General features: G+C 43.8%; 5 protein-coding genes and 1 pseudogene across 9 annotated transcripts in view; 3 read left to right on the top strand and 3 right to left on the bottom strand.

Annotated features, from left to right (window-relative positions):
* def6c (DEF6 guanine nucleotide exchange factor c) overlaps positions 1-8,101 on the bottom strand; it is a 9,939-nt gene extending 1,838 nt beyond the window's left edge. For 2 of the 3 annotated variants that reach the window (XM_083691747.1, XM_083691749.1), the window contains exons 1-10: positions 7,887-8,101; positions 5,910-6,050; positions 4,983-5,156; positions 4,232-4,462; positions 2,806-2,952; positions 2,592-2,700; positions 2,251-2,453; positions 1,887-1,994; positions 742-908; positions 1-8 (exon numbers count right to left, since the gene is read on the bottom strand). The exon at positions 1-8 is cut by the window's left edge and continues 194 nt beyond it. In XM_083691747.1, the coding sequence (XP_083547873.1) occupies positions 1-8; positions 742-908; positions 1,887-1,994; positions 2,251-2,453; positions 2,592-2,700; positions 2,806-2,952; positions 4,232-4,462; positions 4,983-5,156; positions 5,910-6,050; positions 7,887-7,982 (1,384 nt within the window). In that variant the 5' untranslated portion in view covers positions 7,983-8,101. The remainder of the gene's footprint in view (positions 9-741; positions 909-1,886; positions 1,995-2,250; positions 2,454-2,591; positions 2,701-2,805; positions 2,953-4,231; positions 4,463-4,982; positions 5,157-5,909; positions 6,051-7,886) is intronic. The other variant, XM_083691748.1, reaches the window with a different exon arrangement.
* A 12,494-nt stretch (positions 8,102-20,595) lies between these two features.
* Positions 20,596-25,016, top strand: rergla (RERG/RAS-like a). Its single transcript, XM_083691810.1, has 5 exons — positions 20,596-20,829; positions 20,942-20,998; positions 21,708-21,781; positions 22,379-22,527; positions 23,395-25,016. The coding sequence occupies exons 1-5, from the start codon at positions 20,778-20,780 to the stop codon at positions 23,678-23,680; spliced, it is 618 nt and encodes a 205-aa protein (XP_083547936.1). The 5' UTR covers positions 20,596-20,777; the 3' UTR covers positions 23,681-25,016.
* Positions 25,017-34,923: 9,907 nt separating this feature from the next.
* il17ra1a (interleukin 17 receptor A1a) lies at positions 34,924-46,409 on the top strand. Of its 2 annotated transcripts, none has more exons than XM_083692444.1 (11): positions 34,924-35,205; positions 35,419-35,443; positions 35,636-35,782; positions 36,307-36,428; positions 36,759-36,885; positions 37,305-37,352; positions 41,091-41,242; positions 41,969-42,043; positions 42,448-42,517; positions 42,722-42,853; positions 43,403-46,409. In XM_083692444.1, the coding sequence occupies exons 1-11, from the start codon at positions 35,092-35,094 to the stop codon at positions 44,923-44,925; spliced, it is 2,535 nt and encodes an 844-aa protein (XP_083548570.1). In that variant the 5' UTR covers positions 34,924-35,091; the 3' UTR covers positions 44,926-46,409. The 2 variants fall into 2 exon arrangements, with proteins under 2 accessions (XP_083548570.1, XP_083548569.1); XM_083692443.1 differs by having other exon boundaries at positions 42,716-42,853.
* Positions 46,410-47,495: 1,086 nt separating this feature from the next.
* On the bottom strand, positions 47,496-48,692 carry tmem121b (transmembrane protein 121B; the record flags this gene model as incomplete). The annotated part of the gene is made up of 1 exon (XM_083691904.1): positions 47,496-48,692. One exon carries the CDS (start codon positions 48,690-48,692, stop codon positions 47,496-47,498), a length of 1,197 nt encoding a protein of 398 aa, XP_083548030.1.
* A 2,389-nt stretch (positions 48,693-51,081) lies between these two features.
* Positions 51,082-59,005, bottom strand: mkrn1 (makorin, ring finger protein, 1). Its single transcript, XM_083691718.1, has 8 exons — positions 58,882-59,005; positions 57,922-58,053; positions 54,128-54,345; positions 53,138-53,361; positions 52,627-52,841; positions 52,262-52,372; positions 51,831-51,975; positions 51,082-51,332 (listed from the first exon to the last, which is right to left on the bottom strand). Exons 1-8 carry the CDS (start codon positions 58,953-58,955, stop codon positions 51,120-51,122), a joined length of 1,332 nt encoding a protein of 443 aa, XP_083547844.1. The 5' UTR covers positions 58,956-59,005; the 3' UTR covers positions 51,082-51,119.
* A 9,254-nt stretch (positions 59,006-68,259) lies between these two features.
* Positions 68,260-69,919, top strand: LOC310820322 (toll-like receptor 1; annotated as a pseudogene). The gene has a single exon. The product of its transcript is annotated as a toll-like receptor 1 (transcript).
* Positions 69,920-71,034: the final 1,115 nt, after the last annotated feature.

The raw sequence follows: 71,034 nt of genomic DNA, 5'->3' as shown, positions 1-71,034 counted from the left end.
GCAGCAACCTGGGTGAGGAACGGAAAAGGAGGGAGAATGAAGAGATAGAGACAGAGATCAGACACTGTAGGAGTTATGAGGGCACTTCAGGAGAATGCAAGTGTGTGTGTGAGGGTTACCCCTCTAGCTACTGTCTGCCTTTCTCTGCATGTATCTCCATGATAAGAGCTATGTGTGTCTGTCTGTTTGCATGTGTGTGTGTGTGTGTGTGTGTGTGTGTGTGTGTGTTTTACCCCTCCAGCTCCTTTCTCACGTTCTCCTCCTCCACGCGAGCCTGTATCTCTGTTCAGAGCTACAGACTGTCTCTCTCTAGTTCTATCCCAAAACTACGACTACTCGTCTCCTACCTTATAAATATGTGAAGGAGAGGAGATGAGGAGAGGAGAGGAGGAGAGGAGATGAGGAGAGGAGATGAGGAATAGCTGGGGAGTAATGGTGAGGACTGAGATACCATGTCCACTCTGGCACATTCTGACACAAATCTAAGTACAAAAAGTAATATATAGGGAAATTCACGTTGAGAAGTGATTGAATCTTGTTGCCAAGAGTTTCTCCCGGGTCTGTTCAATAAATATCATCTACACCCAGTAAATCCACCATCTAAGATCTCATTATTGACCACTTCGAGGAATCCTTCAGTAACCTTTCTCGAATTCACTTTGCCGGGGGCACTTCAGGAGAATGCAGTTAATTTGTATTGTTATGTGTGTGTGTGTGTGTGTGTGTGTGTGTGTCTTTTACCCCTCTAGTTCCTGTCTGGCCTTCTCCTCCTCCAAGCGAGCCTGTATCTCTGTGTTGAGAGCGGTCTCCTGTTTAAGCTGAATCTGCTCCAGCTCCTTGATCCTTTTTCTCTGCAGCTCTGCCTCCCTCTCCTTCTCTTCCATCTCTGCCTGCATGCTCTCCCTCAACTGTGGAAAACACACACCCATGAGTGCACACACGCACACACACACTTTTCAATTAAGGTGAATTCAAATTCCAAGTCAAGAACTGAAACGTCAGATTCTTCACTCTTTGTTCAGAGTTTCAACTCATGGCTGAAATGGAATCAACCCAAAGCATGGATAGACCAGCTCTGGATGTTCTGGTCGACTTGTAAATAAAGGATGTCCGTACAAAAGAATAGAGAAGAGTGACTTTTCCATTTGATACAGTAGTGCATCCTGTTGTAGTGGTGTTAACCCGGTACCACGGCAACAATTTCATGAGTGAATTGCACATTGGCACAACAACCACCAGGGGGCAGCTGACAGCGTGTAGTGAACACGATCAATGCTGCTGGATACTGCATCAACACAATATTGTATGTTGTGAATGAAACAACGGCCCTATCCTATGGAATAATGGTTATAATCTCAGTCATCCTAAAACTAACTAGAAAATAGCAAAAATCACCCTGCACACATTGACAGGTTTGGTATTGCATTTTAGGCTTGGATTAAAAAAAGAAAAAACAGTGTTGATGCAATTGTTTATGGCATGCAGGTAGACAACTTTAATTCATTTAAATGGCAGATTTGTTGTTGAGGTTGCAAGAATACAGCTTACTGTTATGAAGTGTAGTGGAAATTATTTTCAGATAACCTCCTGTTATGAAATATAGCCTACTGCTCATATACTGCACTACCTGTATATACTGTTCACACTGCACCTTTCTGCTTTTTTCCACTTCTGGTTAGACGCTAACTGCATTTCGTTGTCTCTGCACTCTGCACAATGACAATAAAGTTGAATCTAATGTAATCTAATCTAAAAATCGTTGTTTTCAGATAAACATTTATTAATGGTATTGTATTAACAGAACTACAACGGTCCGCTGTCGCCACGGTGTCAGTGTGGTGTCAGGGTAACGGATCGACCAGAGAAGCGCGGTGCACGGTCCTCACCCTCTCTGCCTCCTCCAGCTGTCTCTCCAGGTTCCTCTGCACCTCCTTCTGCTGCTCCCTTTCTCTCTCCTCCGCCGCTACACGCCGCGCCTCCACCTCTCGTGCATGCTGTGACACACACGCACGCACGCACGCACACACGCACGCACACACACAAAGTGTTGTATTTCACAAATACCATGTACACAAAAAATGTACACAAATACCATCTAATAAAAGTTTAAAGGTCTACTGTAATCTCATAGTAAGTTCAAACAAACTAACAAACTAACAAATGTTAGTGTCAAAATGCTGAACCATATTTACTCTCCTCCTCTCACCTGGATAATACTCTCTCTCTCCATATTTAATCCCCTCCTCTCACCTGGATAATACTATCTATCTCCAGTTCCTTCTCTCTATCCAGCTCTTGAATGCTGGACTCATCTGATTGGCTGCTGCAGCTGTTCCGGGCCCTCAGGCTGCTCTCCTGTTGGCTGTTCTCCCGCTGGGCCCGCCTACACTGCTTCAGTTCCTGGTGCAGGGATGACTTTCCCTCACACTGGAGACGGACAGCTGTTTGAATGGCTGACAACACACACACGCATGTGCACGCACACGCACACGCACACGCACACACACACACACACACACACACACACAGCCTCATTACAGTTGCTCCTTGAACACGGCACTGCAGTTTCACGCACTCGCTAACTCACATACCTTGGGTCCACACCACCCTCTGTCTCTGGTCAGAGGCGCTCATCTCGTATGTCTTGTTGGGGGTTTTCACACAGAACATACAGCGCTTCCCCTCCCTATCAGGGACAGCCTGAGAGAAAGAGAGAGGGGACAGGGAAGTTTCCCTATACAATGAAAATGACAAACAATATCAAGTATATTTAAGACTACTGCATCTCCTCAGACACTATCTCACCTCCACCACACAATTCTTGTCCAGTTGAATCTCTCCCTTCTTGTCCCTGAGGTCTTCACTGACGTAGTAGGCCATAGAGGAGGGACTGAGGACAAACCAGCGCTCTGTCCAGTTCCTGCGTAGGTGGCCCTTCTTCCACATGTAACCCTAAAAGAGAGAGACGCACAAAGAGGCATACAGAAAGAGGACAGACAGAGAAAGAAAGACAACAGAAAGAAAGACAACAGAAAGAAAGACAACAGAAAGAGAGGGATAGAGAATGAGAGAGACACACAAAGAGACATACAGAAAGAGGACAGACAGAGAAAGAAAGACAACAGAAAGAAAGACAACAGAAAGAGAGGGACAGAGAAAGAGAGAGACACAGAAAGAGGACAGACAGAGAAAGAAAGACAACAGAAAGAGAGGGACAGAGAATGAGAGAGACACACAAAGAGACATACAGAGAAAGAAAGACAACAGAAAGAGAGGGACAGAGAAAGAAAGACAACAGAAAGAGAGGGACAGAGAATGAGAGAGACACAGAAAGAGGACAGACAGAGAAAGAAAGACAACAGAATGAGAGAGACAGCAATGAGAGGGAGAGAGTCATAACACCATTGGATTCTATTTGTTTCTCTGCTCTTTAATTAGTATTTTGATTATAACATTACACAGAATATTGCACCACCAAGTAACTTCCAGTAAGCAGTCGTGATTTTGTGACCATGAAGGTAGGATGCATCATTTCAGACTACCGTATAACTTCTAATAAACACCTGTCACCAATAATAACCAGGCCACTAATGACATTGAAGCAAATAAGCACCTGCCCCGAATAAATGCCGGGTCAAAATAAATTGCTGTTAAGGTATGTATTTTCTGTTGATATTAGCAGATGTTTAAAGCAACGCATCTGATCCATCAAAGATGGATGACTGATTTATTGTAGGCTAATAATTTGATATGTTGTTGGATATTTGCCCGTTGCATCTTCATGCCTGGACTTGATAAATAGCTCTGATCACGAAAGTAGCACATACCATATACAGTTGTTAGCAGCCTATGGTAAGAGAGAGAGAGAGAGAGAGAGAGAGAGAGAGAGAGAGAGAGAGAGAGAGAGAGAGAGAGAGAGAGAGAGCAATGTAATGCAAACTTGGCTAAGCCAACCAGCTTGTGTTCCAAACTGTCCAACGTTTTAAAGTTTGTTTTGTCTATACTGTTGATCTGATTGGCTATAGCTCCAGCATTGACTGTTAATTGATTGAAGGTTCGATGAATTCTCAATCATTTGCTTGATCCTATCAATCACTCAATCAGTTTACAGTCGGTATTTATTTCAGTCCTATTAATAATTTAATATAGGCCCATACATTTCAAAAAATGAAAGGCTGTTTCAGAAATGTTTTTACTGTTATACTGTTTAATACACACATTCTCTACTCACCCTCTTGAGGATGTTGTGGTACATCTCCAGAAAGACCTGGTCCAGGGCCAGACTGAAACTCTCCCCTCTGCCCACCCTCAGCAGCCTCCCAGCGTCCATGTGCTCCAGGAACGCCCACACCGACATGCCCTCCTCCCTGACAGAGGCCTCCTGGGATAAAATGTCCACCAGGGGCTTCCCGTCCCACTCCTGGTTCATCGCCATGGAGATTTTCTTCAGAAGGTACTCCACCTGTGAGTGTTTGAAGAGGATCCCAGTGACTCCAAGGACATGAAGACTCAAAGTACACAATAAACATTCACACAGCTTTTCTAGCTGGTCTGGAAAAAAGCAACTATTCTGTAACTATTTAATTATTCAACTAAATCTTTTGTTGTTCTTTCTGTCTGTTACCAATACCAACGTTATGTAGTCTTATGCTATAGGCTATGCTATTGTTCCCACAAACACTACCTTTGGAAGTCATACATTATCAACTTATTACTACATTATCAACTTATTACTACATGTCAGTGCTGGTGATTGATGACACACACACACACACACACACACACACACACACACACACACACACACACACACACACACACACACACACACACACACACACACTCCCACCCCAGTTCTAAACCTCCACTCCCTACATGTCTTTGCACTCTATCCAGAATACACTTCCCTTGCCTCTATATTTTTCTTCCTCTCCCTCCCTCTCCCCGCCCTCCCTCTCTCCCTCCCTCCCTCCCTCTCTCACCTCCTCTGGGATCATGACCAGCGGGTATCTGTCCTCTGACAGCAGGTTGAACAGACAGAACAGCATGAAGCTGTCTTTCTGGCACAGCTCTGACCCGCCTCTATAGTTCTTCTTCATGGACATCATCCAGCAAAGGTCGTCAAACTTCTCCTTGTCGAATGTTCCCCCTTTCACCTGAGTATACAACATGATCGAATTCATTGATTGACATTGAGGGGTCATGGGGTCAATTCCACTGAAATTCCTTACAGTCTTGTTGCAAAAAACGCTATATCCACCATTTTCTAGAAAATAATACAAAAATGATAGTAGCTATGCTAGGTTAATCAATCTTGATTATTTATGTTATGATAAATGTAACATGTTAAAAAATGTTGTGAAGGGATACAAGTGCCCTGTGTAATTATTGGGACAGTGAAGCATTTATAATTCTTTTGGCTCTAAACTCCAAAAGTTTGGATTTGAAATCAAATTAGGTTCAAGGATAGATCGTCAGCTTTTATTTGAGGGTAATTGTGTACATATTGGATTCACCATTTAGAAACGACAACATATTTTATACATAATCCCCCAATGTCATGGAACCAAAAGTATTGGGACATTGTGTTTCTGGTTAGTCAGGTGTGTTCCGTCACATCATTTGTCTAGGCATCAGAGAGCTGTCAATTATTGATTCTAGCCTTTACGTTTTCCTTTGGAGTTTGATATCGGAGCAGCGACAGAGAGAGGCACAGCCACATAAGATTATATCTAAAGCTCTGTCGTGGCAAACCCGAGAACGGCTGGGCCCAAATCAACTGTCAGGTTGCGTCGAGTTTGGACTGAAAATTAAAAAACTATAGTTGGGATATGTTGGAGTATAATTCTAGTTGAGATATGTTGGAGTATTAGAGTGAATTCTAAGGTTGGGGTGGAGCTCACAGGTACCTTGTCAAGTATGTATTTGTTGAGGTAGGGCATGTAGCCGTGGGTGGACACCGGTCCATCATCATCGTCCTGAAAGTGTTCCTCCAAGGTCACAGGGTCGTGAGGGATGTTCAAGACTGTGTACAGGTTATAGGAGAGTACCTGCGTCAGACACACAGAAACAAATGTTGTATCACACCTAAAGGCCTGTGAGCCAAGAAACAGAAAGAGAAAACAGAAAGAGAAGTGTTCTCATGGCTTGACATCTGTATGCGGTTGCAACTGTGATTATCATCATTATTTTTATTTGATTATTCCATTGAATTTCTCTGATTAGGATTGATAAATAATAATCAAACAAAGATGGGGGACGACGACGACATTATTCTATACTGACAAGTAGTGGCCAATATAAAACACTTTGAATTGTCAGTCAATATTACATGTAAGTGTCCATGCAATACACTAAAATTACCCTTAGATTACAGGACCAACTGTACCAACTGCATCTCAAAAGGAAGTAAATTAGAAAAGCAAAAGATACAGTGTAAGCACCATTGTGGGCCTTAGTCGGCACGCACACTTTATTTGGGTTCACAGTACAGCATTGCATCACTAGAACCCAAAGGTCATACAAATAGTCATAGATGCATCGTCTTCGCCACACAGCTAAGCTTCCCACAGCTGACAGAGCAATATCTAGCAAGCTGCTTGGCTTTTATCTTGGGGAGACCTGCAATATGCCACATACTGTCAGATAGCTGTCCATGGCTGCCAAATATCAATATTACTAGCTGACACCTGAAGCAAAGGCCACTGATAAGTGTGACTAGGGGCTGGTATTTTAACAGTTTTGTAGAAAAGGCCAAAACCTCCATGTAAAGATCGAATGAGCAGCCTACTTCTGACATGGTCACCACTCCTTCACAACAACTTCAGGTGTATTTGGCACATTAGAAAAAACCTCAGGCCAGTCCCCCCTCCCTCACCCCCCTCTCACACACGCACACACACACACACACACACACACACACACACACACACACACACACACACACACACACACACACACACACACACACACACACACACAATCTGATCCTCAGGGAGAGCATGTCTGGACACCTGGATGCTATTTCCTGGGATTCTCACCACCAGTGTGCGACATGTTTGAACTCGACAGGGCAGAGCAGATGGAGACTGAATGAGGGAGAACGTGACTGTTGAAAATGACTGCAGTATGTCTGTGTCTGCTGACTCTGATAACTTGTCAGCAGGTTGGGTAAGGGACAAGCAACAACATGGACTTTGAAATTGACACAATGACTCATAGTTGACCTCAGCAGCTCAGCACACATATTTCCCTTTGTGTGTGTGTATCAGTGGAGGCTGGTGGAGGTAGAAATCGGAGGCCGGGCTCATTGTAATGCATGGAATGCTTCCCCTGGTGTGTAGAGGCTATCGCCACTGTGTTTGCATGCTGTCTGTGCGCATGTTGTTTACCGCAATAACCACCTCTATGGTCATTGCATGAGTGTGTATGTTGAGTGTGTGTTTCCATATCTAATGACATAAAAAGCAAGATGAAGGAATCCATGTTACAGAACAACGTACGTGGTGAAATACATATATGTATAATAGAATAATAGTAATGTAATAGATACATCTATTTTCTGATAATAGATTTAATTGTCATTCTGATAATAGAAGAGTTTTTCCTCGATTGCTTGAGCCCATTTCTTGAAACAGTATTAAACTTTTCAAAACAGTTAACAAGTTCACCAAAACGGTTAACACGTTTGCCACAACATCACAAAGTGCCAACAGAAACATTTACAATAATCTATCTCTCCTTTCTGCCGGGCCACATGTTGATGACCCATTTCATTTGTGATTACAGACTGATTGTTAGTTAAACCGTTAAGGGATGAGAGTTACAATGTATGGAGTATGCAAATGGTGTAAACAGTCGAGAAGAACTGTAAAGCAGGAGTCTACCTTCAGCTGGGACTTCGATACTTTGCCGCATTGCTCCATTTCCAAGGAAGTGAACGCATACCAGATGGACTTCAGTAGTTCGGATTTTAGATCCATTGTAAAAACGTTTTCAATACATTCAACGCAAAGTACGATTTGAACTGTAGGTGCGTACCAAAAGTTTTTACTACTGCCCTTCACTACCACTTATTACTACCACTCGTCTCCTACCCCGGAAATATCCTGAGCGGAAATATCTGAAGGAGACGAGTTTAGGAGAGAATGGGTGGAATTGGGACATCCTATCCACTTCAGCATCATATGTTGCGAGGACTATTACTGATGACCGCAAACCTGTCCTGGAGCTTTCAATCGAGCCGGACAACTTCAGCATTTAGAAAGAAAATGTTAGTGATATAAATACAATGTGTTAAAATCCTCAAATTATTATCAGCAGTCTGAAAGTCCAATGTGTAATTTATGTATGCTTGAACTGTGGTACCGACGAAGAACATTAAAAAATGTAGTTGTGGTTATAAGCTGACTATGTTATTTATTTGATGTCACCCAAGACAACCAATTGATTAATTTTCACGCCTTGCTTGAATGATCCAGGGAGAATCTCCAACGATAATTATTTTCATAAGATAACGTATGTTTCATTATAAAAATATAGGCTACTGCAAATATAGGCTACTGCAATACATAAAACATGCCTTGACACAATAGATAGAAGTCTACCAAAAAAGAAGATTCACTTGTTTCTTTCTTCCAAAGCATCGGACTCCAGACAAGAGCGCGCAATGGGAACGCTAGTGAGCTACATTATCACTGTTTGCAAATGTTTTCAATGTCTACCTATTCAGGCTTCAAAGAACATACACAACAAACCTTATAAGATAAATACAGTAGTGTATGTGGTTGCTTTATGGCTTGATCAGAACTGGATAGGTGTGTGCGCTATGGACATTACGCGCATCACGCACCCACACTTGTGAACAGTTTGAGGGTAGGCTCGACCTACGCAATAGTTTTTAACATGTATTAATACATGTGAAATACATACATGAGTCATTACATAAATAAGGGGGCCATTGCATCAGCAGACTGCCACACTTTACCCTGTACTGCCTTGATGACGATGTGTGCCTTCACAATAGTCAGTCTGAGCGGGCCAACCAGCAGATGGAGGCTGCGCTCCGGTGTGTGGCCTCTGCCAACCCATCCACCTGGAGTTCCCAGCTGTCCTGGGTGGGGTACGCCTACAACGCCTACGACAAGGTAGCTGAGTGGTTAAGTCTGTGTTTATGTTGAGGCCGGCACCCTCTCGAACATCAAGGACATTCCGTGTCCCTCCTAAAGACCTCTTCATCCCCATTACCCCCCTGTACAGTTTCTCTACTGTAAATAATAAGTGGCAGTTGTTCTGCTTGTGGAATGATGCACACACCAGCTAAATCACCTCCTCCCTGTGTGAGAAGAGTGAGATTTAGGGCCAGTGGTTACTCACGCATGCATGCATCTCTCAACATGTCTGCTGCTGTACCATGTGTAAACTGTGCAATAAATAAAACGTGGGTTTGTTAGGGTTTATCTTCAGAATCTCTTGCATTTAATGTCCCTGTTTCCACAATACTCGGCATCAGTGGAGACTGTATTTCACAGGAGATTATTCAAGGTGACTTGTGTGGAGAGCAGTTTTACACTTCATCCTCCGACTCAAGGGAAGGTTTACGGAATCAACATTCCACTAATGTGACATCAATGCCCTGCTTTGACCACTCTGGTGCTACGCCCACCTGTCATAAATGCCCCATTGTAATGCATGGAATGGAATGAGGAGTGGTATCAATCACACGTGTTTGACACCATTTCTTATTCCATTCCATGCATTGCGATGAGCCAGTCCTCTGATTTCTACCTCCACTAGCCTCCCCTGTAGGACATTGTGTCTGGAGTCACTTACTGTAAGGCTCAAAGGATATGAGACAAGAGATCCCTTTAAGAGGGGGGGGGGGTTACCATTTAGTGTCAAAGTACAGTCAACATTCCCACATAACTGCCTAGGTCGCCTTTGAAATGAATACACTTGCCCATTCATAATACAGCGGTCCCACTATGGTGGAGGTCTGAGGTAGAACAACACAGTGTGTAGTCACAGAGAAGCCGTGGGCTTTCCCCAGAAGCAGAGCCGTGCATACTAGGAATCATATGTGCTTACATGCTTGCTATTCTATCCAACTGAGGCCTGTCTTAATCAGCACTTTTAAACCGATTCTGTGCCAACTCTTAAGTTATTTACAATATCACACATGGGCCTTATCGACTATTTGGCATTTGTTTCATTCATTATAATGCTGTTCATCCTTTCCACATAAGGAAAGCATAGTATACTCACGATGAAGGAGTAATAGGCCAAATAGTAACTGTGCTAATCGTTCAGATCCTAATGCGTTCGTAATGTGGAAGAGTGTGAAGTTAAGGCAGGGATAGTCAATGGGTCTCAGGGGTGAATTATACATCATCAGCATGTTGTGTTACATGAAACCCTAACCCTAACCCTAACCCCTAACCCTAACCCTAACCCTTAACCCTAACCCTTAACCCTAACCCCTAACCCTAACCCATTATCAATGATTAAGAGCTACTGTACCGCCACCAAGCAGTTAAAGCTTGACCACTCTTTGCCCCCTCCATTTTTTAGGCTCTTACAGTAAGCAGGGACTTGAAGAACCTCCCCCAGACCAAGGATCCTCTCTCCTCCTCACGTCCTCAAGGTTAAGGTCAAGGTAAACTTTATTATCCCACAATCAGGAAATTAATTTGGTCATGTGCCACACTTAAAACCAGACAACACATTAAAGACAAAAACAGACAACATTAAACATCGACATTATACAGTATGTGCAACAATAGTATTCTATACTACTGTACAATCTAATTCCATGGACTGTCCTAGGCTCTCATAAAATCCATCCATAGCCTTCAACAATTCTACAACAACAACATTCCTACATCTGCTAGCATATATCCTCTCTAACATATCATGCAAGAGAGCCCAGTCCTCTTTGTTCTGTAGCCCTACAGTGGCTGTGGTTGATCAGGCCCCAGTCCAGTGACCCCTGCTTCCTCTTCTGTTCCTACCCCACATCGGAGGCTTACGTCACTCTGGTAAATATGTATCCAGATGGATTATACTACCCCAAATTATTTCGGGCCCTCGTATCACCTGGGAGATCCAGTTGCGTAATCAGTTTGCACAGGACCCTCAGACCCCTTCCTCTTCAACTGGTGCTATTTATCATTTTAATCGTACTGAAAGAAGAGGGGTTTGTTTTCATGACAGTGCCGGGCTTCACAAACCTCTCCATGAATAGCGTACAGTCTTGGGGTGGAGAGTCGGGCCACCGTCAATCAGGGTTGACCCACATCTATGGCCCCCGGCAGCTCAATTTGTCTTCCTCATTCTGAGAACCCAACATCAGCTTCCATTAGTGGCTTGGTAATGGGTACACACAGTTAGGTTTGTCCTAAGGACAGGAGCCGTTGTTCCTGGTGCACGTGTCAAGTCTGGTTGTTGAATAAGGGAGTTGAGCAAAGGACATCATAAGGCCTCCGGCTCCGTACAATAATAACACAAGTGGGGCATCTGGATGGGGAGAAATGGGCAGGCACCACCAGGTAGTACCATTGAAACGTCCAGTCCAAGATCGATCAAACCTAAGTCTACCCCACAAATTGTCCCAAATGTGTTGCTGCCTGTTCCTACAAGATTTTCAATTCAGATGAATATAGATTTATTTGAAAGCTATTTTGTTGGTATACAGACAGCTTATCACGGCAATGTGTCCTACACTTAGAAAAATAATAAACCTCAGAAGAACCCTTATGGGTTCCATTTAGAACTTTCTGTGGAAAGTGTTCTACGGTACATGGAACCCAAAAGGGTTGTCCCACAAGGGAGTGTATTTAGCTGTGTATAGCCAAGTACGGAACTGCACACTGCACTTTCAGTTCTGGGATGTCTTTCATGTGTGTATTATCCCAGCATGCCTCTCCCCCATGGGGACTGTGACTGTAAACTGGCCCACCTCCTGGCGTCTGGTGACCTTTGAGGAGAGGGCTGTGGTGACGCGAGCCAGCACTAAGGCAAGCTATGAGACCGTCATCCAGGAGGAGATCAAATACTGTTTCACGCACGGACAGGATAGCTGACATTCTCTTGTACACAATAAGAGGAGTTACGGAACAGGGCTCTCAAGAGCTGTAAGCTGGTAATCTGCCCAGCTGTAAACACAGACAGCCTGGGCATCACACATGCAACACTAAACTCATAACTGCACCCCCAACACCACTACAGATCACCTTATAACTGAACCCCCACCCCACTACAGATCAACTCTTAACTGAACCCCCACCCCACTACAGATCACCTTATAACTACACCCCCCACCCCACTACAGATCAACTCTTAACTGAACCCCCACCCCACTACAGATCACCTTATAACTGAACCCCCACCTCACTACAGATCACCTTATAACTGAACCCCCACCCCACTACAGATCAACTCTTAACTGAACCCCCACCTCACTACAGATCAACTCTTATAACTGAACCCCCACCCCACTACAGATCACCTTATAACTGAACCCCCACCCCACTACAGATCAACTCTTAACTGAACCCCCACCCCACTACAGATCACCTTATAACTGAACCCCCACCTCACTACAGATCAACTCTTAACTGAACCCCCACCTCACTACAGATCACCTCTTAACTGAACCCCCACCCCACTACAGATCAACTCTTAACTGAACCCCCACCCCACCATCTACATTATTGATGAAGGGCATTTGTGTGTTGGGTGTGTGTGTGTGGATGGGTGGGTGGGTGCGTGCAAGTGTGTGTGTGTGTGTGTGTGTGTGCATGGGTGCGTGCGTGCGTGTGTGTTGTCACGTGGTTGCAGCAAAACTGACATTGTGTTGTGAAAGGCTCATTAACAGAATCAAAACATCACGAGATAACATGTCTCATGACCAAGAAGCTATTATAATGGTGAACCGCAGAGCAGGTCATGAGTATATATATATACATCATCATAAAGCCAGGCATTGTCTCAGCGTGTTGAGCAGTGTTGGTGATACACATTGCAATCAGTGCTTAATTAGTCTTACACAACATGTGTGCAATAGCAAGCAGGTCACATGATGGTGGAATTAGAAAGCAATTCATTTGCATCTACTCGTCTGGGTTATTACCCACTCTACTGATGACACCGACGAATCTCAAATCCAAAATACAGTATTACGTTCATGCACAAGTAGTTGCAGGGTTATCACTTAGCACAGGCTTGAATGAAAATATAAATAAACACGGTGCATCAATAGAGACGGGGAAATATTCAACACAATACTCCCTGTTCGATGGGAGAGCAGTGGAGTTACTGCTTCCCCTGCCGTGTGAATGGACAGCCCAGCAAAGTGGGGATGACGGTGTGAAGGGGGGCGTATGTTATAAGGAGATGAGTTCATCTTCATCTAGGGGTGAGCTTCCCAAAAGCTTCATAGTACTAAAGTCATTTTTTTTCGGCCATTGGCTACTGTGTAAGGTTGGGCCGAGCGCAACACTACTTCTAGCCTCCAGGGGGAGATGTCACCGCCTACACAGACACACTGGCTAGTTGATACACATCTACAGTACCACATTCCCCTGGTGGGTGTCGCCATCGTGACTGGACCCAGAGGTTTTTCCTTACCATGTGACCTGACCAGGAGTTTTTCTAGGTCAGGTCACATTGTCAGGAAAAACTCCTCTCTCTTATCATGACAGAACTATAGGAAGAGCAAATTATTTTACAAAGCCTCAAATCCATCCATAACAGTACATTCCTGCTGAATGGTATGATGTGTCCAATCCTGTACTGGGTTAAGTGGTAGTAATACTGGCCGAAATACTCCAAGCCAACAGACTGTAATAACTCCTTAAGTGATGGTTCAGCTTGTCATATAGGCTTATGCTTTATCTCCTCAAAAGCAGGCTAGCATAAACACTCATGGATGGTGCCAGAGCAAATCTGTCATTGTTTAAAGAACTATACCCAGAATGACCCCATATGCATGTCAAAGCTTTTACAGCCTTGCTCTGAGCCAGACCTGGGTTCAAATAGTATTTGAATTAATCTCAAATATTTTTCTGTGCTTGACTGAGTTTGCCTGGCTCAAAGGAGCCAATGGAATGGTCTAAAAATTGCAACCCCTCCACATCTGGCACTCCAGACAGGCCCAAGCAAACGAACGAAAAAATAAATAAATACTATTTCGACCCAATTCTGCTCTGAGTAGAGCTAGTATCTTACAACTAGAAATATACTAGTTGAAAAGCACCCAGATAGAGTTGTACAGTTGCACACTTCAGATATTGTACTAATTTATTGATTTTCAAGAATGTGTATAGTCCCTACAAGTACATACAGTACACTCAACCAGCACAAATAAAATGCCTGATTCCATCATTACCATTTTGAGGTGAGCAAACACATGAGGTTTGTGGTTTGAGAGTGACAAAATGAAAAAGTCTGAGGATGGGGAAAAATACAGTTGTTTTTGTGCCGGAGACACAGGCTAGTTTTTTAGTTTGATAATAGGCCTCAATTGGGGACAACTGAGAGAACAAAAACACCCAAAAGAGAAGGAGGGGGAGGAAAAGGAGGAGGAGGGAAAGAAAAAGAGAATAAATAACGAGTTGAAAATGTATTGATTATCAGGAAGCTTAAAATATATTTGTGATTAATTGTGGGCTACCACTCACTTCAAACATTGACAACCCTCTCTCTCCCTGGCCTGTGCTCAGTCAATGGAAAAAACCCAGCTCTATTCAATGTTGCATCTGCAGCTGAAAGTGCATCTCTCTTCACAGGTGGATGAAAGCCTGGGCAGAGAGAGTCTGGATGAAAATAGACATTTGACATTTCCCGTAATGGATATCGCTGTTCCCGAGTACCACTCGGCTAAAGAGCACGGGCTCATCATGAAAGCAGCCCGATATTGTCGTCACTGCTGTACCTGGTGTTGTTTGGTCCCCCACCTCTCACTCCCATTCTGTGGCTCGTTTGGTCTGCCGCTCGGCTCTGAGACGATGACCTATTCAACAGTGCGGCGAGGGGCTGTCACATGGTACTGCTGCCCACATTGATGAGTCATACATACAATATTGAGACGAGCAAGACAGGAGGGGAATGGAGGTTTGCAACTCGCCTCAACCCATTTGTCAATTTTGAGATGAATCCAAGGCTGACCATTTGAAGAGAGGAGTTATGATGTGAATTCATGTTCGGACAAGATTGGATAGAATGTATTCAAATCAGACGGGAGGAAAGGGAAGACACTTGCCCAGCTGATCAGAAGAGAAATGTATCATACAGTGGCCTCTGAAAGCCAGAATACAAGTGTCACCAGGAATAGGTTCATTGTGTCAGGTTTTGTGTTCTTCCAGTTGTATCTATAAACTCCTCAGTAAGAACACATCATCTTCTATAGACCTTTCACACGCTACATATTCATTTCCAGAGGTTTTATATATATTCAACTGAGAACCATCAATGAGATACGGTTGCGGTGTCATAAACTAGGAGCAAAAATGGCAAATGATTACATCTTCAAACAAACAAAAACACTGTTTACAATCCATCATCTTCATAGAATGTGAATGTTATACAATGCTGGCATCCTGACATAAATATTTATGGTTTTGACCCCTGGCCAAAATAGATATGGGGATGCACTTTGCTGGCTTACCGTCTGTTAATGTAACAGTATACTGGACAATGTAAGAGATATGATTTTTCCTAAAGAGGAACAGCACTACCATATATGGGGTAGTATCCCGACGGTTGCCATGGGCTACGCTGCCCCAGAGAATTCATTGGATGATTGAAGGGGGAGCTTTGTGCGTTGGTTGCCCGTCTTAAACAAGGTTTAATCTATTCTGCCTCCCTTCAAGACGCCGTTATGGTTTCATTTATCAGAGATAGGCGTTAGGACTCCGGTGACCACATTTATGCGACGAGAACTGTCCGTTTTTGGCGCCGTAGCATGTCCCCAGGGTCACGCCATCAAATGGATTTAGATAGGTGGCACAGACATACACAGAAAATATCCTCCGACCTAGTTCATCGTCTTGGCTAGGATGGAGGGAGGTTTTTGGGTTCATATCTTCTCCCCGTTTCCCATTGTGCTGCTTATCTCTCCTCTCAAATTAGAAATGATGACTATAAACGTACTTCTGTGGAAGTGGGTGACGTACTAGGTATCCTAGCCTCCTCGATAGCCAAATAATCCTCAAATAGGTCAGAACTGTCTCCAAACAAAAGTGAAGAAACCGCCACCGTCAGCATTAAGTGATGTGAAGTTGCCGGGAAGCTCAGAGCTGTCTTCTTCATTAGCTTTGTAATGGAGTCATAGATCAGATATGCTAACCGGTCACCAACAGAGTCCAACTCTGATCTGGGCCACGGAGGGAGATAGATCAAAAAGACAATGGAACATTACCATTCATGTATAGTATCATCCACCAACGTCCAACTTTGATAAGAAAGAAAGAGAGAGATCTCTTCAACCCTCTCTCTCTACTCCCCCCCCCCCTCGCTCTCCATCTCTCTTTTTTCCTCTCTCCCTCCCTCCATTCCTTCTCTCGCTCTCTCTCTCTCTCTGTCTCTCTGTCTCTCTTTCTTTGTGCTGTACAGGGCATACATACGTTCTATGAACCCATCTGACCCAGCACATGGATAAAGACATGCAGGTGATGTCTCACGAACGACACTTGGGCCATCCAAACTTGGGATAGGCTCCACAGTACCTTGCTCATGTTATGTAATATGTCAGTGTTTGTTATAGTAGATTTGTAAAAGGTTAGAAAGGTTTTAAAAAGGGTAGCTGTTATATACCATCTCACATGGACTTTGCTCTCATGTCCAAAAACACAATATGAAGTCAATGGGAATGTTTAAATGATAATACTACTAATCGGTGTGTAGAGAATCCCAAGCTTAGCAGGGTCAGTCTTGTCTGTTCCTATCATGTGATATACAAGAACCTTTCTTCTAGATGCTTCTATTGGATCATCTACGCCCAGCCCTTAGCAACCCCCTTAGCAACCTTGTCCATGTCACCATTGGTCAATATGTTTCCCATGAACTTTGGGAATCCTGGCTGTAAAAGCAACATGCCACGTTACCCTATAAACCATATTGATATTTTGTCTGTGATTATTTGACTGAACTCTTAACACTTTACAATCGATGCAGTCATTCCAATTCTAATTAATGTGTTCCCTTCAACAGACAATCAATAAAATCTTCCCTGTTTACGCGACTGTGAACTCTAGTTAAGTCTTAGGGTTGGAGCTAGTCTTAGGGCCAGGGCTAGGGTTCGTATTGGAGCTAGGGATAGGGTTGGACCTAGGGTTAGGGTTGGAGCTGAGGTTAGGGTTGGAGCTGAGGTTAGGGTTGGAGCTGAGGTTAGGGTTGGAGCTGAGGTTAGGGTTGGAGCTAAGGTTAGGGTTGGAGCTGAGGTTAGGGTTAGAGCTGAGGTTAGGGTTGGAGCTAGGGTTAGTGTTGGAGCTAGGGTTAGGGTTGGAGCTAGGGATAGGGTTGGAGCTAAGGTTAGGGCCGGGGCTAGGGTTCGTATTGGAGCTAGGGTTAGGGCCGGGGCTAGGGTTCATATTGGAGCTAGGGTTAGGGTTGGAGCTAAGGTTAGGGTTGGAGCTAGGGTTAGTGTTGGAGCTAGGATTAGGGTCGGAGCTAATGTTAGGGTTGGAGCTAGGGTTAGGGTTGGAGCTAGGGATAGGGTTGGAGCTAAGGTTAGGGCCGGGGCTAGGGTTCGTATTGGAGCTAGGGTTAGGGCCGGGGCTAGGGTTCATATTGGAGCTAGGGTTAGGGTTGGAGCTAAGGTTAGGGTTGGAGCTAGGGTTAGTGTTGGAGCTAGGATTAGGGTCGGAGCTAATGTTAGGGTTGGAGCTAGGGTTAGGGTCGGAGCTAGGGTTAGGGTTGGAGCTGAGGTTAGGGTTGGAGCTAGGGTTAGGGTTGGAGCTAGGGATAGGGTTGGAGCTAGGGTTAGTGTTGGAGCTAGGATTAGGGTCGGAGCTAATGTTAGGGTTGGAGCTAAGGTTAGGGTTGGAGCTGAGGTTAGTGTTGGAGCTAGGATTAGGGTTGGAGCTAAGGTTAGGGTTGGAGCTGAGGTTAGTGTTGGAGCTAGGATTAGGGTTGGAGCTAAGGTTAGTGTTGGAGCTAATGTTAGGGTTGGAGCTAGGGTTAGGGTCGGAGCTAGGGTTAGGGTCGGAGCTAGGCTTAGGGAAAAGGCTATTTCAGTGGACACAAGGACATTGTGACTATAAGTGTACCCTTTCTCTTCCATAAGTCTCCACTGATCTCAGCTCACTGTTACCAGGCTTTGACCCAAAAAAAACAAGAGACCTACAAGAAGAAGACTTGTTGATGATAACGATATTTGGCAATCTCAGGGGACGCCCTCAGGGGACGCCCCCCACCGTATACACTGCAATGGAAAAAGTCTGCAAATGCACTAACACAGTCGTGACCCGTGTCTTATCTGCGAATTGTATACACATTTCCTACAAACAAAAGCGCAAAAAAAATATGTGTCACCCTGATTCACAAGGAAGGACGATGCTATTCTTAAGTTGCGTGAGAACTGTAGGCCGACAGCCCAACCTGCATTCAAACATATTACCTTGCTCTACAGGCAGCTAATACATTCCAGGTGATTGTCCATGAATCAAGTTCCCAGGTGTTAAAGGAATAAAGTGTACCGTGGCTCGGTAATCCCACTGAAGGTGCAACGGTTGAGGTTTTGCCAGGGAACGTGCAGCAGCTTCAGCCAGAACTCATTATGCCATTCGTGGCCTCGGGGAGCGGAGAGAGGGGAAGGCCACTCAGTTCACAGCCTATCGTGGAAGAAGAGGGGCCACGTCAATCCCTACATTTTGAGTGAAGGCTCAGAGTGACAGGACCTGACAGGGAAATCCTCTAGCAAATCTATAACATTTTCAAACCTCTGGCGGTACTGAGCTGGATCAGTTCAGCTCAACTGTTCCTGGTGGGCCAATGTTTACAGCTGGGGAAAACCTGTGTGGTTATGTAAGAATGGGATTTATGACTTATCTAAATGTGGGACGCCTGCGGCCGGTAAACTGACTTGACGGAATTTATAGATATGTATTCATTTGGTTGATTTATTGGCACATTCTCCATGACCAAAATGTCTCTTCTCTTTATTTCTCCCTCCAGTGGAAACGTGGTTCAAAATGGCATCAATTCCAAAACGCTTAAAGAAATAGGAAACCACTTCCAAAAAAAGAAAGAAAGAAAGAAAAAAACAAGCTAAAAAGGAACAAGAAAAATATGTTATGCTCAATAGTTCACATTGTATTTTGGCCTCTCCTATTCTTTTGCGTTGGGCTTTCAATTCTCTGTATCTGTCCCTTTCTGTCCACTGCCACACTTCACATTGATCAGGTGCACACACATGGAGAGAGGGGACTCTGGGGCACTGCAACAGAGGCCCACTAACATTGATTCAGCTTGACCAGTGTTTTTTCTTTGCTCTATCCGAAAAGTGTGTCCCAAACTTGACCTATGAGAGGCCCAGCGATGGCATACTAATCTGCATTGCACCATCATGTTCATAACTACAGTTTTTTCAATCCTTTGTTGGTTACATGTTGTTAGCGTTTGTAGGGCTAATCATGGTACACAGAGTATCAGATGCTTATCATGAGCCTGGATAACAATCACCTGCTCCAGGGGAGGCTGCTGGAGGTAGAAATCGGAGGACGGGCTCATTGTAATATATGGATGTTCCATGCATTACAATGTCTGTGTTTGATACCATTCCTCATTCTGTTCCATGCATTACAATGAGCCCATCCTCCGATTTCTACCTCCACCAACCTCCAATGGCCTGCTCCATTTGGCCTTGGGTAGTGTGTGAGCCTGTGAGAAATTCTGCTTCCAACCACATCTGCAGTCACCTGTGCTGACATGCAACCCCATCTTGTAACCCATCAGTCAGAACAACCAGCAAGGTTCCTTCCACACTTCTGAATAGAACTTGGGACTAGTGCTTGTTGATGGCTAGCTTTAGAGCAGGTCGTGTAGATCGGTGGAGGCTGGTGGAGGTAGAAATGGAATGGAATCAGGAATGGTATCAAACGTGTGTTTAATACCATTCCTGATTCCGTTCCATGCATTACAATGAGCCTGTCCTCTGATTTCTACCTCCACCAGCCTCCCCTGGTGTAGATTTGTGTTGATCACCAAGTACGGTAGAGAGGCACTGACATCCCCTGCCTAAGCTAGCTTCACTGAAAATGGGTCACCAACAGTAAGGTAGTAGTAGTAGTAGTGATAGAAGTAGTAGTTGTAGTTGTTGTTGTTGTTGTTGTTGTTGTTGTTGTTGTTGTTGTGAGAGACCACATTAGTGCCCCACAAAGGTCACCACTTACAACTCAGTGAATAAAGAGGATGAGAGAGAGAAGAGAGGGAGGGTCGATACGACATTACCTCTCCATGGAAATAGACCGCTCTCTCATTTATAAAAGCCCTCTGATGTCCGCGGTCCCATCACTTCAATGGGCTGCTCCTTACAGTGACGACATGAGCCAGCTCCCCCTTCCTCCAGCTCCCCCTCCTTCAGTTCACAACACCAGAGACCTGACTGCACTCTGCTGCTGATGCGAACAATGACAAGTGATGCGTCTTAGAAACCTAGAGAATACCGCTGGTGTTACAATGTGGTAGGCTGCAGACTTCAAAGGATGATATTTTCTTCGGAAATCATTTTTGTTTATCTTGGAAAGTGAACTTCTATAACCAACGTGTGAGTCGTAACTATGAATGACATTAAACTTGCAGTGCTCGGGGGCGAAGGAGTCGGGAAATCAGGTAAGAAAAGTGTTCAACTAGTCCCTTTGAACAAAACAAAGAAAGGAAAATTAACACAAAAAGTGTGGTGTTATACTTTGTTGGAACAACATGTTTGTGTCCCTCTCTGCAGCTCTCATCGTACGATTCCTAACGCGGCGATTTATTGGCGAATACGCGTCATCATCAGGTAATATTTCTCTATTATTTGTTTTGGGTACTCTATACGTTTTAACCTAAGAATTATTCAATGTGATTAGGCTTAGGGTATATTTGTATATTACTGAATCACTGTTATATTTCAAGAGGTCGGAGACTGAGTGGCACCTCTGTGATGTAGTTTAATTGCGTTTACGCGTCATGCGTATGAGATTTTACAGTGCGCAATTGTGTTATTAAATGAGCTATCCCTGTATAACCTCTGAAAAAAGGTTAATTACGGAATCCTTTCATTTTCTGATACAGTGTGTAGCTATTGATATTTGCCACGAGCAGTTTTTACGTCTGGCTGAATCAGATTTACTGCACAAAAGTTTTCACAGTCCTTCTAAAAAGAAAGTTTAGGCTGTACAGTGCACTTTATCAAATTGTTCGTATTTCTATGGAAAATAAGGTTTTCCCTCTTTCAAGGGTGTAGATTGTGACACGCATTTCTTATTTTTTAATATTCAAAACATATTCTTATGTTTTTATTTGTATATGGTTCAAGTAAACAGTGAAACAGATCCATGCACAACAATACAATGATACTAATTAAAGTAGACAAACATCATAGGATAGAAGGAGTGCCCTCAGTGGGGAATTGTTTTCCCTGAACATATGTTTTCATTTTACATTGTGACCTCTCTCTCTCTCTCTCTCTCTCTCTCTCTCTCTCTCTCTCTCTCTCTCTCTTGCAGAATGCATATACAGAAAGCGTCTCTCTATTGATGGGAGGCAGTTGAACCTTGAGCTTTACGACCCCTGCTCCCAGGTGAGCTCAGACGGTGGCAGGGGGAACAATGACGATACAGCATGTTTATCACTGTAATCGCCACATGTGGTCATTCAACACATTATGTCTGTAATAAAAATCCATCATTGAATTCCCTTTTTTCCCAGTTCCACATATTTATCGGCGTCTGAAAACCTGAAAACATTAATGGGTGGAACAGGCAGCCAGAGCAATTTATCTCACTTACCGTGCCCAGCCACAGATCCCTCCCTCCCTCCCTGCCTCCCTCCCTCCCTCCCTGCCTTTATATAATCAGAACCTGAGCCCTCAGACTGGAGTCCTGCAATGCAGTTCATGCATCACTGTTCCACCCGTCATTTATCTGAATTACACCAGAACCATTTTCCCCACATAGCCACCTAGACCATGCCAAAAAAAGACTTACACAGCATGCAGTGCACTGCTTTGATGTGGATGGGTCATTTACAGCTGTAGTTAAAGGTGTTCGAGTAAAAATGTGGATTACAAAAATAGGTTCCTGTTGGGGAGTCTTTTTATAAACCCTATTTAAGACTGGGATAATAAAGTTTTCTGAGTCTCAATCTGAATTATGTTTTGTTGTTGTTTGTTTCCCAGGCCTGTGAGGGGAAGTCCACTCTGAATGACCAGATCCACTGGGCGGACGGGTTCGTGGTGGTGTACGACATCAGTGACCGTTCCTCCTTCATCACAGCCAAAGCCATCGTGCACCTGATCCGAGAGCTGCACCTGGGGGTGGCCAAAAGGTACGTGCCCGCTTCAGGTGATACTACTGATGCGGCTCAAACTCATTCAGACCTTCCACCCACTGTGTTCCATTCCAGAAGGTTGTCTCTTATAATCTGCCCTGGTTCACCCCCCCCACCCCCACCCCCCCACCCCCAGATCTGACAGGACGAGGCTTGTAAGGTATAGCTCCTCCATGTTTTTCGCTATCACGCTTACAGCTTCCCAGTCCTATCAGATCTGTGAAGGGGAGTGACCCGAGGGCAGACTGGAAGGGGACAGCTTTCTGGAATGAAACACGGCAGGCTCTCTTGATTCAACTCTTTATTTAACTGGGTCGAGTCAACAAGGAACAAAGAGTGCCGAAGAATTTTGTATAGGTTGGACGGTGAGATATGTTCCACCCCAGATATGTTCCATTCCAGAGTCTGGTGGAGGGAGAAACCATCACACGAGTTTGATACCATTCCTCCATTCCATTGCGTGCGTTACAATGAGCCCGGCCTTTCATTTCTACGTCCATCCGCCTCCCATGTCGCATTCCCTGGCTAGGCTTTCTAAGCCCTGTTAGACAAGGATTGATCGCTTTTTAATTCAGTGGCACTGAAATCTATTCTCCCGCCCCAGGCGTCACCTTCAGCCACAGCAGGCAGTGTTTCAGTGCAGTATTGACTCATCAACTGTCTGCATCAAAACAACCCATCCTGCTGCTGCTGCTGTTACTCACTCAAAAGCCACCGGTCGTCATGTTTTATCAGTCTGCGTCTTCTGAGCAGCATTCCTAACCCTAACCATTTTAAATCTAAACATCGACGGTGTGACGTCAGAGTCAGGTCCCCCTAAGCATCCCACTTAGCATTGACCCTGACCTGTTCCGCTCCCCCCAGGGATGCAGAGTCGCTGGTGTTCCTGGTGGGCAACAAGCAGGACCTCTGTCACGTGCGGGAGGTGCGCCGTGAGGAGGGCCAGCGCCTGGCGGCAGAGTCCCGGTGCCAGTTCTACGAGTTGTCTGCTGCCGAGCACTACCAGGAGGTGGTGCTCATGTTCTCCAAGATGGTCCACAACGCCAGCCAGGGCAGCAAGGCCAAGGAGCGCAGACGGCGGCCCAGCGGCTCCAAGTCCATGGCCAAGCTCATCAACAACGTCTTCGGAAAACGGAGGAAATCTGTGTGAGCCATGGCGCTGCCACCACCAGCCTAATGCCCATTGGTGCAGAGACTGTCGTCGATTAAGGCATGGAGTAACGCTATTGGACCCACCAACATAGACTGGGAGCAAACCTCTGGTTGAGCTGCTTACACGCTATTGCTATTGCTATTGCTATTGCTATTGCTATTGCTATTGGTATTGGTATTGCTATTGCTATTGCTATTGCTATTGCTATTGGTATTGGTATTGCTATTGCTATTGCTATTGCTATTGCTATTATTGCTGTTGGTGTTGGTTATTGTTATTGTTATGTGGCAACACTATGTGATGCGATGAGGTGATACATACATGGTAATACACTTGAGCACAGCTCTTATTGGGACTTATTGCTTTCTGCCTATACTCGCTTATCATGTGCTAAGGGCTCTGGCATGATAAGACATTATGTCAACCAGTGTTTTTATTGGCTCCAGGGATGTTTAAGAGGCTATTCTTAGCCCTGGTGATACAGTACTTCTTCTTCAATCTTTGCAGTGGGGGTAGGAATCGGAGGACAGGTTCATTTGTGATGCCCATTCCTCATTCCATTCCATGCATTACAAATGAGCCTGTCCTCCGATTTCTACCTCCACCAGCCTCCACTGTCGCCTGTTCCACGTGCATGGTATGTGGAGGTGTATCTCTTGCTCCATGAGGCTCTTGGATTCACATGTTTCATATATCATCATATGTTTCATACAGTCTCTGTGTGTTGTGGCATTATTGTGAGAACCTGGATTCAGACTTGGATATTGTGAAGCTACAATAAGAAATGTTTTCGACAACAAACAATAGATCACGTTGACAAATCTTACTGTCCTTCCCATTCCCAGAGGAAAGAGGGGGAAAAGAAATGGAGGAGGAGAACAAAGAACGGATGATAGGAGAAAGAAAGAAAAAGATCTGCAAAACCTCCTGAGTCATCGTTAATGCAGTTGTAACAGTGAGATCCCAAGGGCATTCATAATGTAATAATCTTCCTGAAATAATGCATTAAGCTGTAGCCAATACTACTTCTACCTTCAGTCATGTGTGCTCATTATCAGTTATGTGAGGTCATTGATGTGACCCCTTAGAGCAAACCATGATTTCAATAATTGCTCCATGCATTCCACAGGGGAAAGCACAGTCGGTTTGTTGTTTATGACTGGGAACAGCTTAAGGGGAGAGGCAGGTTGTTGCCACCTGTCTTTGGGGAAGTTCTTTCCATACTACCTGTGTCCATGGAAAGGTATCATACAATAATGACAGCAGTTTTTCGTTCACTTCCATTTACAGTATGTGGTAAATATTCACTCTAATAAAGTACTCTTTCATCGAGTGAGGTTGTGTGTGTTGTGACTTTATTGTGTTTGTGTGTGTGTGTGTGTGTGTGTGTGTGTGTGTGTGCGCGCGCGCGCATCAAATATAAATTGGTGTCTGCCATAGAGAATGGACTTCTCTCAAATGACAAAAATACACTCACGTATTCACAGTGAGGCATTTAAATCATTAGAAATGTGTGAGTGTGAGAGTACTCTGCACACTGATCTCACAAGGCACCGAGCTTCTCCTACGTAACACATTCGCCAAACAATTACTCAAGCCAGTGAATTTCAGCGATTACATAAAAGGCAGAATGAGTTGACAGTAGTCCAGATCCCTGCAATCAATCTGCCTAGTCTAGGACATTCAGAACAACCGCATGCCTCACTGACTGAAACCCAATGCTGGCATTCCCTGGTCTCTTATCACATAGTTCCTAGACAAGAGAATATAGAGCATAGAGAGACAAAAGAAAGAGAGGGAGAGAGAAAAAGAAGAGAGTAGGAAAAGAAGAAAGAGGGACAGTCAGGGAAAACAGCCCCCCATGCGGGCTTGTGGGGAAGATGGGACGAGACCTCAAGACACCGTGATGAAGAAGAAGAAGAAAAAGGGGGTGGATGGAATAATCTTTCCATCAATGGAGGGGGGGGGGTGCAGCAGGCCCTCTGATGTGGCAGAAGATGCAGCAGAAAACAAGACTCACCTGGGTCTAGAGCATAGGGGTCCTCTCAACGTCCTCCACCACACAGATAACGATATTGTCAACAAAACAAACACCTGTTTTGAAGAGGAGAATGTTCCCTACAGCTCAAAATGTTCCCATTCCTGTGAATGTGTTCATTGGAATGGTGTGTTTTTTTTAAAAGAACCACATATAGAGTTATCATAATACATCAAGTCATGTTTTGTTGTCTTTTATGCTTGAAAAACTTGATTTCCTAACCATCTTGGGAAGGCTTCAACCATAATTTATTTGTTATTTTCCATATTTTGTTTCTTGAGAGTCCAATGTTCATAGAAAGATGCATCTGGCCCTCTGTGGAGAACAAATGCATTAATCATAACCTGAAATAACACAAAACTAGAGGAAGTACAAATATCACAGTTGCATTCTGTAAATCAGAAGCCAAGTAGGCCCTAGAGAAGGGACGGGAAAAACACTCTGGGCAGCCAACACCAGCACCTTCGCCATGCTTTGCTTTTCGTGCTACTGCAGGTAAATGTCTATAACACAATGGCCAAATTACTGGGTTGGACAGGGCAGGTCCATGTCTCTAGGCCTGGCTTTTTCTACACTGCGAGCCGGTTTAAACCTAGTCCTGGACGAAATAACATTTTCAATGGAAAATCTCCATTGATAATGCATTTTAGTCTAAAAGATTAGGTTTAATCTGTGTCTGGGAAACCAGCCGTACTGGTCTGTTACATGTACAACAGCAATGGAGGATGGGTAGAAGCACGCTGGCTTTCACTCTCATTCGCAATCAACAACTACCCTTAAGCCCTTTGGTAAATCTGGGAGACAGTATGAATGGTGTTGTTTATCATCACACCCCCTATGTATAACTGTTCCTCCAGCGCGGAGGCGTTGAAACACGGGCAAAGCGGGGGACGTTGGGAAGCAGAGCGGAGAGGGAGAGGTGACGCTGGACGCAAATGAAAACCCAGGTTGCGCAACCCGAGGCGTGTGGTTAGAGGGCTCTAGCTGTGCCTGGCAACAGTTAAACTCTGACGTCGACACACAGAGAGAAGAATAGCCACGATATTGATCGCACGAAGGTGCCGTGACAATGTATTGTTTACATTGTTGTTTATAGCCGTTTATTTTTCCGAGAAGAAGTACAATAAAACCGGTAGTTGAACAGGTGTAGAGACAAGAGTCAGTGAACCGAAACTGAGGATAGGAAAGAGTAAGAGGAACAGACATTAAAACAATTTTATTCCCGATACTCATATGTAGATATCAATTCAATAGCAAATTGCAACGTTAATTGCCATGAACCTAAACTGACCCTGCCGTTTTACATATTCAAATTTGTATCAAGATTTATTTTTCTATTTATAATGGCATTACATTGATAGAGAGAGACGCAAACATGTTATCTTGTGATCGGACAGGGTTAGGATATGCAAAGGGACAGAACAATGAAGCAGATATTGGGTCATCTGTATGCAGTCTTACGATCAACTGAATGTGTAAGTCTGCCACATTCAAAACATGGATTGTCACTTCCAAACATTTTGCTATTTTCCTATTAAAACATTAGACAGACCAGATAGAAGAAATTAAACCTCAAAATAGCAATACCAAAGTAAGCCTTTTTGACACTAAAGGGGCACTTTACCACTTTTTAACATCATATTTGTTCGGCATTACACCAATGTCTACAAAGGTGTTGTTCTACGCTGGTACCGTATGGTGAATGAATGAATATGGTGGTAAAAAGTGGTCAAAAGTGCCTCTTTAAGTCTCTCATCAGAGCGCATGGGAGCTACGGAAGATGCTGTTTCTGCGGTGGACCATAGCGAAGTCTGACTGGACCTGTAAAAAGGTCAGAGGGCACGGCTGCTACAGAGGACTGGAATCTGTTTGATGTAGCTAGCGGGTGAATGGCTAACACATGGGCTTGATTACGGCTGGTGGAGCGAGGCGGACACGCGGCTAGCGGAAGGCTAGGGCTCGTGTTAATGCAGTGAAGTTATCGTCTGAATGCTTTACAGTTGGTGTCTAATCCGTTCCATCCATTATAAATCCCTCTGGATCTCTCTTGCATTACTGAAAGGATCCAACTGATTGACAGGTAAGTGAATAACAAAAGTCTCTTTTGTCTTACCACAAATATTTCCCTGTTGCTTATGAGGTCCACTGCCATAAATCTTAAGCATGACCTAACTAACTGCTGTCTTAGCAAGCATAACTAAGAGGTGATTGAACATTTCAGCCTACATAGAAATATCCCAAGGGCCAAAATGGAGGGAAAACCAAGAGGTGCATGTTCCGTACCGTATCTAGGACGTATGAGAAACACAGAGGGGGTTTATGTGTGTTTGTACTCTTTACCTCACTTTTATGAAGGTAGAACTATAAAATGCATTCCCTGCAGAGGCCTCTGGGGGGGATATGACTGTGAGAGCATTAAACTTTGAGACCAACCATATGGAGACGTGACAGAAACGTTGTTTGAACATATGACCCCCCCCCCCATATACACACACACACACACGCCAAATGAGCTGGTGCTGTGTTAATTACCCCACAGGGGCTGATGACTCTAGAAGCATTGTGCTCAGAGCACGATGATGTCACTTGAACCTGACCCACACACAGATGACTCCGTAATCTGTTTTGAGGCCTTGCGATGATGGAGTAAGATTCCATTGGAACCTTCAAACATAACGCTCAAATTCCAAGGAAATGCCGGCACTTGGCGTGCCTTTATCGCCTCTGAGATGTGTTGTACGTCTCACGCGCTAACTCACGTGCTAACACGAATCCAGACCCAATAATAATGTCACCGCCCTTTGAAGAGGCTGGATGACCTGCCATTCCTGCCGTGTGATGTTTTCAAGATTGGGCTCAAGTTTTGCGGTGTACATCATTCAGAGCGAGTCCCCGAAGGCTTTTACTGAACAGTCAAGATATCTGCTGAATGAAGATCAATGCTAAGTTGTTGCTAACCATTACAGTAGTGGTGATGCTTGCTTGGGCACTGATGTAGGTCACTGATAAGCACCTCTCTGGTCTCATTTATGGTAGGCAACCTATCCACTACATCGCATAGACCTCCAATGATCCAGTTTTGTTTGGGCTATGGTCCTGTGGGAATGTGGAGGGAAAGCACAACAGCATTCATTGTGACAGGCCTGCATGTCGTCTACACCTGAGAGAACCCAGACAGGTAAACAACATCAAACAACAAAAAATGACTCATCATCACCTACAGTACATTTGGGCTCTATAGAGCGGCGCTGAACCACCTGGATGTCTGCGCCCCGCCCCTCCAGCCACCCGACCCCTCTCCCAGCTGCACCCCGTGCCCCTGATCGAGCTCCCTGCAGCGAGAGAACCAGCTTGCTGATGGCAAAGATAACCTCCGCATTCAAGCCGGTGGCGAGCGGCGGCAAAGGCAGCATTCCTCCTCGCCATCCAGAGGGACTGCAGGCATTTCTCTGCCGGTGATAAGGGTATAAGTAAGCTGAGATACGCTCTGTTTGCTGTCCGCTGCTGGCAGGTCTCACTGCCCTGCATCACGGCATGGGTAACCCCGTAGGGCAAGGCATGCCAGGAATGTATCGGAGGTCAATGTAATGAAGAGAGCCTGAGGAGAGGACAAGAAATAAAGAGCTCAGACCTGCTGGGGACTGGGTCATAATCACCCTGCTGACAAGCCCCGGTGGGATGTCCAGTCCTGCAGTATTCTGCGGTATTAACCTGGTCAGGTGGGTTGAGGTTACCTACCTCAGGCGGCACGGCGGAGGTTGGGAAACATACCAGCCAAAAGGCGCCGTGTCTCTGTCTGAGATGGCCGGCCTGGCCACATTCCCAGCGTGCCACTGCACCGAGCGTTGATCCCACAAGGGGAATTACCGAGGAGCCGAAAGACGGGTTCCAAAGGAAAGTGCTGGCTTTGGTGATCTAGAGTTCCTGATATGCAGGTGACCTCACAAACCACCCGCCTTTCCCCACCACCTGCCTTTCCCCACCACCCGCCACATTGACAATTAAGTCCGCCCCCGACCCGCCGACCCCCCACACCCAGTCCCCCCTTCAACCAAACCCTATGCCAAGCAACCTTATTAGACTGACAGAGCAATGGGTGAGTAAGCTTTCCAGAGCGGTTTCTTAACCCAGATCAGGTCATATCAGGTGTCATGGAGCGAGGGTAGACAGTAATCATATCCAGGTTATGTAAGTGGAAAAAAAGGCGGAGAAGGGTTTCGCTTGTAAGGATATTCTGCTGTCCTCCTATCCATTTCGTCTGACGCTGCCAAAACTCCTTGAGAAGACAAAGTTTACTTTCAGGGGACCTTGTGGAGCACCATTCTTCTCACAGACCCTAGGGAGACAAAGAGAGAGAGAGAGAGAAATGTATTATTAGCTAGAGGTTGCTCCACCTTTTCTCTGGCCCTCAGACTTTAATAAGGGAAAAGATAAGCAAAAACAAACGCCTCGAGAATCAAAACTAACCAGCAGCAAGACTGGAAATGAGAAAATGCTTTCTGTTCAAGTGAAATGTCTGTCAGAGATAAGAGGGAAGCTATCGATACGTGAGACTTTCAGGCTGGAAAATGGGCTTCACAGACAGGGATATTGGTGATTTTTTTGGGGACAGTTACAGCAATTGCATAAGAAGATTCTCTCTCTCTCTCCCTTGCTCTATCCCTCCACCTCTTTGTGTGTGTGGGCCTTAAATTACAATATGTTCCCAGCAAGCAGCCATTTATCTCACTTTCCTGTCCGGTTTCTTTGTTCTCAGATTAAAACAGCTAAGTCACACACACAAATGTGGTCCAAATACCAGCGTAATCAGACAGTAATGAAAACACAACAGCCTTCTCATATTACAAGCTGGCTCCAATCTGAAACCAGGTCGCACACACAATTATGAAGTGGAACTCAACTGCAATTGTGCCTACAGTACATTATGCCTGCGGTATGCTATGTATGGTGTGTATCAGTCCCATACACTTCTGCAGCTTGCTTAACATGAAACATTTAGGACAAGTCAGGAAGTCATTCAAAAAGATTACAGATAACTTTGATAAGCCACATAAAACAAGTTCTGTTAGCACCCAGTCCTGCATTAGGCCTTTTAAGGTGGTGAAGTGTGACAAGTCGCTTTTCCAAATGCAGTACCCAAGGAATACATCTACAGAACTGCGTAAGAAGAAAACTTGGAAAAGGTGGCCTTCGTTATTGCGGAGAACAGCTCAGATGTTTCTTCAGTTATCCATTTTGGCTTAGAACTGCATGTCAACCCATGTGTAATTATGAAGCCAATTAGTCAATCGTCCTGTCCTATCAGGTGAGGTCCTATCAGGTGAGGTCCTATCAGGTGAGGTCCTATCAGGTGAGGTACTGTGCAGTATCAGTTCGCTAACCCTCAAGTTTTGCGTTGCCCCTGTGATTCTCCCCCTCAAGACATGGAAGGTTGTGGACTCTGAATGGTGGTACTATAGGGATAATGCCACTGATAATACCGGCCTCTTTGGCAACAGCTCAGCAGATTTTGACAGCAAGGACGATTCTTTACGAGTGTATATGTGGGATGTATAAGACAGTAAGATAAGATTGTTTTATGTGATAGATTAGACAGCTCCTGTTGTTTGTGGATGGGCTTTGCAGCTTAAGTGCACTTCTGGCACAATTTGGAAACGATGTCTCATTGTCAGACAAATTGCACTTTCCTTTCCAACGTATCCATTTGTTTAAGTGTCACACTTAATTATTTACAATGCGTAAGGAGTAGAGATCATTCACAATAAGCCATCAAACAAAAAAAATGTGTGTGTGTGTGTGTGTGTGTGAGAGAGAGGGGGGGGGGGGGGGGGGAGTTCATGACAGTATCTATGCTTTGTCGATAACTCATCTTCATTAAGGAGCCTCCCAGAGAAGATAGGCCAAGTAATGATGATTTATAATTCTACTTATTCATCTTAAATGAGAAGTAATTACACCACACAAAGTACAAAACTCTAAATACATGAAACATCGGTATGTCCAAGCTTTTCAGGTTAAGCATGTGTATGGTATGGACTAGCATAGCATCTTCCATTCGATAGCACACTCCAGCATGACAAATGCATGCCAAAAAGTAACAACACAATGCTTCCTGAGAATATCAACTTAATGTATCCACTAACAAGCTTCCCTCAGATGTTTCCCCATCTATGACGTCGACATTTGTTCTAAAAATACATTTTACATTTACACATACACTACATTTTGTATCAAATGCTCCTTATTAAGTAGGAATAATCAAATTATTAAAAAAAAATGTCGTACAGTAATTCTACTTTTGAAGTTTCGATACAAATCTGCTTTTAAAAGCATCGAAGGCGGTGGCTTAGGTCTGACCTCAGCAGATGAGAAGTGGAACAAGGAGCCAACATGTCAAATCTGAAAAGGTACTGGGCTGAAAATGATTTCAATCAGCTCAAATTAGAGGGGGGAAAATCAACTTCTGCCTAATTGTGTCATTATCAAATGTTTCTTTGAGACCCCAAACCCAAACCAATTGGACATCACATACATAGATTGCGACATGTAGTGTAGGCCCCCTCAGCCAAAGCATTAGGCTGTCAAGGTTAATTGTATGCTTTATAATTTTCCATGCACCACGGTACAATGGGGTTACTGTTTTTCTCCTTTGCGTGACCACTCTGAAATGATATCATCATTCACAAACATAGCCTGTAAGTCTCAAAACTCTTCAGCGCAGGTTAAACATGTGTAATGTTTGACTCAGCGATCACTGATATCGGTTACGTCCTTTCGCTGCTCTCTTGAACATCTGCATTGTACAATAACACCTACAACAGAAGGGCTTTCATTCTATGGTGGCTACTTCTAAACTCATTTGAGTTTACCTCCATCCAGAGGCATATGTCTAACATTCATAAATGTCACATACATTAAGCATTTAATCAAAGCCAGTACATTTTTGGAGACGGTTATGAAGGGGTTGATATGTCTAGAGCCTCTACTAGGATGGACTCCAACAGGTGTTCCACATGTTAGCTGCATACCTACGTCACCCTGGGACTCCAGCCTGCTGAGAGATGTGGATAAAGGGTTCTTGTCAGACATCTCACTGAGAGTCAGACACCAAGACAGACTTTCACTTCCCACATGCCCAGGCGGTGTCTAAACATCTCACCTTCCCAAGAGAGATGCTACACTTTAGCAGCAGCGGCTCCGCTAATCTCTCACAGCGGTGTGTGAACACCTGGGCCCGGTGGGGGTAGCCCTCATGAAGATAGCATGCTTAATTTCACGGTTTGATATTAGCATTAAGTGATGTCCGAGCCCCCATCCAGCGCGTAATCCTCTGTGTTTCTCCGCTCCAGCGAAGCAGCACAGTGTCTCTGCTTGGCGACCCGTGACCGTTCCTGATGTTTCACACATGGGCTGGGCTGTCTCCGTCCGTCTTGGTTTCAAAAAGCTAGCAGCCACCTTCATAATATCTCCATGCTCACATGCTTACAGTGTTTTATTCAGGTGCACGTGAGATTGTGGTGACAGGGGCAGGACAAAGGCGGTAATGGGATTGTGCCTGTTTGACATGATGGTTGGTTATGAATAGGGCTACGGTGAGCTGGAGCATGAATTCAATATTTCAATTTCGACTGAACACATGAGATGTAACCATGCCAACTAGATGTTTGAAGTATAAGGGCAGGGGGGGGCAGGCATTGTCTTCATCAATATAATGGTTGTGTTTTAAAGAGACATCTGCAAGTCACTTTAATCCCCTACCTGCATAACTGCGCTGTCCATTTAATCGGACCATATGCAGTAACAGTAGACTTATGTGTGGGGTTCAGTATGAGATAAACCTAATTCTTGCATGTTTTGGGTCATATTTGATATCCTCCTAATGTGATATACAGTTACATTAAAGGGGCAATCTGGGTTTCAAACAACAACACACCACTTTTTTGGGGTAATTCAGCTGAGGGATGGGGCTGGAGAAATGTAACCACTCTCATCAAATTCATAGATGAGAGGACTGACCATCCATGAGATTAAAATAATCGTTTTAACTATGTTTTGAAGCTATACAGTGTTTGTTTACTTTTGCATTGTTTACAAACAGGTTATGTTATTCAAGAATCAATGGCTATATACTGTATAATTAATTAAAAAGTAAAAAAGTAGATGTACCAATCCCAGATTAATGTATGATTTATTTGCCTAGAACATATAATAGGGAGCACATAATCCGTACAAGCAACAGTAGGTGGAGACATATCCTCAACATTTTAGAATTGCTAGTCATTATCCTTAAAGAAGAAGCATAGTGAGAGACATTGGATGTATTCTAAGCTTAAATGGATACAAAGACAGGTGGACAGAAAACCTTAGGATATATTACATTAGCAAATGTTTAACAATGACAAACAATCTATTACAAATGTGACCATCACAAAAAATCACATTTACAAACAAATTTGGGGAACTGAACATGGCCTAGATTGAACTAAGCTCATCAGGCATTTATAGGTTATATTCTTCAAGAATCAATGGCTACATACTGTATCATGAATTGAAAAGTCCAAAAATGTATGTACCAATCCCAGATTGCCCCTTTACAGACCTCTTTTGCCATCTGGTGGAGCATAACTATAAGAGCCTTTAACAGGACAGACAAAAACATGCTGACCCTTAAAACCTCCGTCATAAAAGCCCTCTTCTTGTAACAACCGATCTAGTTGTTCATACCTTTATCAGTGTATGTGGTGACAGAGGTAAAGCAATCAGGCTCACGTCTATTTTCAGATGTACCTTAATCTCATCAACTTTCTCCTGTTATGAAGCAGTCATGCGAGAATACTACCACCTACTGTTCAATCGCTAAAAAGATTTATACTCTGGTATCAAATTCCATGATGTAGTATTTTCACGGACCTTAATCGAAGAACTAGAACTAAAGCATAGAAGGCTCTGAAATATATATATATATATAATTTGCATATGTAAAACTAAATGTTGAATGAGGTTCAAATGGACAGTATACAGTATATCTTCTGTCCTTTTTTGACTAACAGCACACCCACACATTGACGAAGAAATGGAAAGAAAAAACATTTCCAGATAGGTGGAGGTGCGGTGTTCTCGTAAACGCCTATATTTGCATGTACACCAGGAAGTTAATTCTGGTTGGGTCAGTTGTGTACTTTGTACCAGCTTCAAGTGGAATGTATTTCCTCGTATGAACTTGTGATAATACATTCTGAAACATTCAGAAACATTTTTCAACGTTTAATTGAAAGGATAGTATGATTAATGCGCCCGGTTATATTAATGACGTTGGCTGGGTAAATTGATTCTGGGGAAGAATGTGGTAACACCAAATTACCAACCGAAGATGAATCTTGTTTTTGCGAGAGCTTTGTTTTTTGCGTTACTTTGTATCAATACAGAGGCGATCTTCTCTAGCCTTAGTATTTTAAAGGGGCCCGCACTGAACTGCACTCAGGAGGTACGTTTTGAGATTGGGAATTGTATTCAACGAAGCATATTGCAATTGCGCAGTATTACCTGTTTCTCACTGTCGTACAGCATATTTACCTAGATCAATACATAAATGACACCTGTTGATTCAGCTTCTATAAATTCCGCTATGATGCGTTGTGTTGGTGTATTGATAATGGAAAATGACTGAAATATGGTTTTGTTTTGCTCTTTTTTTCAGGGTTTGAAATGTGAAGTCAAGATAAGTGAGTGCCTTAACCAGGACATCTGAACTTGTTCAACACTACAGCCTATTAAATAACTAAGTTATTGTTTATATTGTCTCGTTATTCTATAGGACACAGTTGGATCTCGATGATCCAGTCGCTGACAAAAACATCTCTATATGTTCAGCATTGACATTTTGAAATGAAAGGCTCTTAAATGCTCTCCCATAGATAACTGCCTGGATAAAGACTGGCTGAAGGAAATACAGTACACCCCTAGTGGGCCGGTGGAGCTGGAGGTGGGGGTGAGCACCAGAAGGGATGAGGAGGGAGACCTGGTCCCTGTGATAGTGGCGAGGTGGAAAGCCAACGATGATGGTTAGTGATTGGTCTCACCTTCCTTCTTCTACAGTAGAATGCACGCCCAAATAAGGTGCTGACTAACCTCACAACCCAGAATCTCATCTCACCGTTGAGATGGAGAGTCCGACTTAGTGAGACTAGGCACTGACGGATGGGGCACAGTACTAAGGATAAAGAGAAAGTTGCACACTCTTCTTATCTCTCTGGCTGTGACTTTAATTACAGGTAAAGTCACAGAATGGGAGAAGAGGGTGCAATGTTTCCTTTATTTTTAAGTGGCTGGGCGGTATCATGATGGTGTACAGAAGTTTGAGCATTTATTTGAGATCCTTGTTGTAAGTCGCTTTGGATAAAGGCGTCTGCTAAACGTCAAAAATGTAAAATGTAAATGTCCTTGCTATTGAAACCTGTAGTGTAAAAGGAAATTATCTCTGGTAAAAAGATCATCTCTGGTACCATCTCTTGTATTACCCATACGTTGTATTGCATCTGTGTATGAAATGTGCTCAATAAAGTTTGATCTGATTTGATTTGATCAGGAAGTATCCAAGAGCTGAAAGGAACTGAGATGAATGTGCTGATGATGTCCACCAACTCGAACCTGTGTGTTCAGTACAAATTCTTTGATAAGATGGCCATGAAAAATCCAGCAGGAGAGAAGGTACATGAACACATTTGCACTGAGCGTGGTAGTGGTAGAATGTACAGGGAGTAGACAGTGGGTCTCTCAGCTATGCAAGGGCAGTATTTCAACCATTTTTCAACTTCCAAAAACAAGACTTTGTCATCTAGATTCTAGAACTTCTGTTCATCATTATCAAATGATTTGATTATTTCTGAGAATTTCAATGACATCACTGGCATAGAGGGGCATTTATCTCCTGAAAAAAAAAGATGGTGGATAATGTTCCTAGAGACAATATGAAGTCTCTCTATTCATACCAATATACTTACATAGAGCAATATACTTACATAGAGCATCTGCTTTCAGTGGTCTTTCTCCATGGATCGAGTGGTGGTCCAACCTGATCAATCGTACCATGTCTCAGTCTCCAACCTCCCCAAACCAAACTTGCAGCACACTGGCTACAACATCAATAAAGAAATCACTATCCCAGGTAAAATTCACGAAACACACATACTGCTATGTTGTTCATGCTGCAGTGTCGATACAGTGTTTTCAATACATTTGGTTATTGTCAAACAGTGTTGCGTTCAAAACCACATTTAGCCAAAACAGTTTGTTCACGTGACATGGTGAGATATTGTTCAAACAGTCAGTTTTGAGCTGGCCTGCTTACGCATTCACCATAGCTGCTGAAAAGAACAATGTGAAAGGAATAAATCAGAGCTAGCACAGTATGGTTAGGGTGAGGGTTAGGGTGAGGGTTAGGGTGAGGGTGAGGGTTAGGGTGAGGGTGAGGGTGAGGGTGAGGGTGAGGGTTAGGGTTTGGGTGAGGGTGAGGGTGAGGGTGAGGGTTAGGGTTAGGGTTTGGGTGTGTAAAGCCTCATTTCTCTCTGGTTTTGTTGCTGTCAGGTTGTAAAGACCCCGAGATGCAGAGAACCAAGATGTGCCTGGAGAGTGGTGAGTCGCCAGTGTGATTTCTCAGAGACCAGGGCCCGTATTCACCAGGGATCTCAGAGTGCTGATCAGTTTTGCCTTTTTACATCGGGGCCGGCTCTACGCAGGGGCAAGAGGGGGCAACGCCCCCTCAAACAAATGGCCTGCCCCCTCAAATCAAAAATTTAGAAGTGAAAAATCCGCCGAAAAAAGCACAAGTTAAATGCTTCCCCTCATCTCTCATCTCCGTGCAGCGTGTCTTCACACAGCCTGCAGTCAGCAGAGATCGCCCCTCTCCCCTGCCCCCTCAGCCCACCGGAAACATCCAGTCACTGTTAGGATGCAAATGAGCCAAGAGCAGCCTGACTGTGGTGTCAGGTTTCCAGACAGAGCGGTTAAGATTTTGAGGAAGCAGCTAAAACTCCACTAAACTCGTCGTAGCGACCCGTGAGATAACTAATAATTAACAACAACTAAAACAAAAGTTAATATAACATCCATATATATTTGTGCAGTCAACTGGGGAATAGTCTGCTGTTTTTTCCCCAGTGGGAGTGTTTCTCAAGTCACACAAGCACAGACTAGACACTGTCCGCTGCATGTAACAGACTGAGGACTAGAGATGGGTCGTTCGCGAACGAATGGCTCTTTTTGAACGGCTCTCTTTGGTGAACGTAGGGAACCGATTCTTTTTGGTGAACGATCCATTTGGTTTGGCTCTTTTCCCATAGGCATATGTCCAGCCACAACCATGTGCACTCTTCCACCACCTGGACTCAGCACAAAAGCAGAGAGGCTACAGGGGGGACTGTTGACTCCCTGTTGGTTGGTAAAACCCAACTTGAAAAAAATCATTATTATGTCAAGAGTGTGGGCAGTGCTGTTAAGTTTCTCTGTGTGAATGAGTTGGGGCTCCGTGGGACTGCAGAAACCTTGAGGTGGTTTGAGACACGTTTGAGAAAACTGGTGTCTGGTGGTTGAGAAACTTTGAGACATGATGCAGCTGGTGATGATGTTGCTTCAGGTCTTTTTCTGAAACTCATGGAGTATACAATAGAGAAGGATGAGAAGCTAGCAAGCATTGTTAAGGGTATCCCAAAGAATGCAAAATACACATCTAAGGATATCCAAAACGAAATGATTCAAACACTGGCAGACATGGTGCTTGGAGAGGTCAGGAAAAAATATGAAAATGCTGATTCTGCAGGGTTTTGCCTCAAAAGTGATGGGGCCAGGGACAGGTGCAATGTGGAAAATTTGTCTGTGATGATTCGATTTGTCAGCAATTCCATGCCAGAGGAGCATCTTATTGGGTTGCTTGACTTGCATCAACTTGATGCAGAGTACATCACGTCTGAGATACTGACACACCTTTCTGATGCTGGCTACAGTGCTGACAACATACTTAGCCAGTGTTATGATGGAGCTTCTGTGATGAGTGGGATAAGAGGTGGTGTACAAGCTCTGCTCCAAAATAAGCTTTCTAGGTATATCCCATACATCCACTGCTACAACCACCAGCTGCACTTAGTGGTTGTGCATGCCATCCAGAGTGAACCATGTGCAAAGAGATTTTTCGACCTCTCAAGTTCACTGTACAAGTTTTTTCAGCACCACTATGTGTCTGAGAAATATAATGCACCTAACCTTAAAAGGCTGCTTGAAATCTGATGGACAAGCCACTATGAGGTGACAAAGTGCATTGTTGACAATCAAGACCATATTCTCAGTATCCTATCTGAGATGACAGAGGATGATGGTGCTGCTGTTGACCTGTGCACCGAGGCATCAGGCCTGCTATGTCAAATTAAGAGGCATCACTTCTTTGAGACTGGAAAGTTTCTAGTGCGGGTGCTTGGTGTCTTGAAACCAGCAAATGCAATTCTACAGTCTCAGTCTGTGCATATGTGCAGTGCTTCTGAGGTTGTTGGTGCAGCACTGGAGTCCTTAAAAAGCATCCGTGAAGATGAGAATTGGGGAGAGTCATCTCAGTCAGCTGCTGGGGATGATTCACAGCCTCCAAAGAGAAGGAGGACAATGAGCAAACGCCTTGGTCAAAGTGTTGTGCTCTCAACTGTGGGCCATACAGACTCGGATGATCCTACCATTTCCCCCCCTCAGTCTCTGAAAAGATCTCTGCTCAACATCCTTGACAGGGCCATTTCAGAAATGGAGAATAGATTTTCTCAGAAGAACGTTGAGCTGATGAAAGCCATATCTAGTCTTGCACCCAAATCCAGCACATTTCTAGATTCAACCCTGTTGCATCCTCTGGCTGTGCTGGCTGGCACTGTGGCAGATGATCTAAAAAATGAAATTCTTGTGGCAAAACAGATGTTGCTCAAGAAATGTCCAAATGAAACAGACCTATCCACTGTCTGTAAACACCTGCAGGAGTACAAGGAAGCCTTTCCCGAGTTACATAAATTGTATGTAACAGCCATGGTAATTGGTGTGTCTTCGGCATCGTGTGAAAGTTCCTTCTCCACATTGTCACGGGTCCTAACCCCCTATCGTCGCACCATGCTACACAAGCGAAAGAGAAATTTGGTGATCTTGGCCCATGAGAAGTCCATAACAAGTAACTTGGATATGGATGAATTTGTGAGAGTTTTTGCAAAGGGAAACAGGAGACTGGTGTTGTAGAGTAGAGTGGAGTTGTAGAGTGGAGTGGAGAGAAAAAATTGTGAGATGGAGAGAAAGGAGGAGATTTTAGTTATTAAGTTGCTAATAAATAAATAAAAACCCCAAAAAAGAAGAAAAAAAGAAAAAAGTTATGTGTGTTATATGTTCTGCTCTGTATCTGTTGTGTTGGACAAATTAGTTTGAGAACTTGTGATGCTTGTTTATTTTATTTTTTTCATAAGACTACCTTTCAGTTTTGTAAATATTGATTATAGTGAAAAGTCTTTCCTTTAGGTTCAAATGTATTTGAGAATTAGACCATCCAGTTAAGATAAATGTTATGTTGTTGGTTGTTAAAATCTGGATGAAGGATATTTTATTTTACTTTTTATTTTTCAGTCTTCCCCCTGAGGGATTGCCACCTTATTGTGGTCAGGGGGTTTGTGTGCCTCAGTGACCCTAAGAGCTATACCAGCAGGAGCTTTAGTCTTCAGGTGGGACACCCAAGTTGGACAGGTCTTAGGGTAGAGGCCTGACAGAGTGCAATCCACTTCTCTAGGTTGAGGGCTGGACACACAGCTAACAGCCCATGCCGTGAAGAAAACACTGTTATAAAAAAAAAGTGCTGGCACATGATGTGTACGCATAATGCCCCCTTCACATTTCTGACTGCCCCCTCATATGTGCATTCCTAGAACCGGCACTGTTTTACATTATAATGAGTAAGCGTATATGGGCCGGTTGGGAAATGACCCTAGATCAGCACTGCTATTCTGACACATTTGAAGAATATGGGCCCTGATGATCAAAGCAAGCAGCTTGATAACCATGCAGTTCAACTAAAGATAATTTGACACAAAAAACGACAGTATCACAAAATGCTATCCAAAGGCTTTAGTCCATTGTCCGTACTGTATTGTGATGCATTGTCCTGTGAAACTGTTATGCAACCTGTCAACCTGTCAAAACTGACAACCTGTCATTCCATTGTGTACATTGCTTACATTGCTGTTTATGCTGCTGTTTATATTCTATTTATTTTAAACTTATTGTTGCACTCCTCTGTGGCACTGTCACTTTTGCATTTCACTGCATACTTGTATGCACGTGACAAATAAAGAATCTTGAATCTTGCAGGAAGTTTGTGGGAGCCTAACGTGACTCTGAGGCGTACCGCTGGTCCTCGTGGAGCGGCCATTCTCGTTGTGGGATTCAGCGGTGATGAGCGCTCTGAGAACTACAGAGTCTCACTTCAGTGCTCCAACAGACAATGGAAGGAAATTAAAAAGGTGTGTGTGTGTGTGTGTGTGTGTGTGTGTGTGTGTGTGTGTGTGTGTGTGTGTGTGTGTGTTTTTTTTCATCTCTCTCACTGCTCTCATTTATTGTGACGTAGTACAAACATGCTTCCCTCCCGTAGTTCAGTTGTCTCTGTACTGTACACACCACATCAAACACATCGGTGAAGTGTTGTTTCTCTCGGAAATAACCCTAACCTAGAACATCATGGTATTACAACACAATGCACATCCTGCACGACACGCCACTCCACCCCTCAAGCTTTGCCCCAGATACACTTCCCAGCACAGATATGCTGATTTACTACTCGTTACGCTTCAGTTTGCTTGAGCAAGTATTGCTGAACTGAGCAAAACAGTCCTAACAACTCAGAACACAGCATGATGAGTTTAACTGCACACCTCTTTTTTTTCCGCTCATGCAAATTAGGCTCAGAATGGGCTTACAGTATGTGTGTTAATCTGACTAATGTTACTTGTTATATTTCTAAACCACCATGTTTTGTAATATTCCAGGTTACTGTCATGTGCATATCTGCAAGAACCTACATTGTTATTGATGTTCATCCCCACCATATGACTCTATGCAATTACATTTCCTTTGCAGTAAAACATAGTTCTGATGGTCCTCTGATCAGTATGAAATTTGATGGGGTTTTTTAAATATTGATTACTATTCCACAAACATACACGTCATGATTTGTAAATGATTTTCCATAGAACAATCAGGCGTCGCTCAGTGTAACCTTCGACCTTGAGAAGTGGCCTCGGACATGTTGCAGTTTTAATGCGGAGGTAAGCTACACTCTCCAAGTGGATGTTTTTCGATGATAGATAAATGCCTGATAGTGTTGACTGTTGACACCATTAGTAGTGCTTTGATTTCTCCTCTTACAATATTGTAATAACATAGTTATATAGCATAGTGCTTCAGTAATTGCATAGTAATGAGGACTGTGTAATAACAAACAGCATGAATACACTCCATTATTTATATCAACAGTATATTACAAAGTAATTGATTCCAGCATTATTGAACAAGTTTAATTAAGAGTAATTATTGAGTTACGACACAGGTATATAGCCACTTATAACAACTTTTTTCCTTTGAATGTTTTCAATGGCATCAACAAAGTAGTGCCAGGGAGCAGATCCTGGTTGTTGGTAACATGGTCACTTTTTAAAACATGTTCTTGCAGATCCAGCCTTTTTTTACCGCGTGCGGTAATGACTGCGTACGAAGAAGGAAAAGTTTTAACATATGTCGGGGTATGTCTGTCTTTATTGGTGCTAATAGTGAGGCCTATATGACTAAATATGATATAAAATACTTAAAATGAAAGTAATGTATTTTCTAGTATTCTATTGTCGACTAGACTATAACACTTGATTGCTTTGCCATTGTGAATCTTTTTCTCATGGTAAAATACAGTTCATGTCAATTGACGAATGTCCCTCTAATTTCAGATTCAGTCCCAGTCCTCCCATCAACACCTGCTGCTTCAGACCCTGTGACCTGGACAGTTGTCGCCATAGGGGTGCTTGTTTTGATCTGTGTAGCTGCAGGCTGTATGGTCTATGTAAGGCGCAGAAAGATGCAGAAAGGTTGGTACAGTAGAATACATATGCTATTTTTAATGCAGCACTGAAATTGTTTTGGTAATGAATAATTCAGTGGTCCTCTACCACAATGAAAAATCATTATTGGAAGTCCTGATTCTCCTATTGGAAGATATATTCTATTTCCGCACAAAGACATACATTTATGCAATCCTGTATTACTGAACAGTAATGTAGCCATAATCAAATCCATTACATTTATGAAGACATTACACAAATATAAATAATTGGGGATGGAATTTAGGAATAAATGGTGCATGAAATTGAGGCATGTAAATTAGAAAATGGGGAAAACTGGGTATCAGAGCATAAATTTGCATGGTTATAATTTGCAACAGAAATATGTGTAGAACTGTAGACATCTGAACTGCTTTAATTACTTCCCCCCCCGAGTTGCAAAAGGATGTTGTCAAATTTCAGAACTCACCACAAACATTCGGCCAATCGGTGTGGCGGAATGTCTGTGGTGAGTTCAGGGATTTTTACATCATGCTTCACAACTCTAGATCACTCAGTCTTGAAATTGTCCCCTAGGTCGACTGGCTCCTCTTATCCAGCCGAAGGATGACATGCAGAAGGAGAATCTCCTCAACAAAAACAAGGAGCCTCCCAGAGTGCTGGTCATCTATTCCCAGGACCATCAACTCTACAAGAACGTGGTGCTGAAGCTCTGCGCTTTCCTGCAGGCCAAGTGCGGAACTCAGGTGATCCTGGACCTTCTGGACTCCACCTGGCTCGGTACCGTTGGCCGCCTGCCCTGGCTGGAGTGGCAGAGGCAGCAGGTCCAGAAGTCCTCTGACAAAATCCTGGTCCTGTGCTCCCGGGGTGTACAGGCCAAGTGGCGCGCGATGTGTGGTCAGGGTCAGGTGACCCTGCGAGAGGATGTCCTCTCGCCCGTTGACGACATGCTCACCCCTGCTCTTAACCTGTTCCTGCCTGACATGCAGCGGGCGGCTGCCCTGGGCAAATACATGGTGGCGTACTTTGACGAGGTGAGCAGCGAAGGGGACGTGCCGTCCATTTTCGACATCGCCGTCAAATACAAGCTGATGAAGCATTTCGAGGAGCTCTATTTCCGCATTCTGGACATAGAGAAGTACCAGCCTGGCCAGGTGAGCCACATCGAGGGCATTGGTGGGGATGAGTACTTCAACTGTCCCTCAGGGAAAGCCCTGAGGGACGCCATTGAAAAGTTTCATGCGTACCAGCTGGAGCACCCTGATTGGTTTGAGAAGGAATGTGTGGACAATGAGGAGGAAGTGCTGGCAAACGTAGAGTATGACATCCTTCTTGAACAGCCTGTCCCTCCAATCCTTCAGTGTGTGCCGGAGTACAGGACAGGACCTCCCATATGTGTACATGAGGTAGAGCTCAATCAGAACAGCACAGGGGTACACATCTTAATCCCTGAGGTGAACCAGGAATCTCAAGGGACCTCAGTGCTGGAACTTCTTCCCAGGGTGAACTCTGGGTGCCAGCAGGTTTACCCCTTCAATCCAGTCATTGGACCCCCGCCCAGTGTACTTATCTCTGACCTCTATCCCCATGCCCAAGAGATTCAACCATTCTGCATGTCTCACCCTGCTCTGAATGAGCCGGCCCAGCTGAAAGGGAACTGGCTCCACCTTCAGGAGGACTCTGTAATAGACAGACGCCCCATAGAGAATGAGGAAGAGGAACCACAGGCCTCGACTGGTCATAACCAACCCAGCCCTGAGGCACTGCAGAAGCTGATGGCTCTCCAGCTGTCCCTCAGCTCCATCCCAGAGACCCCCTATGTGTCAGTGGAGGGTGAGTATTCGCACCTGTCTCCACTGTCAGAGGTCAGCTACTCACAGCCTGTTGAGATGGCGGAGGACGAGGTTATGAAAGAGGAGGATGAGGTTATGGAATCTGCTGGAAAGAGACCCAACAGCGGATCAGACCAGGGCTACATCTCCAGGATGTCCCTTCAACATGACTCTCCTGTGCGAGGGGCCTGTGAGAATCCACTGGTAGCACTGGCGAGGCTGCAGGAAGAGCTTTACCAAAACAATGATGGATACTCTGGGTTATGAAATGCAGAGGCGTGGACCAATCAAATGCCTCCTCTACGCCCTGAAATACCTGTAATGCCTCTCGCTGGGTCCCTTCATTCTTGCAACATGGTCTTCATTTATTTTCTTTTTAATTATCACAAAATCAGACGATTTCGTACAGCATAATCCATAGATTTATTTCAGATTTCACTCACTTGTTATTTGGTTTTACGTCTACAGTATATAAAATTGATCAAATCAATACAGATATACAATGCACCCTTTTTACACATAGAATCTGCTATCTGTAAACAAAAAGAATTTACATTTTTCCATAAACAATTTAGGGAAAATAATATGTAAAAGCCCATTTAATGGGTTCCACAAACTATAGGGGATTTTTACACTGGACAATACTGTCTGTATTTTCTTCTCATTTAGATAAATACAAAATAACATGTAATAAGTGTGGCCTCTAATTTAGTTCCTTAAACAGTATTCTATATCCGAGAAAGCAATGTCCTTTGGTAGTGTCTGTAATGCCCTATCCTTGTTCTTATATAGGCCTACAAATAGCTTTCTTTTTGTCAAGAAATAGTACATTGATATAATCAGTATTGTATGCTTAATTTATAAACTATTGCACAACAAATACCTTTTCCATATTTGATAATGCAGAAACGTTTCTATGTGTGTCATTGGCCATTGTAAAATAATATAGAAACATATAAAACAACTTTTAAATACTTTGGCATGGTAAATGATTAGCAACAAACAAAGCACAAGCCATTCTGTTCTCTTACAGTGCAATCAATGTCTGAATCAAACACAAGGGTCGAAGGTCAACAATCCTCTGAACACACATCATTAATAACATGTATGTAACAAGACCCTGTGATGAAACCCCCTCAGCATCAGTCAAATGCACCAACAACGTAAATCACACCGCACACGTAGGCACACGTTTCTTTAAGCAGTTTTATATTCACCACCTCTGGTCTGCATATTTTGCTCACTCTTCTCGCATCAAAAAGTGAAGGTAAAAAAAACAGCATTGGAAAATTGCACAGATCACTCGACTTTGTTACATGAATTCCAGATCCATAATTAGTTGTATATCTACTGTATGATAATCGTCATAGGTTGAGGCACGATAAACTAAAGACTACTTTTTGCGCAGTAAAATACAATATGTAGTAGCCTAAGTATTATTTACATTATTTAATGTAACCATAAGTTTATGACGAGAGTTATTCTTATGTGAATATGAGGACACATGCCACAGTAGAGACCTGGGTGGGTGAGAAATCCCCCCCCACCCCCTAATTTGTCTGCGGCGCATGTCTTAGTTGGTCTAACGCTAACCGACCTGTTTCTTCTCATACACCAATTTGTTTTTATCTTTTGTTATGTGGTTTGAATTTGTCATTGATGTTGTTTGTATTAAAAAAATATGTGTAATAAAGGGTGAACCCATTGTGGGTTTCTTACGTCACCCTGCACATGTTCATATTTCCATCGTTTTTGTCTGTAACTGTAATTTTTTTTAAGATAAGAAATACAACTAAAACTAACACTTGTTGATCGAATGGTTGTATGAAAATCCAGGATATCAAACTAAAGAAATATTGCCTATTGCATGCAATACATGAGCATGGTGGGTTGGGAACCCACCAATAGCATTGCTGATGACTCCATATCCTTGATAGCACCTGGCTGCGGATTGTCTTGCCATTTCAGATCCAACTTTTATCACGACTCTATCCGGTGGAGCTCTATTCAGCTCTATTCAGCTCTATTCATTCGAGTGACAAACTGCAATGGCTGAAATGGAATGGATATCTCAACAGTCAAGGCTGCCAATAGAAATGTTTAAAAATAGCCCACATGACCTGAAAGAGTGCAGAGGTAGGCCTTGTCTTGAGGAGAGAAATAAGTGCATTAGATATGAATGGATGTTTATACTGATATCTTGCCAAAACATAAAATGTTTCCCCCCCCCCAGTTAGAAAAAAAGACTACAAGATAGTTTCGTTTCAAAATGCATAAAATTACGCATATACGCATATCTACTGCACATTTATCTACCAATAAATTACGCACGTTTCATTTATTCGTCGTTTGGGAAACGATAGCCTATTTCAAATAAACGTAGATTGGTAGACGGACGATACTGTTATCCTTAAAAAAAACATCACATTTACATCGATATTTATAGACCATACCTAGGATTATTTCCTCTCATAACAAACCACAAGCTTTCTGATATTGCACTTAGCATTGCCTACTCGTCTAACAGGTTCAAAAAAACAACAACATAATCCTCACTTAGTGCTTCACAAAAAAGTGCATGTCAATGATTTCAATTCACAGATCACTTAACAAACACAACTCCACAATAATATCCAACTTGGCGTTATTAATCCGTCTGGCAAGGTCTAGGTCGAGGCCTCCTGCAGATGTTGTGGGTGCATATAGCCTAATTTGACTGTAGCACCTGTTGAGAAATCCACTGAAGTGAGAAATTGTCATAAGGCTGTTATTGACACTTGTCTTTCATTCCACCGTCGACTCCTTTGATTTCCACTCCATGCACAAACAAAGGGTGTCTACGATTGAGTGGTGACGGCCAGCGTGTTAACATAGCCATGAGGACACATATCATTCTCAGACACGCAGTGGGAGAATTGCGCGGGGTTGCTCCCGCTGGCGAACCTCCTGACACCTCTCACGGTCACACACTGTTCGATAAGCTCCAGGCACTTGCAAACCAGGAAGAACATATTCTTGAACATTAAAACCGATATGGGCATTTTGTAAACATAGACTTGAAAGCACCTGACCACCAGCAAGGGCGCGTTGACCAGCACGCCGGTGAAGAACCTCGCCCAGATCCAGCGGCAGCGCATCTCCGAGGCCGTCAGCTCGTAGAGCCAGAGGACTGGGACGCCCAAGGCGATGAAATACACTGAAATGACCGTGTATTTTAGGTAGACAGTGGGTATCTCGTTCCTCAGAAGCATCTCCACTAAGGTGAAGCTGTCGATCAGATCCAGGCAGGTGTTCATGAAACAGCCTTGGGAACGGTGGCGCGTCGCCCCGTTTAAGTCCTCGATGATGGAATTAATGAGGCAGTAAAGTAGAGGCGCTGAGAGCAGAATGATTATCTTAAAGCCTGTGACGCCGAACGGAACTTTCAGCGTAATGAGGTCCAGGATCGACGTCTCCAAGATGAGCACGACTTTAGGCGTGCAAGCGATAACGTAAATAAGCCATGCTAGGTACGCGTAGGTGAACTCCCCAAGGTTGCAGCCGAATATGGAGCTCTTCTGATGGAACCCACAGGCTCTCTCCCTTTTGCTCCTGGCGTTCTTCATGAAGAATATCCCCCAGCCCGACACCACGACGAGGTCCGTGGCTATCCACGAACACCAGAAATAATCAGTGAAGATTATGAGGTAGAAATCCAGGATGCCGCCCTGGAAGATGAGCAGGAGAAAACACAGGATTTTGTACAGGACGTTCCTTCTGGACCTCTGCACGAACAGGGGAGCGGTCTGCATGAATTCTCCCGATGTCATGATATAGGCAGCGGTGGCGGCGGCTGAAGATACCAAAGGCTTGATGCTGCTCTCCTCTGGGTTGATGCTGCCGGTGGATGTCTGCGTGTCCCTTCTGGACGAGGCGCTTCTGATGAACAGCTGCCCGTTTTCCGCGACCGACGAGACTGGTGAGTCGAGGCAGATCACCGCTTCGGGTTGAGGATAGTTGGCCTTGGGATTGTCGTTACCAATTTCTGCGATCATTGTATTTGCGCGTTCTCCTCTTTTTTCCTTTCTCTTGTAGCCTAGTGATAGATGCTACAACGTGGAGAGCGATAGGGCGCGCGCAAACCATGGCATGGAGTCTCTTACACATCGGAATGGAATGCTCTTGAATTCTCATTATCAGTGATGCCAATTTCAACAATGATGCAGAGACTATCTATAGTAATGAGTGAACTATGGTATTTAGAGTAATATTTCACTCTATCATGTGTTATGCAAATTATGAAAATATCAAAGTAACTTTCAATGCAACAGCTCTGTTGAATTCATGGGGATATACAGTATAGTTATCATGGGACACTAGTTAGAATTCACTATTACAAATGCAAAACAAATCCCTTCTCCCCAATTCAGATATGCAGTAGAGGCTTTTCCATAACCCCTGGCCTGAATATGTCTTGCTGCATCCATCAACACCATTTCAGATTGCACATTCACCCACGTATGTATCTGTATACCCACAATTCATATACGGTATGGTACCCATCCATATGCAAATAGTGGGGACCTAAATGAGGGGCTATAAGGATCCACAGTGGAAATAAGTCTGACTGTGTGCTTATTGTGTCCTTGATGTTGCTAATGTATGTACTGCCAGTAGATGTTTTGGCTGTATTTTAAATTGTCTAATACATTAATCCATTCAATGACCAAATGCATTCAGCATGACAACAGAGAAATTAAAATTTAAGACAGCAGCATGAGGCTTGTCCTCTGTGTCAGTTCACATCCCCAGTGGAGGTGGAGGTGTCATTGAACACGCCTGGGTTGCTGCCTTGGATGACAGAGGACCTTCAGTAAGAGGACAAAACATTTTTGAGAGAAGGCCAACCTTGAATTGTTATGTCTCCGATGTGAGGGATCCTTGGTAAGCCTTAATGTTGGTGACATGAAAAATAGATCTATTCTGAATGCAATGGTGGCTGTTACACACTGATAAGAACATATCGACCTGTAACAAACAAGCTTATGGCCCACTCCACTATCACCTGTCATACTGTAAGTCCAAGTCAATCACCCCTGGTGTCGAGGTAAAACGGCTTTAAGATTACAAAATACATCACTGTCGGAGGATTCATGGTTTACTTGTCCATTTCTCCATTTCTAACATGAAGAATTGCTTCTGGGCCCCATGCAGTATATAGCCTAAAACACATTTAAAGTATTTGTTTTTGTTAAAATGTGTAGTGGTGCACGATACAAAACATATACAAGCCATTGTACGCAAGCGTGAACACACAGATAACATTTAATGCATCCGTTTGAGAACACAATGAGTAACAGAACGTGTAGAAAGAAATGAAACTCACTCCGTAAGCCGCAAAACTTTCATAATAAACTTTAATTTCAAGTTATGATGGATGACTCTGGACCATAGAAAACAGACATTTCAGTAAAAACATATGCATTCCAATAGAGTTCAACAGGAACTGACCAGGTTTAGTTTGTGGAGGGGCATCTGTCAGCCTGGCTTTATAATGCATTACTCACTTGAAGCAAACAAAGAAATATCTACATGTAATTATAGACAGGTGTCTGAGAAACATTCAGCCTCATTCTTTTCTGCATTTAAGTCTGTTTGCCGTTGATCATTCCAAATCACAAAGTGTCACTTAAGCTTGGTTCTGAGGAAGGGCTTGTCATTGGATACCACAGGTGTTCCTGAACGGGTGCAATTCAGGACGGTTAAAATGTGCACTCGGGCCCATTATAAAACTATTTTAAGAGATAAAAAGGTGTTCACCGACATTCCACTCTTGACAGAGGAAGAAGGGGAAAGCAAGTAAACGTAAGAGTGCTTTTGTGCATGTGAACAAAGGAAGCCGACCGCTGCCTCCACCCAATTCAATTCAGTGCATGAGAAGAGGAATGTTCCAGAACCACTATACAGCCGTCACCAGTAACAAGTGTAGTTGTGCAGAGTAGGTTGGTGCATCCTCAAAGTCTCCAAAACAAGATAATACAACACCTGGGTAGATGATATACAAGTCAAACCCACACCCACAAATAAACTGAATAAGGTTTAATGAGCAATATTTAAAATTTTTATATAAAGTTTTTGTTATTTCTCATTTTCTTTTCTTTTTGTTTGTTTTGTCTTTTTTTTTTATTTTAGTTAAATTTTTTTCTTTCTTTCTTTTTTTTTTTTTTAGACGGAACCGGACAAGGACAGAGATTCACAAGGACAGCGTTCTAGAAACTGTTTAGCATGAGCGCATCACCAGCCTCTTAGTCTTTTTTCTTTTTATTTACTTCATTTATTAATGGCCTGCTTAAAGGCACTGCCACAACACAGGGAAAAAGCTACTGTCCATCACTCACACGAGACAGTCCATTCTAGTGTCTAGTATAGGTGGGGAAAGGGGGTGGGGGGGGGGGGGGGGGGCAGGTTAGCGGGCAGGAGTGCTATAGGTAAATCTCATAGATATCGTCCAGCTCTTCATGAAACACGTCCCATTCGTCCTCCGAGTCTGTGACCTCATCGTCCGTGCCGGCGGCCAGAAGCATGAGGAGCATCTCGCTCAGCTCAAACGTCACCATCTCCTCGTCCTCGTTGTCGAACGAGTCGCCACTCTCCCGCTCGTCGAAGAAGTCCCACAGGGGCGTTCGTCTCGAGTTCTGGGAAACGGAAGGGGGGGGGGGGGTTGAAATTGTTAAAACTAAATGAGGTCTGGTGATGTGTGTAACCCACACATCACAGAAAGAAGGTGCAGTGCGTAAGTCTGTTGGGAATCTGCCACCTCAATTCAGTTAGAAGTCTAAGCCCGCCCCCCCCCAAAAAATGGAATTGCAGTGTCAGACATTGCGGTTGTGTTTCTGCACACAGGCACGATTTGAAGAGACAGGCACCAGAGATAGAGAGGCAAAAATCATTGAGGTTACTCTCCAAGAACATCCCTGGCCAGTTGCATACAAACCTGATCGCTACTGATTAAAACAGTCATTTTTAACTATTAGAAAGCCATTAGGAAGCTTGAAAAAAATTACATCCTTTAAAGCTGTTTGTACAACAACGTTAAAAACACCTGTAGCATACGGATGACACCTGGCTCATCTTCCCATTCATCAAGTCTCCATAAACCCCCCACTCCGCCCACGCCTGCCCTGGGTTCTTACCCGGTTCCTCCCGTTGGACCCCGTTTGCCTCCTCTGGGGCTGTGGCTCCTCCAGGCGTCCGTCAGGGAAGGCGTGCTTGTAGAAGCAGTTTGAGCCGAACGGGCAGGTCCCACGACCCTCGTCGAAATATCGACACGCTTTGCTCCTGATTAAGAACGGAAAACAGGGGAAGGAGTCAGCAGGTCAGACAACGTAATGCCTCATAGTTCCCACCAACCAGCTGGGACATGCTACTGCATCAATCCCGCTGAAGCTAAACGAGGAGTGATCGAAAGCTCTGGATTTGAGTGGCTGATATTTGTCTAAAGAGCTCTTCATCAATCAAAAGGAGGTCTCATTTACTAAAGTGGTAGTTTGAGAGAGGAATTTGCATTGAGTTTATAACAGGCTTTTAATTCACAGCGTCAGACAATGAATCCAATAATCTGTACCCCATGCCGTCCTTGTATTTCTGGATGAGTTTCTGCTTGTCCTCCTTGTCCTCCACCCAGTACTCGCTTGGGATGACGAAATTGGACGTGATCCGACACTCTGGGCAGGACCTGCGGAGAAGCAGAGATTTAAGAAGGTAGAAGGTAAAAACATCTCTCCAAACATTTAATGTGTTCACATGAAACACGAATTAAACTGGAAAGAAAAAGCCATTGCAAACAAACCCGGTGCCATTTTGTACAGCAACATAGCTAAGGACTTCAAAAGAAACAACAAAGTGCTCAGGCACAACATAGACACCAACAATGGAGAAGCAATCCACTCCCATCCCTTTTCCAACCCCCACCCCGGACAACTTCCTTACTTGATGATTTTGCTCTCAAACTGCTTGGCGCTCCTCCACTTGCGGATGCACTTGAGGCAGTAGCAGTGGTTGCAGTTGGAGAGGATGCCGAAGCGACGCTCGCTGGGGTTGGTCTTCTCGAACACCACCTCCATGCACACGCCGCACATCATGTCCTTGCTGCGCTGGATGGCGAACGAAATCTCCATGTCCTTCTCGTGAGCTTCGATGCAAGCCTGAGGGGGGACAACACAAGGCCGTTAACCACTAGAAATACCAATCAGCTACAATCACTTCACCACTGACCCATCAAAGCAGTGTTTTTCCCGATACTCGCCCCCAGATTCCACTTCCTATAGCTCTTAGTAGTGTCTGGCCACATTAAAACTGAGGCAACATAAAGCACTGCCAAGGCTACTTCTACTTACTACTACCACCAACTGCAGAAGTTCAACTAAACGGACGCCTGAATGGAGTTTGTATGGTGGCTGAGAGCATTCGATTCAAGGTGAAGCCTGTGTAGGTCTGTTACCTTGGTATGCTCCGACCGCTGGGCGTTGTCGGTCGGGTGGAGCACCTGCAGGCCGCACATGTCACACACGTCGCCGTGGAGATATGCGCAGTTGAGGCCGTAGCGGCACTCGCCGACGGCGGCGTACGGACACAGCTGCTTCCTCAGCTCTTTGTCTTCCACAGCTGGGTCCTTCTCAATGTCCTCTATGAGAAGGCCAGGCCCCTCCTCCTTCCCAGGCTCAGCTAGACACACGCACATACACATACACGTTTTCTAAAGCCTTTCTGATAAGAAATACCCTTTTACTGGAAAAGGAAACAAGTGAATCGAGCACTCTCTGGAATGACCCTGCGGTTAATCACCACATGGACACATTTCTGACTGGGCAGAACACTAGGAACACACTTAGGAACACTAGGAAACCTTGACTCCTACATGAGAACAAAATGATAATAACACACTGCATCAGAGCAGATTGGGAGAAACATCCCAAAGCCTGTTTCTCCCAATCTGCTCTCCTGAGGTGTACCAGAGAGATGAACACCTGTTCTGTTCTGTGTGAGGCTAGGGAGCCTTTGGCTGCATCCCAGACTAAGAGAAACACAGCCTGCACTGAGCCTCTCACAGCACCTGTACAGGGGAAGTGATGCTAAGGTTCGACCAGATTTTGGCTGGCAGCCAACGTGCCGTGTCTCTATAACACCCACGATCATCTTTAAAAAGCTGACCACGTCAGAAAACATTTTTTTCAGACTTGAACATTGTAAACATAGAATATGAAAGATTTCAGGGGTTGGCTTATTGTATTGTCATTTGGGAGACTGCAGGTTGGCTAAAGCTTGTAACTAGACTTGTTACATTAAGTGATAGGAGAATGTTACGGCCCCATCAATTTCAGATACTGTACATGTTACGTTCATCCTTGAACCAGATACGCGCAGTGCTCTGACTTGGCAGAGGATGGCATTGTTGGCATATCAGCGCCGCTGCAGTGCTCAGCCCACTCACCCCGGCCACAGTAGGGCTGCCCTGGCACAAACTCTGCGGCGTTGACCCAGTCCCCTGCCCCTGAGCCGAGCGGCGTCTCAGGGCTGTCAGCCGTACCACCTGGTCCACTGGGCACGGGGTCTGGGGCGCTGGCGGGGGGGAGGGGGGCGGAGCGCAGCGGCATCTGCGGCTTGGGTCCTTGCAGGTCGTCCTGCTTGGCTGGTTTCGAGTGTTCAAACCTGAAGCAAGAAGAGATAAAATTGGAATCACATATTGGAATGACCATCATATCACTCAGGATATTTGCCAACTATATGCCTACATCTTTTTCTCTCAACTTCTGATTTATGATTGCCTGGTGTCATAAGTGATAGAAAAATGGTCAGAATTTTAAAACCATATGTGCTTTCATATACATATATATATAATAATAATAATAAATGACATTTAGCTGACACTTTTATCCAAAGCAACTTACATTGCAGTGAGTGCATACATTTTTCAGTATATACGGTCCCAGCGGGAGTCGAACCCACAACCTAAGCGCTGTTAGCGCCGTGCTCTACCAACTGAGCCACAGAGGACCAGTGTTCAGACGTCCAACAATGCTAAATGGTTGTTTCTGAATTCTGTAACTATTCTATAGATCAGCAGTGCATTTCTTTCATGGTTCTCAAGGGCATACAGTTCCATTCATGCATATCTGAGTCAGGCACACAAAGCACATACTTCCACAGCAAGGCTACACCGTCTCGCAGCCAATCTACACAGGCCTGAAATCACAAGGCTATCAATATTTATGTTATTCTTCTTCACATAAAGCACTGTTTGCATAACATGCACTCCCAACTACAATTTTCATTTCCAGCCACAATGTTGTTTTTATTTCAAAGTGAGTCTAGCTCAAATGGAGTGTAGGAAGTCTCACAGGTTAAGCCACTGCTGTGGTGCTTTAGAAATAGCTAGCAGCGTCCCAAAAATGTCTAGACTAGGCCGTGGCCAACTCATCAAAAGAGGTGACGATGGCTTCATTTTGACTGTATTCTTATCGAGTAATGAGACTGTGTATGCAAGGCTGACCTTGTATTTCAACATGTTTGGACTAAGGCTAAAACGTTGTTTGGGTTGTTGTTTCCATCTCAGTGGGAACCACAGCCAGCGGAGGAGGGTGCGTTATCATTTGTTCTCATGAGGCCGTCCTCTGATACTGAAGAATTGGGTTAAGAATAAAGACACAAATATATTTCCCAGTACAACTTCAGACCGTTATGGACATGATCAAGCGGGCTCTACACACTCGTGGTCACATGACCAACTAACACAAAGTTAACATCATGAAGATAAATGGCATCTGACATAGATAGGCCACGGTCTATAACAAAGGGAACTAAAATCACTTACCCACCATAGGCTGTGTGTGCGGGGAAACATTCCCAATCATTTGTAAAGACATAACCACACATGTGGACTTAAACTCAATGCACTTGTACAAATACTGAACAGCAACACTAAACTGCTAGTAGACCTTTTACAGATTCTACACACAGCGCATTATGCGATTACGAACAATGAATCCATGACCACACCATTTCCATTTCAAGAGGTGAAGCTTATAGTAATCAAAACAATTATCACTGTCTGTGTATCAGCCACATTTAAAATCACATGGCTGTTGCCACCGAATCCGTCTACAATACCCTCACACACCTACTTAGAATATCAACTCAACTGAAACTACATTCTCTGCCCTGCAACGGCTACTGAGAACAAGATGTTTTATGAAGAAGAGAAACTCTATAGTTAGAAGAGGGAACTCAGGTCCCATATCTCTCCAAGAAGCTGCCAGAGCACCGTTTAATAAAGCAGGGGGGGTGACACACTGAATTACCAGCAATGAGGGACTCCATTTAAATGTCACTGGAAAGAGAAACAGACTAGGCTAATCCCATGGTTATCATCTGTGATTATGCTGTACATCACCATCAATGTGCGACTAAGCCTACTTTTGTTTTACAAAATTCAACTTCGACTTGTCAGAATTTTTACTTGTTACTTGACACTTCTTGAGTCGCAGGACGTCAAACCACTGGCATGGTGAATGATTGACGAGGTCATCATTTTGTCATAAGGTGACAAATGAAAAAACAAAAACTAAAAACAAAAACAGCCTCTAGTCTGATAAACAACCATATGGGCTTTAAAAATACCAACTATTTTTGGCCACATCCAATTTCTTGCATGTGATGTCCTAGATTTAGTTTGATTTCATTACAGTACGTTACCAAATCATTGTGGACGGCCTTTATAGGAAAAACAAGACCCTCTCCACACAGCCACAGTACAGGATGACTAATGCTCACAGACAGCCAGAGAGAGAGGGCTGCCATGCCATAGCATGGAAGAAATTCCCCTTATCTTTCCTCGGACCGCCTCCGCATTCCCAAGCATTCCCAGAGCCCACTGCTAGCCCCCACGGTGGCCTTAGAAACCCACTCAAGCATTGGGCAAACAAGACGGGAGGGGGGGGGGGGGGCTTTGAGGTGCGCATAAATAAATGACAGAGGAAAGCGCTGCTGCTGCAGAATGGCGGAATGAACCGAGTGAACCCGGTAAAAGCGACAGAGAGGGATGGGAGGGGAGGGGGGGAGGGGGGGGGGGGGGGGGGAGAGGGACTTAGAGAAAGAGAGACACAGAGGGTTATGCAATTGCCATGCAGGCTGCAGTGCGCTCCGTCTGGCCTGGGAGCTGCAGAAAGAGAAACAGAGCACCACAATAGGGCCTCACTACAGCCTGACAGGGTTCTTCCATAATAAAGCCCCCACAGAGGGGCCCATTCTCTGGGCTCTTAGCGGAGGCTGCAGAGCCCCCACGGATCAGGGGTATAATGAGGACACCCTCCCCACTGCACCTCAATCATGTGGACAGAGGAACGTATATATCAATATAATAACAACCACGCTACACTGGGTTGACTGCTACAGTCAAAGTCATAGCCTTTCAGTAGGCAAACGTTCAATATGAATTTTTACTATTTCAGAGGATCAAACATTCAGCTAACAAAGACATTCCCCTGCAGTAGACCTGGGAGCAGCGGTAACTATGGGGATGCTTTTGAACTCAGACATATCAACCAGACAATTGTCTGCAGTGGCTGGCTAATGTCTGGTTCAGCTCAATGGAAAGTCTACAGCCTTCTAGTCAGTTCAGTGAGACTTCTTAGGATGGTATCTATGACTCTGCCTACGCCTACCTCACCTAGCTCATAATTTTTACAAAAATTAACTGAAATTGTCATGGCCTTGCTTGACAACATCACACAGCCCAAAAAGAAAATATGGAACATTCGTTTCCACGGTAACAGACACTCAAGGCAGTTTAACATGCTCCCCAGAACAATGCAAATATGAGTGTTTGAGGTGGTGGGTCATGGTAACCTGTCACTAGGGCCATCATGACCTCTCTCTGGTGGCTGGCCCAGGAATACGAATGTGAATAACATGTTGACATTACTAGGAACCGGCGTGCTCTGGTGTCACGATTCTCAGAAGCCTTGCCAACAACATTGTCATGGGGTCACTCAAAACTAATGCTCTGATACTAATCGAAGGGTGTTAGCTCATAAGGATATATGACACCTTAAATGTAATATTTAGAAAACATCAGTGGGTGGGCTTTTGACTTTGAGCCAAAGAGGCAATTGGGCAACAGGCACCACTCACTCACACAGAAGACAGAGGCCTACTGCCATAAAACAGACATCTTACGTTCCTTTTACAGAGCACACTCAAGGCATATTCAAGTGTCATAAAGTTTACCTGCAACGGTCCCCAAACACACAGTTTCCTTTCTGAAAGAACTTGCAAATCATGGCTTCTGGTTTGCTGCTGGTGAGGTCATGGGAATATCGACAGTTGCTCCCTTCTTTGCAAAGCCCATGCATGAAATACCTGCAAATAACAACAACAACCAAAAGTTGGTATCTTCTCAGTTGAAATTAGGTCACAGCACTGTATTGGGACTTAATTACAATCACAAGCCAACACTGATATTCAGTGGACTATTGAACAAAATGTTGCTTTTATCTAAATTACAAATTTTGCACACAGGAAAATGGCCACACATAGTAGCCAATTCCCTTTCCGAGTGTCTATGACAACACACAGACATTTTTTTTTTTAGTTCCTGAAAAAACAAATGTGTGTTTTCTCTGCATCAGCTGCAAAGTAATAGTAAGCCTACCGTCCAGCTGGAGTTAACCCAATGTCTTCCGCTCGGAATGCGACCGTAACAATATGACAACCAGCCCAACACAAGTTCTAACAGCTGGTGGTGTCGGTCGTTATAACGCGACGATGTGGGCCGTTTAGTCGATGAATGTTGACTTATTGAGATGTCCTCATTTCAGTGTTATGAACTTGTCAGTCAGTGTAGCGCTTCTATTTCCAGTTTCAGCGTTCGCCGGGGCTTTCATACAGCGTTTACATACGGCTCTTTTGTTGTTGTTGTTGTTCACCATTACGGATGTTTGCAAAGCCCTAGTTGACTTGGGAGCGTCGGGGGGGGAACGGCGAGCTAACGTTGTGTCCCGACGAACCAGCTGTCTGTCGTTCCGCGGCGGTAGTGACTCTATCACAACAAACAACACAGCTCCCCGACAGCACAAAAGACGCCGTTGTCAGTCTCTCACCAAGGACCGAATCAACGGCGATTCGGTCTCAAACGGTAAACGACGTCAAAGTGAGTACGGATAAGTGTCTTCTTGAGTATTGTCTTACCTGCAAGTTACGTGTTTGGTCCAGCCTCCTGTTATTGCTGGAGCCGCTGTAGATGCTGCTGCTGCCTCCGCCATTGCTGTTTATGTTGAAAGCCCCAGCACCCGGATCTTCCGGAGAGCCGCGCTCCGAATCGGGAATGTTCGGAAGCGGAGACGTGAACGAGTGTGAAATGCCTCCGCCACCAGGAGGCACTCTGGAGCAGCTTTCTACAAATAACGATACCACCTTTTATGAGGTCATAAATGTGTCATAAAAGACATAGTCTGGGAAGTCATAAAGACTTCACAAAGCTCACTGTGACACCCTCTTTCGTAAATGAATTATCATTCTATCTCATGTTAACATCAATAAAAAACTAAAAACAAAAACAGTGTTTGTTGTTAATGATGTTAGCGATGTCATGTAGGGAAGGTTGAATGTCCCCTGGCCACGCTACACATCGTAAACTGTTGATATGATATTGACCTACCGATGTTTGTGGGTGGCTCTGGAGAGAGACTCCATCATGTTTTTATTGTCTGGACACTGCGTTTAGTTTTAACATTTAAAGATTGTGTTTCAAAAGTGCTCACAGTGAATTACAAGCAATTTGGAATTCACCAGAAACTGCTTGGGGTGAGGAGAGAGAGAGAGAGAGAGAGAGAGAGAGAGAGAGAGAGAGAGAGAGAGAGAGAGAGAGAGAGAGAGAGAGAGAGAGAGAGAGAGAAAGAAAGAAAGAAAGAAAGAAAGAAGGTTGTGGTTTATCATTATCAATTTACATCCATTAAGTTATTTGGCAAAAACAAACACACAAAAGATGCAGGTAGTACATTTGTGATACTAGTACATCACATTAATTCCAAATGTCTCTTATTAGGGGATGCACCTGCTGTGTCTGGGTGGGTGAGAGGAGTACTGGAGTACTGGTAATACTTTTGTTTCACCACTGGAGGTCACTAACATCCTATAATACATTCACTATTATTTTCTAGTCATTGAACACAATGTATAATAAAGGGTTCAAATGACAGTTTACCTGGAAGTGCTAGGTAGTAGAAATAACAATATACCATAACAATAAAAACATGCAGCCCATTGTATTTAGGGTCCCCAAGGAGTCAATGTGGAATTTAAACTCTGCTGTGACGCAATAATGTGTAGTCATGGCTGCACAGCAATACCACCCAGACCATCAGTGAAATATGAGGCGCATTATGACATGCTGCTACTCCATTTATAACTTCACTATGGTGGGAGCAGAGTGCATTTATTGTACTTTTATTGAGATGGAGTGTGTGTGTGTGTGTGTGTGTGTGTGTGTGTGTGTGTGTGTGTGTGTGTGTGTGTGTGTGTGTGTGTGTGCGCCCAAGTATGTTTGTGTGTGAATCAGTACCACTCATGGCTTTTTTCCGGTCTGCAATTAATACGCCACCTCCGAATGACACTGACACCTCGTTAATGTTCCAGAGCTAATTAGAGACACCGCTCCTCTCCCGGAGTGAGAGACGCTAGCAGCTTTCTGATTGGGTCTGATTAGCATGCCCACATGCTGAGCCCAAACCCAACTCAGCACCGAGCTGATGATGACGGCACCAGTCTGAGAGCTCCAAGCCTCTTCTCCCTAACTCTCTCCTGAGCCCAGTATTTCAAATCTTAGCTGATCGGATTTCGGCAATCGGATTGGGTTAGAGTAAATCATAGAATTGGGTATATAAAAACAGAAAACTTTGATTCCGATCATTCAGCTTTGGTAATCCAATCTGACCTTTAATCAAGGTTGAATGTTGTTTTTGCGTATTTCAAAATTCAAAAGTAGTGATTATCTTGATCCCACCTGAAGGGTGGATTCAAGGTGGATTTTGAAGGTGAACGTCACTATAACCAATAAAATAAGGTGAAGATATTGGGGAAAAATAATATACATCGTAAATACAGTTTAGTAATAGTATTTAATGTTGTGTGAGTTATCCAGTGGATGTTGAATTATGTCAATGTGTGGATGCAGATAAGTGAATACATTTACTTACAAGTGACATGCAAGATGTATTTTTTTGTCTGTGCTACCTATCTTCATGTAGTTCACATATGTCTTTCAGTAGATGGCAAGATAGAGGCTGATAAATCCAGATTCTGTGATCTTGATCTTGTGTTATCTGGATCACAATGATCAGCCAAATCATTCTGATCCTGAATAGCAAAACATTTGATTACAGGTTAAAGGTTTTGAAATACTGGGCCCTGGATCCTGTTGGAGAGTGGGATATCAGGGCTTGTTTTGAAGAGTGCATTAATTGACAGTGTCCTGCCCTGAAATCAGCATATTGTGACCCAAACATCTCTCTCTCTCTCTCTCTCTCTCTCTCTCTCTCTCACACACACACACACACACACACACACACACACACACACACACACACACACACACACACACACACACACACACCTCACCATATCCACAACCATGAGTTTGAAATAATGTGGTCAAGTGTACTCCTTTTGCAACACAGGGAGATTTGCGTAAAGTTCTCATGAATTGACCAACAATGTTTGTTTTCAGAGTGCAGTAAATCTATGGCAGTTTAATGACAGTTTTGAGAACATTATAGGCAACAACTAGGGCCCCTCATATTGTGCAAAGTGTACTGTTTAGTAATTATTTTATATGGCGTGGACATGGACATGGTCACTGGATGTTAATTGAATATATGTATAGTATGTAAGAGAGAATAATATGTTTATTTGCTTTCTCTTTTCCTAATTAAAACCTTTCTCCTTTCCTAATTCCAAATAAATGAGTAGTATAATGATAGCCCATACGGCTGATTATTGACATTCCCTTCAGCAACCAGATTTCAAAGCTTTTTTCAAGCTGCCCAAAAACTGTGCCAGAATTGCAATCGGTGTCCTGAGAACACATATGTGGTTGCTAGGCGACGGGAGCAGAGAGCCGCAGCCTACCGTGTTGTGAAGGCGAAGAACAAGGAGAGGATGAGTTCATGATTGGCTACCATACAGCAGGATACCAGGGAGGCATCTGAAATGCCCTGTAAGACTGTAGGAGTGTGTCGACAGCAGTAGTGATGAAAACAAACACATTTTTTTATTGGTATTTCAATTAAAATACATTTCAGCAATTGAACGTATTGAATTTAAACCCCCCTTCCCACCCATCTGGCGATCTGACACAAGTACTGGAAGATAATGAACATGATTTAAGATCAAAATACATACAATAGGCAAATAGATCATTGATCAATCCATGGATGTTATTGGTGACTGGTTGACATTTTCCACAGTAGAGGACTTAGCCCCTCTTAACCCCTTTTAGCAGTCTTGCTGTGGAGATGTCCTTTAAATGTGAGCAGCCATTGTTGTATAGGTAGATGGTGTAGATGGTGTAGTGTATCTTTGAACAGTCATTCTTTCTTAGCAGCAGTGTTTCCTGCTAACCAAAACAAACACGTCTGGGAAATACTTATGCCTCCCCAATTGTATTGAGTGCGGTTTGCCCTTAATCAACACAAACAAAGTTCATACAGTACTTTGGGTTTTCAAAAATGTCACTTTCAAACAGAACAATCGAATCCACATACTCTCACAATCAGATCCTCAACAAACCTCATCCTCAGAAATCCAAATAGTATTCAAATGAGTTTACTCACAGTCAGTGCCGGGCCCTAAGCGAGAAAACATTTGGGACCTCGCACCACATCCCCCAATCCCCTCCCCCTTCTATATGTATATTTTTTGCTTTTAGTCGGGTCCACCTAGTGGTCGGAGGCCCTACGCGCAGCACCTAGTCTGCGTACAGGTATAGGGAGAGACGGTTCTACTCACAGTGAGTCATCAACCTTTTTGCTACAGCAATCTTAAATTAGTTCATTCTAATTGGGGCCCTTCGTTGCTTGGAGCCCTTTATAAGTCAATAAAAAACAGTTTTCTTCCCAATAATAAAGGATTACAGGAATAAGAAGGGCAAATACAAAGACGAAATGTTGCCCTTTGAGATTTAGACAGGTGATCTTCCCACCATCACAATCATTGTGTTGATGTGATGTCACCATTTCCGATTTAATTTTAAAAGAGCCTCTGTTTTGATGGGTGACATGAAAACACTGCGCGTTGCATTGTTCAGGCTTTCACCACTTCCCTGCTCAAACACTCTCCGCGTTCCGGTTTGGTATCCATAGCGACCGTGTATCTGTGTTTGCCCTGCCTTTTTCATGGAGGGGTTTGCATATGCTTGTGTCATAAAGTCATTATTCTGTCCTCGCTAATCTATCTGAGTGCTGCCTCTTCACAGACATAGGGGTGGATACTCTCCAGGTTGTTTGAGAATACCGCGGCTCTCTTCAGAGCCCTGTTGGGACACTAGAGATCGCCAGAAGAAGTCGCCACCGGGCCCACACAGTTTGCAGTTTGGTGATGCAGAGTGCAGACTTGTGTATGCCTTAATAGTTTGAGCGCCTGTACAACACACACACACACGCACACACACACACACACACACACACAAACACGCACGCACGCACGCACACACCGCACATGGTAACACGTGGAGTTAGAGGGTAGAATGGCTCTCCAGGTAGAGTGCAGACTTGTATGCCTTAGTAGTTTGAGCCCCGGTACACACACACACACACACACACACACACACACACACACACACACACACACACACACCGCACATGGAAACACGTGGAGTTCGAGGGTAGAATGGCTCTCCAGGTTACTAAGCCTTCAGAATCAACGGTCCTCTTTGAGAGGGACCAGGGTGCAGACAGACACAGACATGTAGAGAGCTTTGTAGGATTACTCAAAGCTGTACGCTTCATAGAGTCATGAGCTACTATCTTCTTCAAAGGCCTTTTAAGAGTGCCGCACAAATTGGGGCTTATGAAGACTATCCTACTGTATGCTTTTGCTCACTCTCATCAAAATGATCTTTCCTACTCCGGAGGTCTGCTTATGACTCCTGACTTAAAGCACGTTGTGTTACAGTTTGGTATGAAGTGTGCTCAACAAATATAGTCTGATTGATTTTTGGATTGATTGATTGACTGGTATATTCAAATGTGATTCCCAGGTTATAATTGTGTTATATACGGATGTCTCATCTGTAATAACCAAACACTAAACACTACAAAGTAAGACGCCGCCAGTTCACTATTTAGACGACAAGTGTTATTGATGGCATACAGAGGGGGATGAAACTGGGGAACGGAAACGGTGTGATGTTTACAGAAAGTGACATGACTTGGATTGTTTTGTCGCTCCGATCTAAGTCAGTTTCGAATTCATCACACACATTGCAGTGGTTGGAGTGTTTACGTAAGCCCGGCTTGGGCCATCACTGGTTTCTCTCCCACTTCTGAATGCAAAGAAATGTAAAGCCTAGCAGGCTTCTGGGCCACAAACAAGGACAGAGGAAGACAGTTATTGCGAGAGACAGCCCCCAGTTAGAGTGTGCAGGCCAAACATGTAAAAGAAAACTGCTTTCGTCGCCTACGTCTGCCAGTGCAAAGAGTGATTCATTTGCTTTAAATGGTGGGGCGATTTGTCTTCATTATACTCTGACTCAGTGAAGAACACACACGACAGAGAGAAGGAAAAGCATCTCTCCCAGGTAGGGTTCCATAAGGAGAGGGAGAGTTTGTGTGTGTGTGTGTGTGTGTGTTTGTGTGTGTGTATGTGTGTGTGCCTGTGTGTGAGTGTATGTGTGTGTGCGTGCGTGCGTGCGTGCGTGCGTGCGTGCGCGTGTGTGTGTGTAATACCCAGTGTCAGAATCTCAATCACACTCACCTGCCCTATTCAGAGGAGAGATTACACACCATAGCAGATCTGCTTGGAGACCAAAAACACACACACACACACACACACTGTCACCCAAGGAGACGGAACTTATCAACCACAGGTTCCACAGGTGTGGTGGTGCAGGTGTGAGGTCATGTGTGGACATTCATACTGGGTCAAACCAAAACAGATTTTCAAAAGTTCCTGACTTTTACCACATTAGATGATGTGGACGCTGCTCACTTTGACATCCATTAGCATATTGCTGTGGCAGAGTTATGCTGGGGTCTATCCAATGGCTGCAGGTCTTCATTACCCCTGAGTGACAGCTCACTAATTTGGTCGAGTTCCAATAACGTCATCAGTACTACTAATACGCATTGCCACAGGGTCTTAAGGCATGTTTGCCAAGTTGCTGGGAGGCCAGAGGAAAACAAAATAACAGAATCATAAGCCTCACTGGATGACAGAGAGAGCTAAACCATCACCACAATTGTCTAATAACCATGAAAAATGAAAGGCTGTCAAATTTACATACAGTGGGCCAGCCTTTTTTCCGTCTCATGGCACCTAAACCTTATTCTACAGGTGATCAGTCAAGAGACGTACGTCACAGGTGATGTTGTTGTGGGGTATGTGGCAGAGGCGGTCGGCCTATTTAAGTGGAGGATTGAGACGGTCTTGTCATTTTAACACAAGATTGTTCTTTAGGTACCAATGGCCAACACTTTTTCTCTAACGATGCATATCTGTGTTTTGCTCATAGTTTTCTTTGAGCTTCAAACTTTGAGTTTGGTTGAGTCAGGCAGGCCTATCAGGGCGAGAAGGGGAGGGCGAGGGGATGCTGACCCCCGTAGGCCTCCGAGTGGCTTCTCACAGAGAAGACGACAAGAATCCTATCTACCGATCGACAGACATGAAGAACGTACTTTCCGTGGAGGGGCATTTGATCGTATTGACAACAGTCGCTTGAACCAAGGTTTTGGGGGATTTTCGAGACAAAGATCTGTGAAGGAAGACCATGTGGTGCATTATGGTCAGTTCAACTCAGACACGGTGAGTGACAATCATTTATTTTCATCATGTCACCATCTATTATGAAGCTGCAGACCTGGGTCAAAATAGTAATTTTAAATTTTAATTTTAATGTTTAAATGTTTTCAAATACTTTGAGCTTTTGCTTGGGCCTGCCTGGAGTTGCAGTTGGGGACTATTCCATTGGCTCCTTTGTTCCAGTCAAACTCAATGAAGCGCATAAAAGTATTTGAAATGATTTTTTAAATACTGTTTGAACCCAGGTCTATGAGGCTGTGCTGTTTCATGGTTTCTAAAGCATGTATTTGTCACATTATGTCTGCAGCATGGCTGCAATGGTATCCAGACGAGGGACTGCAGCTCACATGGACACTGTGCAGGCTGCCTGGGACTGTACACCTGTAACGTGACCCTTGGACAATGCCATCTGAAAGGACTCTCACCGAGGACAGGTCAGACATTTGACCAGTACAACGTTCTTTACAACGAAGACAAAAATGTCTTATAGCCATAGCATACCACATTGTCCTTGTTGTTTTGTCATCGGGAGTGTTTTTGTTTTTGTCATTGCAGACAGGTTTTTCCAGAGCCTGAGAGAAGCCTGATGGAGGTGAACAACAAATCAGTGATGATGGCCAAGTGGAATTGAATGTTTTTTTGAATAGATTATTATTATCATTAGAGATGTGCTATATCTTAATGCATCGTCGAATCTTTTGTACTCTAAGCAGCACTGAACTTACTTAGCCTAGAACTACATTGAACAAAGTGAAATAAAGATATTGTAATGTATAATTATGTACTGTATGTCCTGTATGTTGATAATTGATATCTTACATTGTCAATCTAATGCATTGTGTAGACTGGTAATCTGTCTATTTTCTATTTTGAAAATAAATTTCCTTTGGGGTCAGTGGAAAACAGTGATGGGAAACTTTGCTGAATGATGGGAAACTTTGCTGAAACATTGCTGAATATGTGATATTCCTTGCTTTTGGAAACAAAGAAAAAACAAGTTGACCTTCTTCAGTTGCATTTTCTTATCTCATGGTTACATAGTTATGTTTTACATTCAGGGTATTTTAGATGGACCATGATTCAGTGCCATTGGAGAGCTGTAATACTCTAAATACAGTGTGTGAACAGTGTACACAAGGGAGAGAACCCTTATTATTTGACTATTTATGGAGACTATTTGATATTTGCCTGATACATGTACAGTCACGCTTCCTCAATATATAATTGAAAGGATGCCAGGTCGAAAAGGGGTAATTGATCTACAGAGAACCAGATTATTTACACAAAGAAATAACCATCTGAAATCGTTACGATGTTTGCATTTGGTGAAGTGTTTCATAAAAGAGGAATTTAATAAATTACACGCAATGAAACTAGAACAATAAAAAAGCAGAACTGAGTACTTAACTCTGATTGATTTGTACGGCACTAAAGACATAAAGACAGTCCAACGAGATAGAACTTCACTCAGATTGAGGTTAAAGATTCACACAGCAAAATACACCATGGCCATGCAAAGGTACAGTAAATGGCTTCAATTTGTAATTATTAGTAAAACTTGAGAGAGTTATATTACTTTAATTTCCATAATATTTTCTGATATTAGGAGACAGTCTTATATAATGATAATTTGTCATTTGACACATGATAGCAGTATCTATTCATTTTTTTATGTGTTAAACTCTATCAAATCTTTAAATGTTTAACCTTTTTACTATCTAATCTCATTATTCCAGTATATCTTCGATCCTTTGGACTATTACCATCCTCTTGCGTCTGACAATATATTGCATGGGTGCAGAAGGAAACACAGGGTTTGATCTGTGTGTCACTCAGCGACAACGCATAAAGGACCTGTCCAATCAAAATCTTACCAGCGTGCCACCAAATTTGCCAGATAATACTGAATACTTAGACATTTCGTACAACAACATTGCAAGGCTTGATGATGCTCAATTTGTTGGACTGTCTCAGCTCTGTCTTCTGAAGGCAACTCACTGCGGCCTGAGATTTTTAAGTCCCAATGCATTTGCTAACACCTACAGGATCAAAGCCCTCGATATTTCTCACAACCTCTTATCAACCATCCCGGACCTGTCATTGCCTCAACTCCAGATCCTTGACTTATCAAGCAACCTGTACAACAGTTATCAATTGTCAATAACCTTTCAAAACCTAACACACCTGAACGTTCTTGCACTTGGGAGCAAAAATGCAATTTCAGTGAACATGAATGACTTTGCTCCCCTGAGGAACATATCTTTAAAACAGCTCAGCTTGGGTATAGGAACGGAGTGGAAAAGGTATGAAAGTGGTTCTCTTGCAAAGCTGAAGAGGCTTCAGGAAATTACCCTAAATGTGCCTTTTTGTGGGAAGTTTGACATTTTCAAGGACATCCTCGAGGACTTGGACGAAACGCAAACAACAACGTTAACATTGGTTACGTTATTTCCTGATAACTGCAGTATTTCTGGTGATCCTTTTGAAAGACTTGGAACAATGCGGCTCCTAAGAAATCTGACACTAGTTAATACTTGGATAAACAGCTCTGTAATGGTAAACCTGATGAAGAACATCTGGCCATCCCCTCTTCACCAAGTTGCATTTGACAACATCACCTATAATGAGGATACACCAGATGGTTTTCAGTTTCCTAGTCAGAACCACTCAGTCAATATCCGTTCAGTTATTTTCGATGGGGTGGCCCATTATCAATACAAATACCCCGTAATAAACTTCAGTGTTGACTCTGTCTCCCAAATGACTTATCTCAAGTTCTCTGGCACTGGGATGAACATTTCACCATGCAACCTCATATCTGCTCTCCCATCATTGGAAATACTGGATCTGTCAAGCAATCTACTGAAGGATTTGGGGTTCTGGTGGCCCCATTGTTCATACACGTCAGTCTTTCCTAAACTGAGACGGCTCTCTTTGAGCCAAAACCGCTTTGTGAGCTTAGCCTTCATCTCTAATCACACCCACCAGATGGCAGCCCTGGAGTCTCTTGACTTGAGCTTCAACTCCATCCGTATTGGTGAGGCGTGCTCCTGGCCTACTCACCTGACTGAGTTAAGCCTCAGCAACAACAACCTGGGCAACACTGTTTTCAAATATCTGTCTCCACACTTTGAGAGGATAGACCTGTCAAAGACAAGCATCACTGCTATAACCCAAGAGGTCTTATTGAGATTCCCCAGACTGACCCACCTCTTCCTGAGCTCCAACAGTATACAAGTCATACCTGTGGATCTCCATGCCCCAGCACTGCTGGCTCTATATGTGGACCAGAATGCCATCATCTCAATCCCCATGGAGTCCTTGGAGCAGTTTCCCCTACTGCAGACCCTCAAGGCAGGAAACAATCCATTCAGCTGCACCTGTAACTCCTATTGGTTTGTGACCACTCTGAATAAGTCTTTGCTTCCTGACTGGCCCTTGGACTACACATGCAGTGGCCAGTCACTCACCGGCTTGTCACTTGCGGAGTATAAGCCAAGCAAACTGTCCTGTGAGATGTGGCTCCAGGCAGCCATTGCATTACCAGTAACATTTGTCATCACTGCCGGCCTTGGGCCTCACTTTCTGCGCCTGTGACGGAGTGTGGTACACAAAGATGCTATGGGTGTGGATCAGAGTGAAGCGGAGAGGCCGGAAGAGAGCGGGCAGGCTGCTAGATGAATCTTTCAGATACCACGCCTTTATATCTTATAGCCAACATGACTCTGCCTGGGTGGAAAGCCAGCCGGTTCCGTCTCTAGAAGGCACTGGCCTGTCCCTCTGCATCCACGAGCGAGACTTTGTCCCCGGTGAGTGGATAATGGACAACATCATCAACTGTGTGGAGGTCAGCTACAAGACGTTGTTTGTGCTCTCCAAGAATTTTGTTCAGAGTGAGTGGTGCAACTATGAGCTCTTCTTTGCCCAGCATAGGGCCATCAGTGACGGTGTGCACCAAGACTCCTTGGTGTTCATCTTACTGGAGCCCATTCCTCTAGACTCTCTGCCCAAGACGTTCCTGAAACTACGGACTCTACTGAGGCAGCAAACATACCTGGAATGGCCAAAGGATGAGTGCAAACGGCAGGTTTTCTGGGCAAGCCTTAAAGCAATGTTGCGGGCTGCAGACAAGAGCATGGTTCTAAAGGATGTTGCTGGAGACATAATGGACACATGTCCTCTATTGACAGATCAGAATAGTACCTTTTTTTAACACGTGGCAACATGGAGCACTGATTTAAGTGGATGGTGCAATAATGTAAGTGTAAACCTAAATTAAAAATCTATTCTGCTTCCCAAATTTGTTTGTAAATGTGAATGTTTGTGATGGTCACCATTGTCGAAAAATGTTTGTCATTGTTAAACATTTGCTAATGTAATATATCCTAAGGTTTTCTGTCCACCTGTCTTTGTATCCATTTAAGCTTAGAATACATCCACCGTCTCTCACTATGCTTCTTCTTTAAGGATAATGACTAGCAATTCTAAAATGTTGAGGATATGTCTCCACCTACTGTTGCTTGTACAGATTATGTGCTCCCTATTATATGTTCTAGGAAATAAATCATACACGTAAAGGGGCTATCTAGGATTGGTATGTCTATTTTTTAGTTGTTAAATAACTTGTAAATGCTTCACAAGCTTAGGCCGACTGTCTTACCCCATCAGAACCCCAAAATAAGATTGTTTTACTCCATTGTGGAGTAAACAGTGGAAAAGTAAACAAACACTGTATAGCTTCAAAACATGGTTAAAACTATAATGTTGATCTCATGGATGGTCAGTCCTTGCATCCATAGCTCCGTCTATGAATTTGAAAGTGGTGATATTTCTCCAGCCATATCCCTCAGCTGTTAACCAAAGAATGTGTTGGGGAGAAGGCTTTTGTTTTGTTTTGAATTCCAGATAAGTTGAAAATAATCATTGCCTGAAAAGGGGACATTTTAAATAGGCTACAGTATTTGTTTTAATGTTATGTTCGTGTGTTTGTACTGTACTTTGTAAGTGTAACAGACAATATTTTTTTGGATCATTAAAAATGATTTTTGGTTTAGTCGATAGCTCACATTTTTAATCCAAGTTTTCATTTGTTAATAGGCTATATTCATCATGGCTTTCTAAACGACTGTTCTGAGTAATTAGACAACTGTGCAAATAAGATATTTAATTTTGTAGTCTTGTTTTAATGCTGTGTATTTCAAATGTGTTGGTTTTACTGTCGGCATAGCCTTTGTTTTGTTTTGAGACTTTGGAAGCTAACAACCTACGATGGCCTACATTTTAACTAACAAAGAAACAAAGAAGCAAATAAACAATGTGAATTCCTCT

This window comes from Argentina silus (genome assembly GCF_951799395.1).
Source record: "Argentina silus genome assembly, chromosome: 20".
In the NCBI taxonomy this organism is placed as follows: domain Eukaryota; kingdom Metazoa; phylum Chordata; class Actinopteri; order Argentiniformes; family Argentinidae; genus Argentina; species Argentina silus.
The sequence above is the reverse complement of the archived record's forward strand: the minus strand, read 5'-3'. Positions and strand labels throughout refer to the sequence as shown.

What these genes read in the sequence shown, in the direction of transcription:
- rergla (XM_083691810.1), top strand. Translation starts at nt 20,778, where the DNA reads ATGAATGACATTAAACTTGCAGTGCTCGGGGGCGAAGGAGTCGGGAAA. An exon ending in TTTACGACCCCTGCTCCCAG is followed by an intron (nt 21,782 to 22,378) that starts GTGAGCTCAGAC and finishes TTTGTTTCCCAG; the next exon opens with GCCTGTGAGGGGAAGTCCAC. An exon ending in CACCTGGGGGTGGCCAAAAG is followed by an intron (nt 22,528 to 23,394) that starts GTACGTGCCCGC and finishes CGCTCCCCCCAG; the next exon opens with GGATGCAGAGTCGCTGGTGT.
- il17ra1a (XM_083692443.1), top strand. Translation starts at nt 35,092, where the DNA reads ATGAATCTTGTTTTTGCGAGAGCTTTGTTTTTTGCGTTACTTTGTATC. An exon ending in TAAAGAAATCACTATCCCAG is followed by an intron (nt 36,886 to 37,304) that starts GTAAAATTCACG and finishes TGTTGCTGTCAG; the next exon opens with GTTGTAAAGACCCCGAGATG. An exon ending in GTTGCAGTTTTAATGCGGAG is followed by an intron (nt 42,044 to 42,447) that starts GTAAGCTACACT and finishes ATGTTCTTGCAG; the next exon opens with ATCCAGCCTTTTTTTACCGC.
- mkrn1 (XM_083691718.1), bottom strand. Translation starts at nt 58,955, where the DNA reads ATGGCGGAGGCAGCAGCAGCATCTACAGCGGCTCCAGCAATAACAGGA. An exon ending in AGCGGTCGGAGCATACCAAG is followed by an intron (nt 52,842 to 53,137) that starts GTAACAGACCTA and finishes GTCCCCCCTCAG; the next exon opens with GCTTGCATCGAAGCTCACGA. An exon ending in GGTCCAACGGGAGGAACCGG is followed by an intron (nt 51,333 to 51,830) that starts GTAAGAACCCAG and finishes TCCGTTTCCCAG; the next exon opens with AACTCGAGACGAACGCCCCT.